General features: G+C 37.4%; 1 protein-coding gene, 1 long non-coding RNA gene and 1 pseudogene across 3 annotated transcripts; 2 read left to right on the forward strand and 1 right to left on the reverse strand.

Annotated features, from left to right (window-relative positions):
- The first annotated feature begins 3,100 nt into the window (after nt 1-3,100).
- LOC122475808 lies at nt 3,101-7,064 on the forward strand. Its single transcript, XR_006295311.1, has 2 exons — nt 3,101-3,251; nt 7,017-7,064. It is a non-coding gene; the product is annotated as an uncharacterized LOC122475808 (long non-coding RNA).
- Nucleotides 7,065-17,136: 10,072 nt separating this feature from the next.
- Nucleotides 17,137-39,650, forward strand: LOC122475807 (complement factor H-related protein 2-like). 2 transcript variants are annotated; one of them, XM_043567907.1, is made up of 5 exons: nt 17,139-17,318; nt 20,014-20,208; nt 21,676-21,852; nt 38,757-38,939; nt 39,395-39,650. In XM_043567907.1, exons 1-5 carry the CDS (start codon nt 17,261-17,263, stop codon nt 39,601-39,603), a joined length of 822 nt encoding a protein of 273 aa, XP_043423842.1. In that variant the 5' UTR covers nt 17,139-17,260; the 3' UTR covers nt 39,604-39,650. The 2 variants fall into 2 exon arrangements, with proteins under 2 accessions (XP_043423843.1, XP_043423842.1); XM_043567908.1 differs by lacking the exon at nt 21,676-21,852 and having other exon boundaries at nt 17,137-17,318.
- A 23,921-nt stretch (nt 39,651-63,571) lies between these two features.
- Nucleotides 63,572-66,769, reverse strand: LOC122475989 (annotated as a pseudogene).
- Nucleotides 66,770-72,089: the final 5,320 nt, after the last annotated feature.

Below are 72,089 nucleotides of genomic sequence, written 5' to 3' on the forward strand. Positions count from 1 at the left end.
CTAGCAGTTGAATTTTATAACGCTCCCTGTCCCTGATATTGACATTGTTTATAAGTGTGAAGCTACATTTTACTTGCAGGTGTATATATGATTAAAACATGAGTACTAATTACCAGGAAAATATAACTATCTTTGCATAAATACCATTTTTGTTTTTAAATTTTTTTTTTCAACGTTTATTTATTTTTGGGACAGAGAGAGACAGAGCATGAACGGGGGAGGGGCAGAGAGAGAGGGAGACACAGAATCGGAAACAGGCTCCAGGCTCTGAGCCATCAGCCCAGAGCCTGACGCGGGGCTCAAACTCCCGGACCGCGAGATCGTGACCTGGCTGAAGTCGGACGCTTAACCAACTGCGCCACCCAGGCGCCCCCCATTTTTGTTTTTATAGGGCACTCTTTCTTTCAGGCCCTGGAAAACAAGGAAATAAAGTTGACAAAATACCATTAGCTACACTCCCATAGGAATCTTGCCTCTATCAAATTTTCTAACAAAAGATGATTCCTCAGCCAGTTTCAAATGCAGCGAAAAGAAGTTCATGTGCTGGAGGGTGGGCGGTCAGTAGTATAACTCAGTCATAGGAGGCAGGTGAGATTGAGCCAAGAAAAAAATTCTGATTCTGTAAGTGAATCATCCTGCCCTTTGAGGACTAACTTGGAGAACCTTGGGGGCCTTCTTTCACTTTTCCCTTTGAATGAGTTCTTTCCAAGAGTTTTTCTGGGTTCTACATTCAAAGAGAGACCAGGATGTCCAGTTTCATTTATGCATCCAATTTCTGGGCATTAATTAATCCCAAGAGCAGATACAGTTGGGATTCAATCTCCAAGGAAACAGGGATTCATACTTCACTGACTTGTTCCCAATCCTCAGAAGACTGGCCGACATAGAGGAGGCATTCAGTAGGAGTTTGTTAAATAGATCAATAAATTTTGTTGCTTACTTCTAAACACATTCCTGTCAAAGGTATTGTCAGTCCCCCAAGACCAAACCTCATTTTAATGCTATCCTATCCCCACAAATGATCTGCCCTCACTTCTGTCATATGCGGGAAAAAACCGAAGGTAATACCAGGCATGAAAACTCTCATCTTTTCTTTTTTTTTTTTTTTAATTTTTTTTTTCAACGTTTATTTATTTTTGGGACAGAGAGAGACAGAGCATGAACGGGGGAGGGGCAGAGAGAGAGGGAGACACAGAATCGGAAACAGGCTCCAGGCTCTGAGCCATCAGCCCAGAGCCTGACGCGGGGCTCGAACTCCCGGACCGCGAGATCGTGACCTGGCTGAAGTCGGACGCCCAACCGACTGTGCCACCCAGGCGCCCCAACTCTCATCTTTTCATTATAACTTAACACCAAAACATCTGCTTCAGTGATTACTCTCCTCTGGTCTCAGAGTTTTCCTTCTTAACATTAATCCTCTACCTGTATTACGTTTAATGTCACCTTTTCAGCTACGTTAGGTTTTACTCCAGTTTTCCCCTCTCAGTGTTTTTACTTTGTACCTCCACTCTTCCTTTCGCTCTTCTCCATATATTTATTTTCTCCTCATGAACAAAGAAATCCTTTCAAACATTGGGCATGACAACAACCACCACCGCTCCTCTTGATTACGGATCTTCCTTCAGTTACCATCCTTTGAAGAATACCTTGTTTTCTCTCCCTCAACACTCTGGACCAGTTCTAAAAATAGGACGAAGCCTGGAGCCTCTAGTTTGTTTTGAATTAGACTCCTTTTTATTTATTTTTTCTTAAGGTTGCATTGCAAAATCTTTTCTTCGGCCAATTTATTTGAGTTTGCTCTATTCATCCTCACCTGACTCTGTATTTTAAACCATTAGCAAATCCTAGCAAAGGCCTATGAAGAGATTTTATCAACTTCGAAAAGGACTCCCATTTTTATTGAATTATTGAAATGTATAACTATATAAAAAGCTTCTATAGTCCATACGTAACATATTGAATCTAGCAAAAATTTATTATTATGGCATTATAATATTATTGGATTATAGGATGACTAGGTGTAAAAAAGAATAGCTTCTCAAAGATTCTAAGAGCATATACAGAAAACAGTCCCTGACTTTAAACAACCAATTTCTTTTTTAAGGGGGGGTTTTAATTTTTATATGTACATATATACATTCATAATTGACATACAGCATTATGTTCATTTTAGGTATACAACATAATGATTTGATATTTGTATACGTTGTGAAATGATCACACTAAGTCTATCATCTATCACCATACCTAGTTATAGATTGTTTTTTCTTGTGATGAGAACTTTCAAGATCTACTTCTTAGCAACTTATAAACATACAGCACAGTATTATTAATTATAGTCACTATGCTGTTCATTACATCCCCACGACTTATTTATTTTATAACTGGAAGTTTGTATCTTTTGACTCTCTTCGCCCATTTGACCCGACCCCACCCCGCTTCTGACAATTACCAATTTGTTCTTTGTATCCATGAACTTTCAATTTGTTTTTTAGATTCCAAATATAAGTAAATAATATGGTATTTGTCTGTCTGACTTCTTTTCCTTATCATAATGCCCTAAGGTCTGTCCATGTTGTTGCAAATGGCAAGATTTTATTGTTTCTTATGGCTGAATAAATATTCCCTTGTATTTATATACCACATCTTCCTTATCTATTCATGTGTCAGTGGACATTTAGATGGCTTCCATATCTTGGCTGTTGTAAATAATGCTACAATAAATATGGGGTGCATACATCTTTTCAAGTTAGTGTTTTCATTTTTTTTCCAGATAAGTACTTAGAAGTGGAATTGCTAGATCATATGGTAGTTCTATTTTTAATTTTTTGAGGAACCTCCGTACTGTTTTCTGAAGTGGCTGCACCAATTTACATTCCCAGCAACAATGTACAAGGGTTCCCTTTTCTCCATATCCTCACCAACACTTGTTATTTCTTGTCTTTATGATAAGCCCATCTCATGCAATATGATCAGGATGACTTGGTGGAATTTATGAGCATACGTTAGACTACTGACTCTATAGCTATTTTTTATGTAGTAGTTGTTTTGATTTTTATGATTAGTCTTTTCAAGGAAATATTTTAATTTTATAGCAACAAATGAACTTAAGAAGTGTAAATCATCACAGTTAGTTTCATATGAGGTGATTGATCATAATACCAACATGCGTTACAAATGTAGAGGAAGAACAGACTACAAACACTCAATCTGCATAAATGGAAGATGGGATCCTGAAATACCCTGCACAGGTAAGCTCTTATTTATAATGTTTTTAAGAATTTATGTGGTTTCTTTCTAACCTGTAAAAGAATGATCTTTGTGCCTTAAAAAATTAGCTATTTATTATTACAAATAATTTTCAAGTGGGAAGGTAATTTTAAAAAAGAGCCAAAACACTGCTTCTAAATACTTACTGTATCATTATTGTATTAGTGTTACTGTATCATTACCGTATTAGTCAGCGATATAACATTACCACCTACAAACTTGGCTTTAAATTAACATCTGGGTAGTAGGTGTACAAATTACTATTGGAATACCATTGCTTTTAACTCCCTTTATTACACACAAAGGTACCTATACCTATGCCTATGCCTATGCCTATAACTAGTATGTATCTGTGTACCTATAAATATATCCATTAATGTATCTATGTATGTATTTATGGATGCATGAATCTCCCTTATCACCTATTTATTTATGTGTTTATCTGTCTTGAAACTTCTGTATCTGCTGACACCACTGATTCCTATTGAATAGCACAGGCTTTATTCCATTTTTCCACTCTTCATATTTGTATCTCTCTTCTCTATCAGTAGGACACCTTAACTTACTCTCCTCAATATTTTAACTAATTTCCCCAAGCCTAGAATACATGGAAAGTAGTGTCACGTGAATATAAGGACCCAACCTACTATCTATGGTTCAACGTATTTTTTGTTCTTTTGTAAAAGGAAATAAATATTTATGTGCAATGAAGCATATATGCTCTACATTTTCTTCTAGAAGCTTTATAGTTTTAGCATTTATATTTAGGTATATCATCCATATTATATTAATTTTTGAGTTTGGCATAAAATAGGGGTTGATTTTTAAAAAAATATAGGTAGCCAATTGTTCTAGCAATATGTGTGGAAAGGACTTTGAAATGAAAATCAGTTAACTATGTAAGCATTGATCTACTTCTAGACTTTCTACTCAGCCCATGTATCCATTTATCTATCTTTATTCCTACCCCATTGCCTTGGTAACTATAGCTTTATAGTAAGTCTTGAAGTCTGATTTGTGTTCTCCGATATGTTCTTGCTATTCAAAATTGCTTTACTCATTCTGGTCTTTTCATTTCCATAAAAATTTCAAGGAAAGCTTATGAATTTCTATAAGATATCTGCTTGTATAATGAAATGGATGGTTTGTATAATGAAAAATAAATTAGGGAGAATTGGCATCTTAATCATATTGAGTGTTCAATCCATAAACATACTAGATTTCTTCAATTATTTTTTATGCTTCTATTTTCCCAATAATGTTTTAAGTGTAGAAGTTTTACAGCTATAAAAAAATTATTCCTGGGGCGCCTGGGTGGCGCAGTCGGTTGAGCGTCCGACTTCAGCCAGGTCACGATCTCGCGGTCCGGGAGTTCGAGCCCCGCGTCAGGCTCTGGGCTGATGGCTCGGAGCCTGGAGCCTGTTTCCGATTCTGTGTCTCCCTCTCTCTCTGCCCCTCCCCCGTTCATGCTCTGTCTCTCTCTGTCCCAAAAATAAATAAAAAACGTTGAAAAAAAAATTAAAAAAAAATTATTCCTGTTTTATATTTTTATGCTATAAATGCAGTTTTTCAAAATTATATTTTCCAGTTTTACTGCAAGTATAAAGAAATACACTTGGCTTTTGTATATTGATTTTATAGTTTGAAACTGTGTTAAGTTGCCTTATTTTATGTATCATTTTGTTGATCTGTTATAGTTTTCTTTTTTTTTTATTTAGATCTGTTACAATTTTCTATGAGCAGTTATGTCATTACAAGTACAAGATTTTAAATCTGAGTCTGTTCTTATTTTTACTTTTTGTTTATTTTCTTATCTTGTTGCATTGGCTAAGACCTTAAATAAACTTTTTAAATGTTTTATGTATTTTTGAGAGAGACAGAGACAGAATGCGAGTGGGTTAGGGGCAGAGAGAGAGGAAGACACAGAATCTGAAGCAGGCTCCAGGCTCCGCACGGTCAGCACAGAGCCTGATGCGGGGCTCGAACTCACGAGCTGTGAGATCATGACCTGAGCTGAAGTTGGTCACTCAACTGACTGAGCCACCCAGGCGCCCCTTAAGTAAACTTTTTAAAGGAAGAAACATTTTTGTCTTATTCCTGACCACTGGGAGAGGGCATTTAACATTTTACCATAATTATAATGTCAGTTTAGGATTTTTATAGATATCCTTTATTGGATCAAAGGAATTTTTTTCTATTCCTACTTGGCTGAGTCAATTTTATCATCAACCACTGATGTTTCAAGTGCTTTTGATGTACTATAGATGTGATAATATGGCTTTCTTAATTGTGTTATTACAGTGAATTACATGTATAAGTTTTTTAATGTTGAATAATTTATTTATTTATTCATTTTAATGTTTGTTTATTTTTGAGAGAGAGAGAGGGACAGAGTGAGCAGGGGAGAGGCAGAGAGAGAGGGAGACAGAATCCAAAGCAGCCTCCAGGCTCTGAGCTGTCAGCACAGAGTTCAACATAGGGCTCAAACTCACAAACTGTGATATCATGACCTGAGTCGAAGTCAGACACTTAACCAACTGAGCCACCCAGGTGCCCCCTAAATCTCTCATTTCTTAAGTCAACTCGGTAGTGATGTATTTTCATGTACTAAATTTACTGATATAGTTTTAAGGTTTTTTTTTTTACATCTGTGTTCATGGGGGATATTAACCTACAGTTACTTTTGCTTGTAATGTCTCTGCCAGGTTTTGTTGTTAGGGATACTATAGACTGAGAAATCAAGTTAAGAAGTGTTCTGTAATCCTCTATTGTTCTGAAGGTACATGTGTAATATTATTACACATATTATTTCTTAAAGTAGAAAATTAAAATATGGACTTAAACTATCCTACTTTTAAAATATAAACTTTAAAACTGCATTTTTTTTTCTAAGCACTACTTTAGCTGTGTCTCAAAAATTTTTGTATACATTGTATTTTCATTAAATTCTATATAAAATATTTTCTTTCTAATATTCTTCTGATTTCTTCTTTGACCTGTCAGTTATTCAGAAGTTTGTTGTTTAATTTCCATATATTTATGTTTTCTAATCATTTTTCTTTTTAAAACAGCTTTATTGTGGTATGATTGTTATATAAAGAACTACACATAGGTAATGTATACAATTAGATGAGTATCATGCTAAAATTCAGCTAAATTCAACCTATGGCAAGACTTATCAAGAGGAAGTACAAGTTTGAATCATTAGGACTAAAAGTGATTAAATATCAGACATAGAAGAGAATACGTTGAAAAAAAATGCCAAATACTTAAAATAAATATAAGAAAAAAAATTTGTGATGAAATATACAATACTCATGTCAGCTTAGAAATAGAAAATCTGACATTAGTAGCACAAATAAAGTTTACTCAAATGTTTCCCTGAATTAAATGTAAAATGTGGACAATTGAAAGGATTTAGAAGACTTCCTGGGTTATACTCAGAAAACCTTTATTTAGTGCCTGATACTGAGTAACTCAGAACATCTTAATGGTTAGAAATAATTAGAAGAGGTTTTATATAAATTATGATCACAGAACGAATAAAAGAAACAACAAAGAAAACCATGAGAATAAGCCAAATGTGATACACTGAAGTATCAAAGAGTATACCATATTTAAACCCAGAACATGCCATTATTATTTGACCATTTATGATACATCATTTTGAGTTCTCTGCTAAATTAACCTCTTGATACATTTAAGTTATGATTTTTAATCAAGAAATCTAATTTTAATAATTTTAGAGCTACAAATGCAGTCATGCCCACCTCCACCTCAGATTCCCAATGCTCGAGATATGACAACTACAGTGAAGTACCGTGATGGAGAAAAAATATCTGTTCTGTGTCAAGAAAATTCTATAATTCGCAATGCAGCAGAAATTGTGTGTAAAGATGGAAGATGGCGGTCAACACCACGCTGTGTTGGTCAGTAGCGCATAACTTGCTTTATGATGTTCTTTGAATGGGGTTAACACTCCCCTGTGCTTTGTATAAATGAACAAGAATATGTTCATTCTCTTCTTTTTTTTAACGTTTATTTATTTTTGAGACAGAGAGAGACAGAGCATGAACGGGGGAGGGTCAGAGGGAGAGGGAGACACAGAATCCGAAACAGGCTCCAGGCTCTGAGCCATCAGCCCAGAGCCTGACGCGGGGCTCGAACTCACGGACCGCGAGATCGTGACCTGAGCTGAAGTCGTACGCTTAACCGACTGAGCCACCCAGGTGCCCTGAATATGTTCGTTCTCTATGTTAAACCTTTCTCTATGCCTTTCTCTATGTTAAACTTTATCTTGATACAGTAAATTACTATCTAAGTATACAAATCAGTCCCCGTTCTTTCACTCTGTGAAATGAACACAGACAAAACCTTACAAAAACCTTCTGTAAATCTGGGATAAGATTTCTGTTTTTGCCTGTTTCACTCCTTATGATGAACAAGACAAGAATGAAGGGGCATATTGAACAGGAGGATAGTAGCATAGATATTAGGGAGACATATATCCTTGCAAGTTTCAAAGAGTTTCAGTTTTAAATAATTTAATTTGTTCAAATTATCCATATTTTTAAATCCCCAGGCAGTGTTTGTTTGTATTTTTCAATGTAAAACATTATATTTGTGCTTGACTCTTTGATCTCTATTCTTCACATAGAAAAAAATTCCATGTTCTCAACCACCTCATGTAGAAAATGGACTCATTACAGAAACATTTAAACCCAGGGTTTATGCACATGGCACTAAATTAAGTTATATTTGTGAAGATGGTTACAGGATATCTGCAGAAGACGAGATAACTTGTCACATGGGAAAATGGAGTTCTCCACCTCAGTGTGTAGGTGAGGGCAGTACGCAAACTAAAATCTGTTTTCAGTACGATTCATTAAACATAATAAATTGGCATCAAAGTCATGAGACAAAATCCTATAGATTTCTAAATATATAAAATCATTTATACCTAAATATTTAAAATCATTTATATATTTATGTATTTTAGCAAACAATTTTTGCATGATGAACTCAATCCTATTTTTGTTAATTTGATTGGTTCATAATAGAATCACTTTTAATTCTGGCATTAAAAAAATTAAAACTAGATATGTAGTGAGACTAAACCTACTTATTCATATGTTTACCTATTCACATTCTTATCTATTTATGTAAGTTTTCATGCTTGCTTTTCCAGGAGGTTTTTAAAAAAACATTTCTTGTTTTCCTATAATGCCCCTTCTGATATACAATTTATGGTACTTTTCTTAATGGTTAATTCTCAATGCTTTTCCTTTTATTATTCATTATTGGTTTGAGAATCATTGAAGAACTCTTTCATAAATAAATAGACGTTTTAAATTTCATGTTCTTGCTCAGGTTGGCAGCTGGATACACATCAGAATGGTGGTTTTAGGAAGCATTTGTGCACTTTCTCTGTGATATGATGGTAGCTCCTCCTATGTAATCATTTCTTTTTATTTACCTCTTTTTTCTATTTGCTGTTCTTCTTTTCCTCTCAATTTTAGTTAGTTAGCATACAGTGCAATATTGGTTTCAGGAGTAAAAGTCACTGATTCATCACTTAGATACAACACCCAGTGCTCATCCCAACAAGTGCCCTCCTTAGTACCCATCCCCCATCTAGCCCATCCCCCCCACCCCCCTCTGGCAACACAGTTTGTTCTCTATCATTAAGAATCTCTTGTGGTTTGTTTCCCTCTCTCTCTTCCCCCCTTCCCATATGTTCATCTGTTTTGCTTCTTAAATTCCACATATGAGTGAAATCCTATCTTTCTCTGATTGACTTATTTTTTTTCTGATTGACTTATTTTGCTTAGCGTAATACATTCTAGCTCCATCCACATCATTGCAAATAATAATTCTTTTTGGTGGCTGAGTGATATTCCAGAGTGTGTGTGTGTGTGTGTGTGTGTGTACATACTATATCTTCTTTGTCTATTCATCAGTCAATGGACATTTGGGCTCTCTCCATAGTTTGGCTATTGTTGATAATGCTGCTATATAAACACTGGGGTGCATGTACCCCTTTGAATTTGAATTTTTGCATCCTTTGAGTAAATACCTAAGAGTGCAATTGCTGGATCGAAGGTAGTTCTTTTTTTAGTTTCTTGAGGAACCTCCATGCTGTTCTTCAGAGTGGCTGCGCCAGTTTGCATTCCCACCAACAGTGCAATAGTGTTCCCCTTTCTCTGCATCCTCGCCAAAACCTGTTGTTCCTTGTGTTGTTGGTTTTAGCCATTCTGACAGATGTGAGGTGGTATTTCACTGCTTTTGATTTTTTTTTCCTTTTCTTACCAGTTTTTAGCAGTTTGATTATGATGTATCTTGGCATGAATTTCTTTGTTTATCTTGTCCAGCTTTTTTAATGTGTAGGTTTATGCCTTATGTCCAATTTGGGAACTTTTCAGTCATTATTTTTGGAAGTTGTTTTCTTTCATCTCCAACCTCTTTTCTCTTTCTGGGTATCCAATCTTTTGCTATCTTCCCACAGGTCCCTAAAGCTCTGTTCACTTTATGTTGTTGTTTTCAGTATATTTTCAAAGTGAGTAATCTGTGTTCTTTATTTAAGTTTGTGCATCCTACAGTTAGTCATCTGATATCTATAATTGAGCCCATCCAATAAGTTTTTAAGAAATTTTATCATTACATTATTCAGTTCTATGTTCACATTGGATTTTTTAAAACCATTGTCAAATAATTCCAATATCCTTATCAACTCAGTGTGGTCTTGTGTTGATTTCCTTTTCCCTTTTGAGATTTTTCTGCTCCTTGGTATGATGAATGATTTTCAAATATATACAGGACATTTTGGGTATTATGTTTTAAGACTTTGGATTTTATTGAAATCTTTTGTTTATCAGGTCCCCATTGCCACCAGGCAGGGTGCAAGTCCACGCTCTTCACTTGGTCTTTGGATCAAGGTGGGGAGAGGGGTGGTCTTAGGTTTCTTCTATGAAGTTTTTCTGAAGTAATTTAAGTCTTGTAAAAAATGCTTGCCTTGCTAGGTCGCTCCTTTCCTGAACCATTGTCTAAAGGGACAAAGGAAATTCTTGGAACCTTTTTTATGCCTGAACTTGATATCATTTCTGGGTTACACTCTTCTTCAGTGCCCAGCCTAGGATACATAGAAGGCAAAATGAAAAGCAAACAACTCACTGCAGTGTGATTCCTTGGATTCTGAAGTCCTTGAAAGATTGATTTCTTGTCTATATCTTTCACAGTCTCTTAGGTTGGATTTTGAAATATATTCAGGATTTTTACTTAGCAGAAGGAATAAGCAGAAATGTTTCTACTTCATCTTGTCCAGAACAGGAAGCTAGCAATGCCCTTTCGCATTATACAAACGTGTAATTCCTTGAATTTTATCAAAGGTGGTGTTTCCTTTGTAATAAAAATGAAAATCAATGAAAAAAATGACTAGAGATCCAGTGGACACTGTAGTATGTTGTGTATAACAAGAAAACTTTTTTGTTTATATTAGCTAGCCATCTATCCAGCAAATATTCACCAAGAAAAACTGTGATATCAATATCACAATACTGCAAAACGGATATGTTTGTTAATGCTTTCTGTGCGCTTTCATGTGGGATAAAAAGAAGGGCTTAAAAGTGTGATTCTCAGTTTAAGTGATTAAAATTTCTTCAAGGAATCATTTATGTCAGCAGAAATCATAAGTCTTGATATTAAGTCTGGTGCTATATTTTTATTGCTTTATTGTAACCTGTTTTTCTTTAGTCTTTCAAGAAATGAAATAATTTTTTTTAAAACTCTAAAGGAAACTGTGGACCCCCTCCACCTATTGACGATGTAGACATTACCTCATTCACATTACCAGCATACACTCCAGGATCATCAGTTGAGTACCAATGCCAGTCCTTCTTTGAACTTCAAGGAAGCACGAACATAATATGTACTTATGGACAGTGGTCAGAACCACTAAAATGCTTAGGTAAGTATTTTAATATTCTTGTAGAATATCTATTTATAATAGAATTTTCATGGGTTAACTAGCAATCATTCTGTTGAACGCTTGACTACTAAATATTAATATGTGAGTAAATAAAGTCTGGAAAATTCCTGTTCAAGTAACAACAACAAAAAATTGTTTTTTTTGAGAGAGAGACAGAGGGAGCAAGTGAGCGAGAGCAGAGAGAGAGAGAGAAGCGGACTCACCTGAAATGGGGCTCAAGCTCACCCAGTATAGGACTTGAACTCACAAACTGTGGGATCGTGACCTGAGCCGAAGTGAGATGCTTAACCGACTGAGCCACCCAGGCGCCCAGCAACAAAATATTCTTTAATGAAAGCTCTTCGTGTGATAATTGACACTGTGAATCTTTGGCTAGAACATTTAATTATCACACATTAAACATGGTACCTCATTTTTACATCATTAATTCATTAATTGCTTAAAATAATTTAAGTCTACATGATGGATTTTCAATCAGTTGGTTTAGAAAAGACTTTGAGAGTGAAGCTGTGAGCCAGCATGGAAGATTGCACCTGAAAGTCTGAAATTCTGTGGAAAATACTTATTTACTACTTAATGTTTCATGTTCATTTTTTGCACTTTCAGGTGTATGAGCAGAAGAAATCTTGAAAAAACATAGCATACAGTTACGCTGGAGTTTTAAGAAACAAATTTATGATAAACCAGGGGATTCTGTTGAATTTGCATGTAAAACTGGCTATTGTAGACACACACCACTTCCTACATTCCGAGCAACCTGTTGAGAAGGGAGACTGATGTATTGTGTTTGTGTATAAAACAGTGGTTAGGGGCGCCTGGGTGGCTCAGTTGGTTGAGCGTCCGACTTTGGCTCAGGTCACGATCTCGCGGTCCGTGAGTTCGAGCCCCGCGTCGGGCTCTGGGCTGACCGCTCAGAGCCTGGAGCCTGCTTCCGATTCTGTGTCTCCCTTTCTCTCTGCCCCTCCCCCGTTCATGCTCTGTCTCTCTCTGTCTCAAGAATGAATAAACGTTAAAAAAAATTTTTTTTTTAAAACAGTGGTTAAAATGCAGTCCTAAAATTAAAATAGGTACATTTATTCAGCATTTTTCATAATTAATCAATTCTCAGTTTATTTTTTCAAGTATTAACTCATTTTTAATCATAAATCAGAATATGTGTTTAAAATATATAGATAGTATAATTATAATCTAAGAGACAAATGAATCACTTCTTAAAAGCACCACATGAAAACTTGGCAAACCAAAATACTATGTGTCCTATTCATAAAATATCTACGGTGAGAAATTAGGTTCAATCACTTCAGTGCCTGCTTCTATCCATCTTTCTAACTTTCTCAAAGCTCTCTCCATAACTTCTGAGGCTTCCTAAGACTCTTGTTTCAGAGAAAGTGGGAGAAAATGCTTCTCTCTCTTTGCAAAATAATATCACTTCAAAAACACATAAAAACCTAATTATGTCATTCCTGTGTTAGCAATAAGATGTAAGTAGCTATCACCTAACTTTTGCTTATTTGTCTATAGATATGTATACACAAAAAATGATGAAATGCATAATCTCTTACAAGATGACAATCTAGCACACATAAAGATTAAAACCAATCATAATTGGGTACATAACTATCATTACAGGACATGAAAAGTGACAAAAAATCCAATATCAAGTATAAACTTACACACATACGTACGCTATGCTTTGAACATTGGATAAATTTTATAAGATAAAGGTCAGCAGAAGTATGATTGAATATTTACAATAACTATAGTTAGAAATACTAATGGTCAGAGTTGCTATTTAACTGCTTAATACTTAACAGTATTCTCCATTTTTTTCTGCCTTTAGCATATATCACCTTTGGATCACAAGAATATATTATTTTAGAATAAAGATATATTAAAAACTAAGATAACACATGTTGAAAACGATGAAGACCTTTTTGGTAATGATCTTAAAATCTAAAAACATTTTCACGATTCTGCTGGTATAGAGGGTTTTGGAAACATTCAAAGACAAGGGTCTGCAATGTGATTTTTATGTTCATGCATTTCAAACAATATAATTAGTTAAAAATCAGTTGACTATAAACATTTTAAGTATCTAAAAATATGAAAACTTTAAGGTGAAAATAAGGATATAAATAATTAAGGTAAAAATATTTTAAGGTGGTATCTTGTTACTTCATATTGCATCAAATCAAGTGGCATCCTTAGCATGATCACTTTCAGGGTCTAGGCTCTTTTCTGGGATCCACATATCCAGCTAGTATCAGTTTTATTTCTCTGGAATAATTTCTTTTCATCTTACTTGTAGCGTGGATCATTTGTAACAAATTCTCTGAAATAATCTGAAAATGTATTTATTTCACTTTTGGTTTTGAAGAATCTTTTTGATGGGTATTGTATTCTTACTTGACAGTGTGTGTGTGCATGTACGTGGTATGTTTAACACCTTATTATTTTGTGTGTTTAATACTTTAAAGATGTAATTCTTTAGTTTTCCAGCCCTTAGTTTTTGATGAGAAGTCTGATGACAGTATTAGCTCATCTCTGGATTGGCATTGTCTATGTATGATGTATGTTCTTTCTCCATTTTTTTTCTAGGTGCTTTCAGAGCTTTCTTTTTAATGTTGATTTTTAACAGTTTTGTTGTTTTTTTAATTATGGTTTTCTGTGTATTTGTCATTCTTGATGTTAGCTGAGCTTCTTGGTTCCATGGCTTCATGTCTTTAATAACATTTAGAAGATTGCTATCCATAATTTTTCAAATTGGTCTTCTGCCCTGAACTTTCTCTCTTCTTGTTTGATCACATGATACTGCCCCACAGATCACTGAGTCTTTAATTTTTGATTCTCATTTTTATTTTTAAGATATTTATTTCAGATAACTTTTATTAACCCACTTTCAAGTCCATTTATTTCTTCTTTTTTTTTTTAAAAAAATTTTTTTTTTCAACGTTTATTTATTTTTGGGACAGAGAGAGACAGAGCATGAACGGGGGAGGGGCAGAGAGAGAGGCAGACACAGAATCGGAAACAGGCTCCAGGCTCTGAGCCATCAGCCCAGAGCCTGACGCGGGGCTCGAACTCCCGGACCGCGAGATCGTGACCTGGTTGAAGTCGGACGCTTAACCGACTGCGCCACCCAGGTGCCCCTATTTCTTCTTTTAAATTTCTCATTGTTATTATTTTTCTACAGTTTTTATGAAGATTATATCTAGCATTAATGCTAGGATTCATATTTGGTACTTAGACACTGTCTGCCTCTATTCTGAAAGTCAACATCTCTTAAACAATTATATATAACTTTTCCTGTAAATTCTTTAACTTCTATTTCATAGTCATTGAAAAGTTATGTTTATCTTATTTATTCTAGCATACTGTTTGTGTTTAGGTCTGTTTCTTTTGGTAGCTCTTTTCCTCTGACTATGGTTCATATTTTCTGCTTCTCTGCATGTCCAGTAAGTTTTTATTGTACAATGAACATCACCAGAAAACATTGTAGAGATTTATGGATTCTGGTGTTTACCTCTGAATAATATAGATTTTTCTTCTAGTAGAAGTTCTATTGTAAATTTTTTTGTCTTCTGTATATTATAATGGTTTGATATCTTACAAAACCTCTGACTGAAGAGAGACTACTAAATCTTAGAGATATCAAAGAGCCCAGACAGGAGACTGTCTTTGATCTACAAACTAACCGATCCAGAGCCGTACCTCTTCTGGCCCCCAAACCTTCCCCTCATCCCTATCTTCTGACTCTGCCTCTAGGACTTGTGAGTATAATAAACTTTATTTTTTCCTAAATCTATCCTCTGCCTCTTCTTATGGCCATCATATCTGGCTGACTGTCTCATAAAGGAATACAAGACAGAAGTTATGTTCCTGGTGGAATAGTGTAATCCTGTGAGGTGTTAGTTTTAAGGGTTTTTTTTAGAGTTGATCTATTTCAGTGTTGCCTTAATACAAGAATATAGCCCTTAGTCAACTCCTGGGACATAGTATTTACTCCTAAGACATATTTGTCTGGTTCAAGTAAAATGTGACAACTTTAATAAGCTATGCTGGCCTTGAACTCCAAACCCATTCTTTTCTACGCTGATTACTACCTGAAGTGTTCAAAGTTTTCAGCCTTGCAGTCAGTAGTTTCTTCCCACTGGGCTGCTTGGGGTTTTGCCCCATGCAGGCTCATATTGATTAGGGAATAATTTAAGGGGACATATGGAGATTATTGGGGGGTTTCCCTGATGAAGCTCCATACATTTCTCTTCTCACCTGGCAGAGGTTCTTCCAGGCCCATACTCAGATCCCTAAATTGTCCCATGGGTGAGACTCCTGGTTTCTGCCTGAGTTCTATCATCCACGCACCATGTGGATGTAGGTGTGTTGTAAATTCATAAAATACATAAAGATGGATCTCAGAGTTTAATTCCATTTTTTCAAAGATTGGACACTTTTCATTTTCTGCTTGCATTAACTCACTCAAGCAGTTCATTTTTGTAATTTGTGCCGAGTTTATATCTGTTATTTGTAGGAGGTTCACTTTATTATTTTTTAAGTTTATTTGTTTATTTTTGAGAGAGAGAGACACAGAGAGTGAGCAGGGGAGGGGCAGAAAGAGAGAGGGAGACAGAATTCCAAGCAGGCTCCAGTGTCAGCATGGAGCCCGATGTGGGGCTCAAACTCACGAACGGCAAGATCATGACCTGAGCCGAAACCAAGAGTCAGACGCTTAACTGACTGAGCCACCCAGACACCTCGAGGTTCACTTTAATATAAGCTATTTTGGTATTCTGGAAGTATTAGTTGTATATATTACTAAATTATTTAATATTTAAAACCATGTAGTTATAGTAAGGAAATAAATAAATTTCAATGCATTAACTCTATGACAGTGATGACTGATTTATTTTCTCCTCCTTTATAGTAATACTATATTTTCCATATTAATTATCTGCTTGAAAACCATGCTCTTATATTAAGTAATTGTATCTTAGAAGATGGCAAATATAATTAGCTATATATATGTAAATATGCATGTATATCTAAAAAATCAGAACAAATGCAATTAATAAATCAGTGAAAGGACAGCTGTGAGGGCATTTGAGTTATGTTCCTAAAACAAAAGGGATATCACTGCATGCCTCTGAATATATTGTACCCTAAAATAAAAGGTGCCTCAAAGCATGTTGGTTAAAAGATATTTAAATGCCAAGAAGATGCTGAAACTCTTGTACTCAGTAGTGTAATCTAAGGTGAGTTTAAAAGTCAAGCAGTGTTTCCTAAGCATAAGAAAATATAGATAATGGAATAGGGTCCAGATGCACACTGGTTTTCATAGACCCCTAATTAATTACATAATGAGGGTAAGTAAAGGACAAGAGAAAAATACAATGACAGGGGCGCCTGGGTGGCGCAGTCGGTTAAGCGTCCGACTTCAGCCAGGTCACGATCTCGCGGTCCGTGAGTTCGAGCCCCACGTCGGGCTCTGGGCTGATGGCTCGGAGCCTGGAGCCTGTTTCCGATTCTGTGTCTCCCTCTCTCTCTGCCCCTCCCCCGTTCATGCTCTGTCTCTCTCTGTCCCAAAAATAAATAAAAAACGTTGAAAAAAAAATTTTAAAAAAAAAAAGAAAAATACAATGACAGAGACTCAGTTATTTGCATATGATTCATCTGGTTGAGAAAGAGCCTTACCAATTTTCAATAGGTGTTTATTTAAAGTTTAGTGTTTTCTCACTTTTGGGTCCAACCTGTTACTGTCCCTAAATAAAGTCGTACAAGTACATATCAGGGAATGAATTCAAGAAATTATTGTGAAACCACTAATAGGAATTGAGAGACTTTGCAAACTTCGTTGAACTTTGATATTTACTAAGTAACCTCAATTGATGAGCTTCATGGTAGTGCACTTAAATTCAGGGTCACGCTTGGTAACTGCTAACAGAACAGATTTAAAACCACAAAGAGCACAACTGGAATATTTGTATTGATACACCATTGGGAATAACGAACATGCTGTTACTAATCAGTATCATTCTCACCTTGTGGGTTTCCTGTGCTCATGGACAAGGTAAGTTGAAAAGACATCTGAACACTCGATTTCCTTCTTAAATGTGACTTCATATCATATCTAGTTTTATGTGTCTGTATTTTTTAATGAATTTACTAGTTAAAATAGTCTGTATTGTGACACCCTAATGGGATATAACTTTATAGGAAAATTACCTCGTGTTTATCTAAGGGGAAAATAAAATAAATTCTGTTTTCTTTTTCCTAAGTTTGTCAGAAAAAGGACTCTCAATGTGGAGATATGTGAGTATGCTCACACAACTTTAGGCAATATGTCACAAGAAAAGTGAGGTGCTGACTTCAAAATAAATATATGGAGGTTTCTTTTTTTATTTTATTTAATTAATTAATTAATTTATTTATTTAGTTTAGTTTATTTATTTTGAGAAAGAGAGGCCACAAGCAGGAGAGGGGCAGAGAGAGAGGGAGATAGACGATCCCAAGCAAACTCCACACTGTCAGTGCAGAGCCCTATGCAGGGCTTGAACTCACAAACCGTGAGATCATGATCTGAGCTAAAATCAAGAGTCAGACACTTAACTGACTGAGCCACATAGACGGCCCAAGTTTCTTGTTTTAATGCAAGAAAACCTTTGGGAGCAATGGATATCTTAATAATCTTGTATATGATGATAGTTTTATGAATTCATATGTCAAAACTGCTTAAATTTAGGGGAAGTAAAATATTTGTCATATTTTTCAACTATTGAGGTTCACTTAAAATATGAATTAATCAGTAACAATCAACACTTAATAGTAATTTCTCTCAATACAAAATGACACTTTTTGGTTGGGATAAAGTCATTCTAAAATATTTTGGATTTGAACAAGTAGGAAAGCCTGTGCTATTATTCACAATATGTGGATATTTAATTTTTAAAAACTACTTAAAACCTAAAAATATCTGTCTTTACAGAACAGAATAAGTATTTGTCCTAAGCTAGTAGTTTAGTAAAATAAAGTAATTGATGTTTTATTTGGAGAAAACCGCTATCCCAATTCACTCATGCGAAAGAACTTATTAAATCAGACATTTCAAATATATGCAGTTTACCATATTTCAATCATACCTTAATAAAGCTGTGGTAAGCAATTATAATCAATTTAATATTTCAACAAAATTAGCATTAAGACAATAAATTTTAATTTGCATTTCTGAGTCCACTGGTAAGTATTGAGTAAATAAATAAAAATTTTCAGAGCGTTAACTGTAGCACTGATTTGTTTTCACCTTTGGAGCAATATATTTTCTAGATTATATCTCTGAATGCAATCCTTATGTATTAAAAATTATATCTTATGACATAACAAATATAATTGGTAGCTTTTTAAGCTTGTCTTTAGAGAGCAATTTCTTTTTGTGTATTAGTTCTAATAGCTTTCTCTTGCATGTATAAAATCTTTAAGATTTTTATTTGTATAACTATATTTTTCTCCTTCCTTAATATCTTTATAAATTTTTCATTATGATATCTTTTTAAAGTCTCTGATTTCTTTTAAAAGCAAAGCGTCTTATTTCCAGATTATTGTAAATGAAATCTCTAATGTGCTTTAGGGTACTTCATTACAGCATTTGTGAGTAGGACATAAATCACTATGCTTTACTCCTGAATTTACTAGAATTTATTTTTGTAATTTGCCCCACACTGAGTTTTAGATGCTATTTAAGACTATATTCAGGCAACTTCCTTTCCTAGCAACAGAAATAAGAACAATACAACAAAGGGTCCTGTCCAGTTTAAAACTATCCTCACTCAGTAACTCTTTTCTGAAAGTACCTTTAAGAATGCCCTGTAAATTTGGGTTGTACCAATGTTTCTCAAAGGAGACATGAACCTGTTTAGTGGAAGCAGACTGTTTCATAGATAGAATACATCTTTGTGTGTTTAGTGGCACGGATAGCGTTGTGTTTCTGCAAGATTCCGATGCTGAAATCCTAACTCCCAGGACTTAAGAGTGACAGTATACAGAGACAGGGTCTTTAAAGGGGAAGTTAAGTTAAATCAAGGTCATTAGGGTGGGCCCTCACCCAATAAAACTGGTGTTCATATAACAGGAGCAAATTAGGAAATTAGGACACAAAGAGAAGAAGATGGGAAGACACAGGGAAAGGAGACCATGTACAAACCAGGGAGAGATGCCACAGAAGAAACCATTCCTGCTGATACCAGATCTCGGACTTCTAGCTTCTAGAATTACAAGAAAATAAATTTCTGTTATTTAGGACACCCAGTTTATAATTATAGTTTTATATGCATATATGTTTATATATCCTATGTATAATGTGTTGCCTAGAGTAGGAGAAGAGGGGTGGAAATGGCTAAGGTTTCTGAGGGGAGGTATGCATGAGACACAGGAAGAAGAGACACCGGAAATGAGTGGAGAACTGCAAAGAGTTTGAGCATCCCACCAGAAGCAAAGTTCTTAGACCTGGGAAGCTTAGTGGATAGACCTACTTTTATTCTTTTTCTCAGTGTTTGCTTTTTCTGTGTTATCTTAATCTTGGAAATACTTCTGAAGAACTCAAACAACGCAAACACCTCAAATACCTTTGTATTCTTAGTTATAGACTGCCCCAGCTCTTGAATCACAAATACAAGTGGAACAATTAACTTAAATAGAATCATAAAGTCATCAATGTGATTATTAAAATAGAATTACTCATTCATGTATGGTACTATTTTTTTTTTCTTAAGGAAGAACTTGTGGTTTTCCAGAAATAAAACATGGAAACATATATGATGAAGACAGATACAAACACAACTTCCCAGTTGCTCTGGGAAAGTATTTCTACTACTCGTGTGATCACAGCTTTGCGTCTCCTTCACAATCACTCTGGACTAAAATAACCTGCACAGAGGAAGGATGGTCACCAACACCAAAGTGTATCAGTGAGTAAATACCCTGGTTATTATCTGGATGAATTATTTAGTGTGTTCAGTGAGTGGAGAAGTGGATGCCAGGGGGTAGATCACAGAATCACAGAACAATTAGACAATCACAGAATCAGGGGCTGGAGGAACCAATCAGCAAAGACAAGGTAGTCTTTCCTCCTTTTATAAGAAACTGTTTGTGGAAATCAAATCAGAAAAAAAACAAGATACAAACTTTTGTCTAAACCTTTTCATTTTATCTTATCTTATCTTATTTTTTTTAAAATATGGAATTTATTGTCAAATTGGTTTCCATACAACACCCGGTGCTCATCCCAACAGGTGCCCTCTTCAATACCCATCACCCACCCTCCCCTTCCTCCCACCCCCCATCAACCCTCAGTTTGTTCTGTTTTTAAGACTCTTATGTTTTGGCTCCCTCCCTCTCTAACCTCTTTTTTTTTCCTTCCTCTCCCCCATGGTCTTCTGTTAAGTTTCTCAGGGCTGGTTCAACATTCGCAAATCAATCAATGTGATACATCACATTAATAAAAGAAAAGATAAGAACCATATGATCTTGTCAATCGATGCAGAAAAAGCATTTGACAAAATTCAGCATCCTTTCTTAATAAAAACCCTCGAGAAAGTCAGGATAGAAGGAACATACTTAAACATCATAAAAGCCATTTATAAATCTTTTCATTTTAAATAGTGGTGGTCAATACTGTTAACTGCTAGTATTTAAACACACTCATTGGTAATTGTATGACTGTAGGTTTTCTCAAGAGAGTTTATTTTTATGTGTAATATCAGATTCAAAATTGCTGTTTCTTTGAATATCCAAGAAGAATTTTACTATTATCCTTAATTTTGTCCTTTTTGTTAATCACATCTTTTTAAAAAAATTATTTAACATTTACTTATTTTTGAGAGAGAGACAGAGACAGAATGTAAGCGGGAGAGGCACAGAGACAGAGGGAGACACAGAATCTGAGGCAGGCTCCAGGCTCTGAGCTGTCCACGCAGAGCCCCACACAGGGCTTATTAACAAACCACAAGATCATGACCTGAACTGAAGTTGGACTGAGCCACCCAGGCACCCCTCACATCTTTGTTTTTTAAAATTACATCTGCCTTCCTCTCTCAATGAGCACAGAGAAAAGCAGAGTCATGAAGAAGACAGAGTCATCAAAGAGAAAAGCAAAAAAGGCACAGGAGATAAAAGTCATCTCCTCCTTCAGGAAGCAATTTAGACAATCAAATGAGAAACCAAAACTAACTTTTCTGATATCTAAAGGAATTTTACAAGTGTAGAGTGTTTTATACATACACATGATGATTGATGACATTACATATTAATATTTTTAACTTGCATGAACTCATTTTTAAGAAACGAATTTTTGTGTGTGTTTTCTCTTTTGAAGCTTGCAAAGTATAATATTCCTTCATTGCAAGATTTATATTAGTTATCTTTTGGGTCTTTAGGACAGTGCTTTTTCCCTTGGGTGGAAAATGGTCATTCTGCCTCTTCAGGACAAACACACCAGGAAGGTGACACCGCAGAAATTGTCTGTGATACAGATTATCGCCTTTTAAATAATCAGAGCAACATCACATGTACAGAGAGTGGCTGGTCCATCCCTCCTAAATGCAGTTCGACAGGTAAGTCTTTTGGGATCCTGTATTCTTTTTTATTTTAGGAAGAAGTAACATCATGAAACATATGCAGTGTTGCTGTTGTTGCTATTTTTGCCTTTTTAGTTTTAGGGTTTCCGTTGTGTCTGAGTAGATATGAAAGTCTCTGGATAATCCTAGAAAATCATTTTGTCTTTACATGAATTCAATGTAGGCAATATTAGGAAACACTGGTCAAGAGCATAATGAAAATTTTCGAAAGATACTTTAATGTTTTAGTGACACAAATTTAATGTTTATAATGAAATTATGCAAAATCAGTTGACACAACATGAGAATAAATTCTATTCTGCAAGGTGTAATAGTTAAAATTCCACATGTGCAAAATCTTATTGCTAGGAAATCTTACTGCTAAATGCTAGTTGGCATTTATCTTTTTTGGCAAATGCTAAATTTACATCATTTAAAGAGAAGCACCAATGTATTGATAATTTCCACATTGTTAGAACTTTGTACTTCTGAAATTTAGGTTTCCAGGGTATAACTTACAACATAGAAATCTCCTTCATAAAAAAAAATGTCAAAAATAGGAATATATTGGAGCTGAAGTTGAGTTGGAGTTTCTCATACTTTTAATGGAAACAAAACAGTTGCTGAATGTGAATAAGGGTCTCAGAAATAATAAGATTCCTAAAGCATTGTCAAAGACTCTAAGGGAACAGTGTCTATTCTAGCCCTACTTATTTTCCCATTCATCATTAATTCATCTAATCAATATTTATTGTGAACATTTATATGCCAAGCACTACCAAAACTGTTGGAGATCAATACTCTACAAGAGTCAGTATCTCTTTATTCATAGACTATTATGTCAAGTGGAAAACCAGGAGTAATAATAATAATAATTTTAAAAATAAAAAATAGAAAGTTAAAGATTAAAAGTCATGTACATTATAAAATATAATATTAATAGTGACCTGAGGAAGGGCACATTTTACATATGATAGTTTTCGAATCTTTTCCAACCTTCAGGATGGCATCTGGAGAGGTGAAATAGCATTAAGGCATCAAAAGGTTTGGACTCACTGAAGCAAAGCAAGGAGGCCAATGTGGCTGGCCCATGATGAGGCAAAGTGTTGGATTAATTAATTTAAAAGTTATAGGCTATAATATATATTGCAGATTTTAGCCTGTGTGCAATTAGAGGCCTCTGGGAGATTTTAAGCAGGCAAGTGACACAAAATGAGTTTCAAACAAGATCATTATGATTGCTATTTTGAAAATGAATCTGGAGTGATTAAGAAGAGAAAGGAGGAGGGCCAGTTAGGAGAATCTAGATGTGGCATGTTCTGGGGTATGATAAAATGGAGAAAAGAAGTATTTTTCTGGGGCTTTAGTTTATGTTATTTGCAATGTAGAAAAAGAGAGAATTGGACTGTCTGATACAGGCTGAATATTATAATATGTTAATTATACTTTTAAATAAATGGAAAACAAAAAAAATGAGAAGAATCTTAAACTCCAGGGGAGAAAAAAATATATATCTTTTTATGGAAATAAACAATATGTATACAAGGTGGGTCTGACAACTTGTTCACACACAGAAAAACTCTGAAAATAAAACCACAATGAAATCTCATTCTTGGTGGAATGATAATTATCAAAAACACAAGAGATAACAAATGTTGGCGAGGATGTGGAGAAAAGGGAAACTTATGTACTGTTGGGAATGTAAATTAGTATAGCTGCTATGGAAAAGAGTATGGAGTTTCCTCAAAAAATTAAATGTAGAAATACCATATGATCCAGTAATTCCACTACTGGGCATATATCCAAAGGAAATGAAGTTATGATCTTGAAGAGATGTCTGCACCCCCATGTTCATACCAACAGTATTTATAATTTTCAAGAGGTAGGAGTTATGTAAATTTCCACTCATGGATGAATGAATAAAGAAAATGTGACATATAATGGAGCATTATTCATCCCCAAAAGAAGGAAATCCTGCCATTTGCAACAATATGCATGGACCTTGAGGGCATTGTGCTATGTGAACTAAGTTAAATAGAGAAACACAAATACTCTATGATCTCGTGCATAGGTAGAATCTAAAAAAGCCAAACTCATAGAGACAGAAAGAATGGTGGCTGCCAGGGACGGGGGGTTGAGGGAAATGGGGAGATGTTGGTCAAGGTGTACAAACTTCCAGTTAGGAGATGAATCGGTTCTGGAGATCTAATGGATAGCATGGTGACTCTAGGCTCAGCACAGAGCCTGATGTGGGGCTTGATCCCACAACTGTGAGATCATGACCGGAGGCAAAAATCAAGACTTGGACACTCAGCCAACTGAGCCAGCCAGGTGCCCCAAGAAAAAGAATTTAAAAGCATAAATATAATAAAAATGGCTTTTACGTTTATTTTTATTACCTATAGTTGCCCAATAGTGACCTTTACCATTGTGCTCTATGTCTTCATTTAGCTTCAGGTTACTGTCCCATGTCCTTATACTTCAGCCCTCAGCATTTCTTGGAGGTCATGTCTACTTGTAACAAATTCTCTTAGCTTTTGTTTATTGGAGAATGTCTTCATTTCTCCTTCAGTCTCGAAGGATACGATTAAAATTTCACCAATGAATTCTTTCTTTCCTCAGAATCACACAAGTGTTGATATTACATATTGTGCTGCTTCTTAGATATATAGGATATTTTGTATATAATCCCTAGTAATTTCACATAATATAGCAATACATTAAAAGAAGCAAATCAAAGTATGGTTTATGATAATACTTTTCTTTTTTTTTTTAATTTTTTTTTTCAACGTTTTTATTTATTTTTGGGACAGAGAGAGACAGAGCATGAACGGGGGAGGGGCAGAGAGAGAGGGAGACACAGAATCGGAAACAGGCTCCAGGCTCCGAGCCATCAGCCCAGAGCCTGACGCGGGGCTCGAACTCCCGGACCGCGAGATCGTGACCTGGCTGAAGTCGGACGCTTAACCGACTGCGCCACCCAGGCGCCCCTATGATAATACTTTTCAAAGTTGGCACAGTTTGAGTACTCTGACAAGGTCAGTTGTCAGTGATGGGGTTTTGGCGTGATACTAGGGTTTGGAGCTGACGGCCAAGAAAGAATTCTTGAAGACATCTTTGGTGCAAAAAGGTGATTTTATGAAAGCACCAGGACAGGACCCTTGGGCAGAAAGAGCTGCACTGGGGTTGTGATGGGTAATTGATTATATACCGTCAGGTTGGGAGGGGGTTAGGGATAGAGTAAGTCTCTAAGTTATTTTGGAAGCAAGGTTTCCGAGACCTTGAGGGGCTAGGTGTTGTCAGGAAAATGCTTTTTATTACCTTTTAGTAAAACCTCAGTCATGAGACCCTTCAGAAGTATATCAGGAGGCCATAAGCTTGGAGTATGGTTGCCAGAATATACCTTGGGGGAGTTGAGATAAAGGACGTTTCCAAAGGAATTTTTATTTTTATTTTTTTTCAACGTTTATTTATTTTTGGGACAGAGAGAGACAGAGCATGAACGGGGGAGGGGCAGAGAGAGAGGGAGACACAGAATCGGAAACAGGCTCCCGGCTCTGAGCCATCAGCCCAGAGCCTGACGCGGGGCTCGAACTCACGGACCGCGAGATCGTGACCTGGCTGAAGTTGGACGCTTAACCGACTGCGCCACCCAGGCGCCCCAGGAATTTTTATATTTTAAAGTAGACTTATAGGTTCCTGGGGGGTCAGGATAATGTTAAGCCAATATTCCCTTTTGCCCCTAGCAAAGTGTCATCGTCAAGGCAGCTGGGCTCCCAGAGCGAGGTCACTCTGCCTGTTTCAAGGACTTGTGAATAGGCTGTAGGCAGTAAAGGAATTTAATTTTTCATTTGCCTTAGTTTCCCACGTCACACGGCAAACACTTAACCCCCTTTCCTTTGTTCTCGGGTAGCCAGGAGTGTCCGAGGAATATCACTCATATTCTACTTGGCTGGGGGTGGGGTGGGGGTGGGGTGGGGGTGGCAGTGGTGGTGGTAGCTTGTACTTTGCCCTCAGCTTGCGTTATGCTCCCTCATCAGTCAGGAGTGGATGGTATATAGAAAGGAAACAAAGGGAGACGAGAAAACTAGCTTTATTTTAACTGTGCAAAAGCAAATTGTAAAGCTGATATTTTCAGTTATCATATATGCCTTTTACCTTACGTCCACTGAGGATAAGTCTTATTGTAATCCTAACTGAAATTTGCTATTCAACTCGTATGATAATCTTTTCTATTATGATGTGTATGTTTTTTCCACACCACCAAGCAATTATCTGACACCAGGAAGGTGTCTTACTATTCAACTCAATTCTGACACTACCTACCTGGAGATAGCATAAAATCCCACAGATTAAGGGCTCAGTCCTACAAGACTGCCCCCATTCCCTTCACAAGCCAATTGCTAGTTCAGTGTGTCTGCTGTGCTTCTAACCAAATAGCTATAAATCAGAGGTTCCTATGACCTTCTCTGATTCAATTAATTTACTAGAGCAGCTCACAGAATTAAAAAAAAAAAAACAGAACAAAACCCATTTTGTTTACTAGGTTACTAGTTTATTACAAAAAGCTATTACAGGAATAGCCAGATGAGAGATGCACAGGGCGAGATATGTGGTAAGGGGTGTGGAGCTCCCACGCCCTCTCTGAGTTCACCACCCTCCTGGCACCTCCATGTGCTCTCCATCCCAGAAGCTCTCAAAACCCTGTCCATTTGGATTATTATGGAGGCTTCATTACATAGGCAGGGTTGATTAAATCATTGGCTATTGGCAATTGATTCAACCTGCAGCCCCTCTCCTCTCCCTGGGGGTCAGGATGGTAGGACTGCTAGTTCCAACTCTCTAAAGACAGGGCTGACTCCTTGGGCAACCAGCCCCCATCCTTGGTATTTACAAAAGACACCTCATTTACATAACTAAAGATACCTTTATCACACTCATCACTTAGGAAATTCCAATCATTTAAGAATTGGCTTAACATTAGGAGCTCTATGCCAGATGTGGGTCAAAGACTAAATATATATTTGTTATAAATCATATCACAACTGTTAACATGTGGCAAATAAATTGGAATTGTGCATATTGGTAGCGTAATATCTCACAGCTCTTTTTTGTTTGCTTAAAGAAATTTTCTTCTATTTGTGTTTATAAGAATTTCGTTTATTATATTTTCTTTTTTGACCAAATATTTGTTGTATTGTATTCGATTATCACCTTATCTGCATCCATTAAGATGTTTAATCACTAACATTCTTTCTCTGGGCTTGCAAGTTTGTACTCTGCTGGTTTAGAAGGTAGGTCATAAGATACAATGCCTTCACCAGGGACAAATCAATATTTCCTTTTACTGGAAGTTGATGGTAAATCTGTTATCTCGGGCGTCTCATGTCATTGAACTAACAGGCATAGAAGTGGATTATGTACACAGGCTGGGGATACTGAATTGAATTGTGGCAGGGTTATTGTTTACTACTATGTGATGAGAGCAGGGAAATTATATTTGAATGCATAAAATTCTGAGGCTCTCCCTTTACACTTACTCCTTTATCATGGCAAAGCCAAACTGACCCACTTCAAAACAACCAATCTTGGATCTTTTGCTGCAACGATGTGCTGGAACTTCTCTGTCTGACTCCTGGACTTCTACAAAGGCTCTCTTATCTAGGCGTAATTGTTGAAATTGGCATTCTCTAGGGGGTCCTAGACTGACTGAGAGGAGCTGGCTGCTTCAGGCTGCTTCAGGGTCCAGAGCCAGGGCCAAAGTCTGTGTACCTATTACTCTACACATGGGTGGGTGAGACTCCTCCCAAGTCCCTTGGCAGGTGGTGCTGGTTACAGGGTCAAAGTCAAATGGGTCTGTAGCCCAGTTCTCAGGGTTATGGAGCTGTTTCTGCAATTCCAGCTGGGGTGATGGTTGGTAAGTTGGCTGCCTGGGTGAAGGCTATCTTTTCAAACAGCTCTCCTTGTTCTCAGACTGCACCAGGGTTTCACAGTCTCCTACCTGGATCCCATATCTCCCATAAAAGACACTTTGCCTGTAGATAGATGCCATATTGTAATTACTGGGAGGAGGGATTTATGAGGAATCTCTTTTCGTCCATCTTGCCGATGTCACTCATTCCTTGTGCTATTTTTGTTTTTATGTCTTAGTTTCTTTCTGTTCTGTCTGGAGCTTCTTGTTATTTGGCTTGATTTTTCTCATAATTCCATATATGTTCACTTTTTATTTAGACAGATTGCTTTGGCTTTTTTCTTCTTGTCATTACATCACTTGAACATTTTGTTGACAACTATATGTTTAGTTTGCACATGCTCATTTTAAAAATCATCTTTCTTCAGGTATGAATTATATACAATATGATTGACACATATGTGTGTGCAGGCTAATGATTTGACAAATGTTTACATGTATATAGCCGCAATCCCAATCAAGCTAGAGACAATTTTGGAATGTTTCCACAAAACACTTTAGGTTTTGGCAATTATGGTTGACCTATTTTTTTAAAAAAAATTTTTAATGTTTATTTATGTATTTATTTTGTTTTTGAGAGAGAGAGAGAGAGAGAGAGAGAGAGGCAGAGGGGCAGAGAGAGGGAGACACAGAATCTGAAGCAGGCTGCAGGCTCTGAGCTGTCAGCATAGAGCCCGATGCCAGGCTTGAACCCACAAACTGTGAGATTATGACCTGAGCCAAAACCAAGAGTTGCACACCTAACTGACTAAGCCATCCAGGCACTCCTGTTGACCATTGGTATATATTCTTTTGTGAAATGTTGAATTTCCCCCCAATTTTAATTGGATAGTTTGTCCTATAATTCACTTGTAATAGTTCTTTAAATAGTTGGGATATAATTCCTTTATCAGATATGTAATTTGCAAATATCTTCTCACATTCTGTGGCTTATCTTTTGTGTTTCTAACAGTTTATTTTCAGGAACAGATTTTTAGCCTGTGATGAAATCCAGACGGGCCATTTTTTTTGAAGTCTTTATTTAAATTCTAGTTAGTTAACATATAGTGTAATATTGGTTTCAGGAATAGAATTTAGTGATTCATCAATTACATATAACACCCAGTGCTCATCACAAATGCCCTCCTTCATACCCATCACTCATTTAGCCCAATTTCTACCTGTCTCCCCTCCAGCAACCCTCAGTTTGTTCTCTATTGTTAAGAGTCTCTTATGGTTTGCCTCCTTCTCTCTTTTTTTCCTTGCCCTATGTTCATCTGTATTGTTTTTCAAATTCCACATATGAATGAAATCATATGATATTTTTTTTCTCTGATTGACTTATTTCGCATAGCATAATACTGTCTAGCTCTATCCACATCCTTGCAAATGGCAAGATTTCATTATTTTTGATGGCTGAGTAATATTGCATTGTATATATATATATATATATATATATATATATATATATATACACAATACCTCCTCTTTATTCATCATTTGATGGATGTTTGGGCTCTTTTCATAATTCAGCTATTGTTGATAATGCTGCTATAAATATTGGGGTACATGTGCCTCTTTGAATCAGTATTTTGTATCCTTTGGGTAAATAACTCATAGTGCAATTGCTAGGTTGTAGGGTAGTTCTATTTTTAATGTTTTGAGGAACCTCCATACTGTTTGTATTCCCACCAACAGTGTAAGAGGGTTCCTCTTTCTTCACATCTGCTGCCAACATCTGTTGTTTCCTGTGTTGTTAATTTTAGGCATTTTGACAGATATGAAGTGATATCTCATTGAGGTTTTGATTTGTGTTTCCCTGATGATGAGCGGTGTTGAGCATCTTTTCATGTGTCTGTGGGCCATCTGGATGTCTTCTTTGGAAAAATGTCTATTCGTGTCTTCTGCCTATTTCTTAACTATATTATTTGTTTTTTTGGGTGTTGAGTTTGATAAGTTCTTTATAGATTTTGGATACTAACCCTTATCTGATATGTCATTTGCAAATATCTTCTCCCATTTCGTCGGTTGCCTTTTAGTTTTGTTGATTATTTCCTTCGCTATATAGAAACGTTATTTTGAAGTCCCAATAGTTCATTTTTGCTTTAGTTTCCAGACATGGAAAGCTAAAGAGGTTGCTGCCTGTGTTCTCCTCTAAAATTTTGATGATTTCCTGTCTCCCATTTAGGTCTTTCATCCATTTTGAATTTATTTTTGTGTACAGTATAAGAAAGTGGTCCAGTTTCATTCTTCTGCATGTTGCTGTCCAGTTTTCCCAACAACGTGTGTTGAAAAGACTATCTTTTTTCCATTAGATATTACTTCTCGCTTTGTTGAAGATTATTTGACCATAGAATTGTGGGTCCATTTCTGGGTTTTCTATTCTATTCCATTGATCTATGTGTTGTTTTTGTGCTAGTATCACACTGTCTTGATACAGCTTGATGACTATAGCTTGAAATCCAGAAAGGTGATGTCTCCAGCTTTTCTTTTTTTTTCAAGATTGCTTTGGCTATTCAGGGTCTTTTGTGGTTCCATACAAATTTTAGGGTTGTTTGCTGTAGTTCTGTGAAAAATTCTCTGGTATTTTGATAGGGATTGCATTAAGTGTGTAGTTGCTTTGGGTAGTTTGGACATTTTAACAATGTTTGTTCTTCCAATCTATGAGCATGGAATGCTTTTCCATTTATTTGTGTCCTTTTCAATTTCTTTCATAAATGTTCTATAGTTTTCAGAGTATAGAACTTTTATTACCTCTTTGGTTAGGTTTATTCCTAGGTACCTTATGGTGTTTGGTGCAATTGTAAATGTGATCAATTCCTTGATTTCTCTTTCTGCTGCTTTATTATTGGCGTATAGAAATACGACAGATTTCTGTATGTTGATTTTGTATCCTGAGATGTTGCTGAGTTTGTGTATCAGTTCTAGAAATTTTTTGTTGGAGTCTTGCAGGTTTTATATATAGAATATCATGTCACCTGCAAATAGTAAAAGTTTGACTTGTTCCTTGCTAATTTGGTTGCCTTTTATTTCTTTTCATTGTCTGATCAATGAAGCTGAGACTCCCAGTACTATGTTAAATGACAATGGTGAGAGTAGACAGCCCTGTCTTGTTCTTGACCTTAGAGGAAAAGCTCTAAATTTTTCCCTATTGATGATGATATTAGCTTTTATATACAGCCTTTATGATGTTGAGGTACATTCCCTCTATCACTGTTTTGTTGAGGGTTTTTATCAAGAATAAATGCTGTATTTTCCTCCATCTTGCTGTATTTTGTCAAATGCTTTTTCTGCATCCATTGAGAGGATCATATGGTTATTATCCTTTCTTTTATTAATGTGGTATATCACACTGATTGATTTGTGAATATTGAACCAGCCCTGCAGTCCAGGAATAAATCCCACATGATCATGGTGAATAATTATTTTAATGTTCTGTTGCATTCTATTTGCTGGTATCTTGTTGAGAATATTTGCATCCATGCTCATCAGGGATATTGGCCTGTAATTCTCCTTTTTAGTGGGGTCTTTGTCTGATTTTGGAATCAAGATAATGCTGGCCTTGTAGAATGAGTTTGGAAGTTGTCTTTCTATTTCTATTTTTTGGAACAATTTGAGAAGAATAGGTATTAACTCTTTGAATGTCTGGTAGAATTCTCCTGTGAAGTCATCTGGACTTTATGTTTGTTGGGAGATTTTTGATTACTGATTCAATTTCTTTGCTGATTATGGGTCTTTTCAAATCTTGTATTTCTTCCTGTTTCAGTTTTGGTAATTTATATGTTTCTAACAATTTATCCATTTCTTCCAAATTGCTCAATTTGTTGAAACATAAGTTTTCATACTATTCTCTTATAACTATTAATATTTATGTGGTGTTGGTTGTCATCTCTCCTCCTTCATTCATGATTTTATTTATTTGGGGCCTTTCTCTTTTCTTCTTTATAAGCCTGGCTATGGGTTTATCAGTTTTACTAATTATTTCAAAGAACGAGCTCCTAGTTTTATTGATCTGTTCCATTGTTTTTTTGTTTGTTTGTTGCTATGATCATTTATTTCTGCTCTAATCTTTACTATTTCCCTTTTTCTGCTCCTTTACTCTTTATTTGCTGTTCTTTTTCTAGCTCCTTTAGGTGTAAGGTTAGGTTGTGTATTTGAGACTTTTCTTACTTCTTGCTTCCTTCTGATGACCACTTTTGGTGTATCCCAAAGGTTCTGGACTATCATGCTTTCATTTGCATTTGCTTCATGTATTTTTTCATTTCTTCTTTAATTTCCTGGTTAACCCATTCATGTTTAGTAGGATGTTCTTTAACCTCCATGTATTTGTGGTCTTTCCAATTTTTTTCTTGTGGTTGATTTCAAGTTTCATAGTGTTATGTTCTGAAGATATGTATAGAATGATCTCAATCTTTTTCTACTTGTTGAGGGCTGATTTGTGACCCAATATGTAACCTATTCTGGAGAATGTTCTATGTACACTTGAGCAGAATGTGTATTCTGCTGCTTTAGGATGAAATGTTTTGAATAAATCTGTTAAGTCCATCTGGACCAGTGTGTCATTCAAAGTCATTGTTTCCTCATTGATTTTCTGCTTAAATGATCTGTCCATTTCTATTAGTAGGGTGTTGAAGTCCCCTACTATTATTGTATTATTATCAATGAGTTTCTTTATGTTTGTGATGAATTGATTTATATACTTGGATGCTTTCAAGTTGAGGGTATAAACAATTACAATTGTTAGATCATCTTTTTGGATAGACCCTTTGTTATGATATATATAGTGCCCTTCTTCATCTCTTGTTACAGTCTTTGGTTCAAAATCTAGTTTGTCTGATATAAGTAAGGCTTCTCTGACTTTCTTCTCTGGCTTTCTTCCATTAGCATGATAGATTGTTCTATCTGCAGGTGTGTTTAGGTCTAAAATGAGTCTCTTGTAGGCAGCATATTGATGGGTCTTGTTTTTTATCCATTCTGGTACCCTATTTCTTTTGGTTGGAGCATTTAGGGCATTTACCTTCAGAATGATTATCGATAGATATGAATGTGTCATTCATATGAGATATGAGTGTCATTGTGTTACCTATGAAGTTGATGTTTCCAGAGATTTTGTCTGTTCCTTTCTATCTTTGTTGCTTGTGGTCTTTCTTTCCCACTCAAAGAGTCTCCTTTAATATTTCTTGCAGGGCTGGTTTAGTGGTCATGAATTTCTTTAGTTTTTGTTTGTCTGGGAAACTCTTTATCTCTCTTTCTATTCTGAATAACAGCCTTGCTGGACAAAGTGTTCTTGGCTGTGCATTTTTCCCATTCAGCATGTTGAATATATCATGACATTCCTTTGTGGCCTGCCAAATTTCTTCGGAGAGATCTGCTGTTAACTTTATTTGTCTTCCCTTGTAGGTTAGGAATTTCTTTTCCCTTGCTGATTTTAGGTTTCTTTCCTTATCTCTGTATTTTGCAAATTTTACTACAATATGTCTTGATGTTATCCTGCTTTTGTTGATTTTGATGGGAGTTGTGTGCCTCCTGGATTTGGATCTCTTTTTCCTTCCTCAGAATAGGGAAATTTTCAGCTATAATTTGATCAAATTAACTTTCTGTCCCTTTTATCCTCTCTTCTTTCAGGACTCTTATGATATGAATATTATTATGCTTTATGGAATTGCTGAGTTCCCTAAGTCTACATTCATGATCTAATATTTTTCTTCCCCTCTTTTCAGTTTCATTATTTTCTACAGTTTTATCTTCTATATCACTTATTTGTTTCTGTTTCTTCCATCCTTGTGTTCATTACATTCCGTCAGTTTAGCATCTTGGTTATAGCATTTTTTAATTTCTTCCTGACTAGTTTAATCAAGTATGTAATTTGCAAACATTTTTTTCACATTTTATGTCTTATCTTTTGAGTTTAAAATAGTTTATTTACAGGAACATATGCCTTAACTTTCAATGAAATACAAGTTGATCAATTTTTTAATTTTTTTATTTTGTGATCTACATAGGACATTTTTTCCAACTTCAAAGTTGCAAAGATTTATCATATTTTTTTTTCCAGAAAGCTTACATATGTACTTTTACATTCATGTCTGTGATTGATTTCCAGGTATTTTGTGTATGGAATAGGGTTCATCTTTTTTTCTTTTTTTCTCATACAGATTTTCAGTTGTTTTACCCACTTTGCTGGGAGTGGTATCATTTTACTCACTGAATATCTTGTCATATTTGTCAAAGTCCACTGAATATAGGAGAAGTGTGTTTGTGTCAATTTCTGTACTTTTAGTCTTTCGCACTAATATTTATATTTATTCTCATATCTTTATGCCCTTCCTTGATTACTATGGTGTGAGTCCTCCAATTTGTTCTTAATTGTGGAAGGCAGAATAATGGCCTCCCCAGTGGTGCCCAATAAGTTAGTATTGTTTAATCCTCTGAATATATGGGTTTCTTTTGTAGCAGCAGTATAAAACTAACATTAATTTTTAAAACTGTTTTTGCTTTTCTAGCTGTTTTCCATTTTCTTTGAGTTTTAACATCACGTTGTCAGTTTCTACAGAAAGTCTTTATATATGTATGTATGTATACTTGACACACGTTACATTAGTTTTAGGAGTACAACTAAGTGATTTAACAGATTTAACAAGATTATACATTATGCTATGTTCACAAGTATAGCTATCATCTATCACATTGCATTATTTTCACAGTGTCATTGACTGTATTCCTTATGCTTTGTCTTTTATTCCTGTGACTTACTTATTCCATAACTGGAGGCATGTGTGTATTTCCCTCTCTCCTTTATCCTTTTTACCCAACCTCCCACTCCTCTTCCCTCTGGCAACCATCAGTTTGTCCTCTTTGTTTATAGTTCTGATTCTGCTTTTTGTTTGTTAATCTTTTTTTTTTTTTTTTTTTTTTTTAAGATTCTGGTCATGAGTGTAATAGTATTGTAATTGTCTTTCTTAGTCTGATTTATTTCACATAGCATAATACCCTTTAGGTCCATACATGTTGCCTCAAATGAAATATGTCTAAGTCTTAATTAAAGTAAATAAATTCTTGATTTAGTCTTTAAGGAATTGACTACTTGTATCTATTTTACTAAGGGCCAAAATTACAATTCAAAAACAGGATGACTATAAACCAAACTCTGATGTCAAATCTTTTTAAAATAATTTTCTTGTGGTTTATAAATTCATTTAAGGTTTATATAATTTATAATATTTATTTTACTAAACTCAAAGAGAAGATTATATCATTCCATATTTATTATTTATTATTTCATCTCCAAAGTTTAGAGAACATATTAAAGATAAAATATGTTGCTATAAATATGTAGTGTAGTAGTTCTTATGGAATATCTTTAAAATACAAATAAAATGATGGTACTTAAAATCCAGTTTTTTTTTCAGACTGAACTAAGTAATATAGTATATTTGTTTTATAAAATGTCCAGATTAAAAGAACAGTTGGAATCATGGAAAATTCTCCTATCATAAGTATTAAGAGAGTTATTTCCTGAGGAATAAATGTGTTAAAGATACTTTAAGTACATTTGACAGCCCAAGAAATTCCACTTTGAGACATGAAATAGGCAGCTGGTGTGTGATCATAGAATGTGATATAAATTTGGGCTTCTTCAACATGTGGATTATATTTCAAGATAGATTACTAGCTGAGCTTATCCAGGGAATTACTGTATACCTAAAAAGAAGTCTAAGAACTTGGTCATAGGACACTCTAATATTTAGAGTTCAGGAAATAAAGGGAGCCAACTAAGGAGATACTGTATTAGCCACTTGTAGTTTTTCAAATCAACCTTTGCCTGCCACATATATTTTCCAGTCTTTTACTTTGAGCCCACCTATGTTACCATGTTTGAAGTGAGTTTCTTTTAGATGCCATACAGTTGGGTCTTGTTTATATGTCCACTTTACCATTTTCAGTCTTTTAACTGAAGTATTTAAACCATTTATACTTAAAGTCATTATTGATTGATGGGGCACCATGTAAGCCATTTTCTTGTTTGTTTTGTGTGTGTTTCCTGTGTCTCTAATTCCTGTTTTCTTGCCTTCCCTGTGGATTTTTTGGAACATTTTAATTCATTTTATTTTGATATATCTATATTGTTTTTGAGCATATCTCTTTGTATAGTTTTATACAACTATAAAACTATATATGTGTTGCTGTAGATATTAAGATGCACATATATAGCTTATCATTCTGCCTGATATTGACATCTTATCACATCAAGTGAAATGTAGAAACCTTGCTTCCATGTAGGTCCACTTACTCTCCCCACATTAAAGTTCTTAAGTATTGCCAATGCATACATCATCATGTGATACAGTTTTGCTCAAATATCAAATAATATCAAATGATGTAATTTTGTACAAACACCAAACATAGTTTAACCAACTAATTAGGAGAAAGATAGTCTGTTATATTTCCCCTATTTTTACTAATTCCATTGTTTTCCCTTCATTCCAAAGTTTTAATTCCAAAGAATTCTTAATTCTTAATTCTTCTTCCCTTCATTTCAAAGTCTTCCAAGGACAAGTCTGCTGAAGACAAATTCTCTGTTTTCCTTTATCTCAGAATGTCTTCATTTCTCCCTTAAATCCTACAGAATAGTATCACTGGGTATAGAATTTGGGGTTGACAGTTCTTCCTGGGTCCATGGTCACAGATGAGTACCCCACTGATATTTGAGTCCTTTCTCTCCCAAAGGTTTGCATAATTTCTATCTAGCTGCTTTTGGTATTTTTTTCCCCTTTTCTTAATAGTTTTCAGCAGTTTGATTATGATATATCTTGGCATAAATTTCTTTGGGTTCAACGTATTTGGAGATTTCTCAACTTTTTTGGTATATACGTTTATGTCTTATGACCAATTTGGGAAATTTTCAGCCATTATTTTTTGAAATATTTTTTCATCTCCAATCTCTTCCTCTTTCTTTTTCTCAGTATCTACTCTTTGCTGTCTTCCCATAGGTCCCTGAAGCTCTGTCCATTTTTTTTTTTTTGCTTCTTTTCAGTCTACTTCCAAAATGGATAATTTGTATTGCTGTATATTCAAGTTTATTTATCCTTCTTGCATCTGCAATCTATTACTGAGCCCATCCAGTGAGTTTATTTTTTACTTTTTATTTAAAAAAATATTTTTTTTGAGTTTGGATTTAAAAAATTTTTTTTTAAATATGAAATTTATTGTCAAATTGGTTTCCATACAACACCCAGTGCTCATCCCAAAAGGTGCCCTCCTCAATATCCATCACCCACCCTCCCCTCCTTCCCACCCCCCATCAACTCTCAGTTTGTTCTCAGTTTTTAAGAGTCTCTTATGCTTTCGCTCTCTCCCTCTCTAACCTCTTTTTTTTTCTTCCCCTCCCCCATGGACTTCTGTTAAGTTTCTCAGAAACTCCAGGAAGTAGCGACGGCTAACGAACAGATCAAAAACGATTTAAGCAATATAACAGAAAATGAATTTAAAATAATAGTCATAAAATTAATCACTGGGCTTGAAAAAAGTATAGAGGACAGCAGAGAATCTATTGCTACAGAGATCAAGGGACTAAGAAACAGGAGGAGCTAAAAAATGCTATAAATGAGGTACAAAATAAAATGGAGGTGACCACAGCTTGGATTGAAAAAATATTTTAATGTTTATTGTTTATTTTTGAGAGAGAGAGAGAGAGAAAGAGGGAGAGAGAGAGAGAGAGAGACAGAATGTGAGTGGGGGAGGGGAAGAGAGAGAGAGGGAGACACAAGATCCAAAGCAGGCTCCAGGCTCTGAGCTGTCAGCACAGAGCCAGATGTGAGACTGGAGCTCATGAGAACCGTGAGGTCATGATATGAGCCAAAGTCAGACGTTTAACCGATGGAGCCACTCAGGCGCCCCCATCCAGTGAGTTTAAAAAGAATTCTGTTATATTTTTAGTTCTGTAATTCCTCTATATTTTTATTGCTTTATTGAAGTTTTAAAAACCATTGTCAATTCCAATATCTGTGTCATATCAGTATGGTTTTCTGTTGATTTTCTTTTCTCTTTTGAGATTCTCCTGGTCCTTGCTTTGACGAATGATTTTCAATTGTATTCTGGACATTTTGGGCATTATGTTTCAAAATTCTGCATTTTATTGAAATATTTTATTTATTAGGTCCTCTCTACCATCATGCAGGGTGCAAGTTCTGGCTTCCCACTTGGCCTCCACTGACACCATGGGAAGGGGGAGGGGTATCCTATTCCCTAGGAGTGTGGATAGAAGTCTAGGCTCCTTACTTGGCCTTCGCTGATCAAGATGGAGAAAGGGGTGGTTTTAGGTTTCTTCTGTGGTATTTCTCAGAAATAATTCAGGTATTGTAAGAAATGTCTCTGTCTTGCTAGGCCTAGGCAATGTCTTATGTTGGTTTTTACAATATGTTTAGGATTTTTAGTCATACTTAGCAGAAGGAATACACAGAAATGTTTTTCCCTCGTCATGTCCAGACTAGGAAGCCAGCAGTTCCCTTTCACATTATACAAATTTGTAATTCTTTGAATTTTATCAAAGGGATAGATATTTATTTTGTAATAAAAATGGAAAAAATCAATAAAAAATGACTAGAGATCCAATAGACATTACAATATGTTGTATATATTTTTAAAAAAGGACATTTCTTCATCTAAGTTACCTAGCTTTTTAGCATACATTCTCTAAAAAAAGCATTTTTTAATACTGAAATAATGCAAAGGAGACATATTTGTTAATGTTTTATGCATGCTTTCATGTGGGGTGAAAGAAAGGGCTTAAAAGTGGAACTGTCATTTTAAGTGATTAAAATTTCTTTAATGAATCATTTATGTCATCAGAAATCACAAGTGTTGATATTACATACTGAGCTATATTTTTATTGCTTTATTTTAACCTGTGTTTTCCTTTGGTCTTTCAATAAATCAAACAACGTTTTTTTAGACCCTAAAAGAAAATGTGGGCCTCCTCCACCTATCGACAATGGAGACATTACCTCATTCCCATTATCAACGTATGCTCCAGGATCATTAGTTGAGTACCAATGCCAGTCCTTCTATGAACTTCAGGGAAACAAGAATATAATATGTAGTCATGGACAGTGGTCAGAACCACCAAAGTGCTTGGGTAAATATTTTAACATCCTCATAGATCCTGGGTAATGAATATGATGTATTTGTAGAATTTGTATTTGTAGAGTTTTCATGGATTAACAAGCAACCGTTCGGTTGAATGACTGACTACCAAATATTAACATGTGAGAAAATAAAGTTGGAAAAATTCTTGTTCAAGCAATAACAGCAACAAAAGATCTTTAATCAAAGCTCTTCCTGTGATAACTGACATTTTGTATCTTAGATTATAATATTTAATTATTACACATTAAACACAGCACCTCATTTTTATCCTGAATTGTTTAAAATGATTTAAATCTACATGATGGATTTTCAGTGAGTTGGCTTGGAAAGGTTTGAGAATGAAGCCCTAGACGAATGTAGAATATTCTAGTTGAAAGGCTGAGATTCTGTGGAAAATATTTGTATGCTAATTAATGTTTTATGTTCATTTTTTTATACTTTCAGATGCATGTGTGATATCAGAAGAAGTCATGGATAGACATAACATACAGTTACGATGGAGACATGAAAAAAAATTTTATTCTAAAACAGGAGATATTATTGAATTTGTATGTAAAAGTGGATATCATAAAAAGACACCACATCATACATTTCGAATAACCTGTCAGGAAGGGAAACTGGAATATCCCACTTGTGTAAAAAACAATGGCTAAAATGCAGCCCTAAAATTAAAATATGTACATTTATTCTGAATTTTTCATTATGAATCCAGTTCTTCTCAGTTATTGTTTCAACTATTGCTTAACCAATTTTTATTCATAAATCAGAATTTGTGTTAAATAATATGTGGTTGCTATAATCTGAGAGTCAAGTGAATCATTTCTTAAAAGCACTACATTATAATTTGGTGAACCAAAATGCTGTGTCCTATTCATGAAATATCTGTGGCAAGAAATTAGGTGAGATCACTTCAGTGCCTGCTTCTATCCATCTTTCTCCTAACTTTCTCAAAGATTTCTCCACAACTCTTGAGAATGCCTGAGGTTCTTCATTTCAGAGGCAATGGGGAAAAATGCACCCATCTTCAAAATAATATTGCTTCACAAACCTATAGAAGCCTATGTCATATCTATGTTAGTAATAAGACGTAAGTAGTTATCATTTACTTTTGCTTATCGATAAATGGATATATATGCCAAAAAATGATGAAATGCATGTCTCCTACAAGATGTCTCTCTAGCAAATGTAATAATTCAAACAAATCATAAAGAGGAATTTGAATCTAATTAGGTACATAACTATTATAACATGACATTAACAGAGATTTTAAAAGTCCAATAACAAGTATAGATGCACACACACACACACACACACACACACACACACTATGCTTTGAACACTGAATAAATGTTTATAGAACAAAGGTTGGCAGGAAGTATAACAATATTTATAATAACTATAATTAAATTCAGATTATCTCTAAATTCTCCAATTTAGAAGATTTATTCTCCAATTTTTCTATCTTTAACATATATTACCTTTGAACCATAAGATATGCTATTTTAAAATAAAGATATGTAGAAAGTAAGACAATACACTTTGAGAACCATAAAGACCTCTTGGGTGATGATCTTCAGATCGAAAAACATTTTCATGATTTTGCTGTAATAGGCGGCTTTGGAAACATTCAACAATAAGAGTCTAAACTATGATTTTTAGGGCTGCCTGGGTGGCTCAGTCGGTTAAACATCTAACTTTGGCTTAGGTCATGATCTCGCAGTCTGCTCTGTGAGTTCGAGCTCGGCATCAGGCTCTGTGCTGACAGCTCACAGCCTGGAGCCTGCTTCAGATTCTGTGTCTCCCTCTCTCTCTGCTCCTCCCCAGCTCACGCTCTGTCTCTGTCTCTCAAAAATAAATAAATGTTAAAAAAATTTTTTTTAAATTAAAAAAAATTTAAACTGATTTTTATGTTCATTTCAAACAATACTTAGTTAAAATCAGTTGACTGAACATTTTAAATTTCTCCAAAATACAACTTTAAGATAAAAATAAAGATATACATAATTAAGATAAAAACATTTTAAGGTGATATCTTGTAACTTTGCATTGCATCAAATCTAGTTGCATTCTTAACTTTTAAGAATTAACACATGAATCACTGTGTAATCATAACCTACTTTAAAAACCTATGTAAATGACAGCCATATATTTCCTACTTAATACATTTAAGTCTCATCTAACCACCACAGAGAAACTAAAAATTTGTTGCAAATACCCTTATTTTATAAAAGTTGGTTTTTTTGATGTTTATGTAGTAAATCTAATCATAATTCCTTCATTTACTTTCGAATTAACAAAGACTTTATCTTCATTATCTTTGTGGCTTTTCCATAAATCTAAAATTATTCCAAACCAAAAGCTTTATATAAATCATAATATTTTAAATATTTCCTTTGGACATTTAATTTTATATTAACTGAATTTAAAACAACTGTGATAATATTAAAAAAATGCATTCAATCTCCTAAAACAGTTTCCTTTGAAAAATCTTACTTTCACATGTAAAAGGATTGGCTATTTAATGCCTTTTTTCTTTGGAATCACATACATTAAAAAGTAATCAATTACTAAAGGGCTCACTCTTAATTTTGTTCATAGCACAGTTAGTATTAATAGATTCACGATGTCATTTTCTAAGATTTTGGTGAGTGTTGATTATATTTATACAATTAACTGTGGAACACCTGTGCTACTTTTTAATCTTGATCATAGTCCATATTTATGAGCAACCCAAGCTGGTTACAAGAGCAAAGACACTAGGAAGGGCAATAATCTTTTTCAAGAGATGGTTTTTTTTTTTCTGTAAGGATTTCAAAATATTTTTTAAATTCCAGTTCACATGCAACGTGATATTAGTTTCAGGTGTACTATATAACGATTCAGCACTTCCATACAACACGTGGTGCTCATCACAACAAGTGCACTCCTTGGCCCCCGTCAACCTATTTCAACCATCCTCCCCACCACCTCCCCTCTGGTAACCCTCAGTTTGTTCTCTATAGTGAAGAGTCTGTTTCTTGGTTTCCCACGCTCTCTCTTTTTTCCCCTGGGCTGCAAGAAGCCCAGGACCTCAGCAGGCATTAGGTCTTACATGGGGGCTAATTGTTGCCCAGTTCACCGGACGTCTCAGAGCGATTTTGGGGCGGTTGGCTCTCTCCACCCTTGAGGCTAGATTGTGGAGCAGGGACCCTAACTCTACCGGTCTCGAGGGCCCCAGCTCCAAATGGAGTGTGTGTACTTGGTATGCAAGCGCCGGTCAGATCAGGGTAGCCAGGGATTTGTACAGAGCAAGGGTCCTGTGAAGCCAGGTCACAAGAGCAGACCACTGGAAGTACCTGGCATCTGCCTAATTCCAGGCCTTAACCTATTCAAAGGCTGGTATTTTCCCTAAAGGCAGGTCTAGAGAAAGCTGGAATGCTTTATCAGGGCAGGCTGGCTGGGATGGCCGGGGGCTCTCTCATAAGACACACCTGGGAGCCTTGATTACTGGGGAATCCCAGGATCCCATTAGGCAGCCAGACCAAGAAGGGGCTGACAGTTTAAGATAGAGCCTCAAGTATTTTTAGCGGGTGGGTGAGCTCTCTCTATCCTGTAGGCTACAGGTATTTGGGGACCAGCTTAAGTTCCACAGCCATGAGGGCCCCAACAGCTAAGGGTGGCTAATAGGGTGCTGATACGGGCTTCACAGGTCAGGGTAACAAGGGACCTGGAACAGGGTGAGTTGGGCAAGGCCAGGTCGCAGGAAGGTGCTCTTGGAGGGGCCTGGTGTATGTTAGTTTTCACTTCCCTTCCCACTGAAGGCAGGATTGGAGGAATCTTGCTTGGGCAAGCTTGGGTCAAATGGCCAGAGTTCCCTCTAGCACAGACACCTGGGAACATTCATTAATGGAGAAGCCTGAGGCCCTAATCAGTAGACCAAATAGGGACTATCATCAGTTTAAGCTGAAAGCCTCAGAAAGATTTTCAGGTAGTAGGCTCTCTCTACGCTGGAGGCTAGGAGGGATTTGGGGACCTGTTTGAGCTCCACAAGGCCCTGACAGACAAGGACTGGGACTGGCTGACAGCATTTGGACTGCGCACACACATCCAGGCTGCAAAGGTCAGTGTCCAGGGACCTGAAATGGGTAGGGCCAGGTCACAGCAGGGGCTATAGGGGTATCCTGGCATCTGACTAATACCTAGGCTTAACCCACAGAAACAAGCATATTCTCCCTGGAGACAGGGCTGGAGGAATCTGGACTGCCTTGCCTGGGCAGGACTGGGAGGGATGTCTCCTCTAATAAGAGACACCAGGAATCTTAATTGCTGGAGATGGCTGACATCCCATCATGCAGCCAGTGGGGACAGACTGTCACCACGTTAAAGCTGCCACCTCTAAACTTTTCGAAGGGTGAGCTCCTTCCACTCTGAGGCCATTGAGGTGGTTGGATTCCAGGCAGAGTTCCATAGACCTAGAGATCTCTCTATAGTCGGAAGCCCTCTGATGGGTATGAAGTATGCACGCACAGGCTTTGCAAGTCAAGATTAGCCAGCTTCCCTGCACTCGGCAATGCCAGTGGGTCATAGGAGGCGAACCTTTGGGTTACAAGGCATCTGCCTAATTTCAAGCCCTAACCTACATAAATGAGCATATTTTCACTGAAGGCAGAACTGGAGTCATCTGAACTGCCTTTCCGGGGCTGGATCAGGAAGGCTGGCCTGCATATCTTCCAATAAGAGACATCTGGGAAACTTGATGGCTGCTAAAGCCTGAGGCAATAGCAGACAGTAAGTTTATATGGGGACTGTCTATGGTCCATTGAGGTGGCTGCTTCAGAATAATTTGGGGGGGGGTGGCTCCCTCCACCCTTGAGGCTATGTAGGTGGTTGGGAGTGGGCTATAGATCCACAGACTTGGGGGACCATACTTTTGGACAGCTTTTGAAGTATTACCCATCCATGGGACGAGTTGGTCAGGGTAGCCAGGCACCTGGAACAGGCGTGTCAGGAGAGTCCAGGTCACAAGAGCAGACTTTTGGGGACACCTGGCATCTGCCTAATTATAAAGATTAACTTACATAAATGTACATATTCCCCTGGAGGCAGAGGTGAAGGAATCTGGATTGCCTTGCCAGCGAGGGGCCAGGAAGGCTTGCCAGTATATCTTTTAAAAAGAGACACCTGGAACCCCTATTCCTGGAGATCCTTGGGGCCTCATCAGGCAGCCAGTACAAATGGGGACAGCTATGCTCACATTAAAGCTGATGCCACAGAAAGATGTGTGAAAGTGCGGACCCTCCCCCGCTGAGGCCATTCAGGTGGTTGGGGTCCAGAGCTTTTGGTCCTGTAGCACCAAAGCCAGGCGTCAGGGTAAGGATTATACATTTGTGAGCCGTGTAGGTCAAAGTTGACAGGGACCTAAACAGGGCAATTAGGGGCAAGGTCAGGTCATAGGAGGGAGCTACTGGGAGTGGCTGTTATGTGCCTAATTCCAGGGCTTAACCTCCACAAAGGCATGTATTTTCCCTGAAGGCAGAGCTGGAAGAATCTGGACTGCCTTGCCAGGGCAGGGGTAAGTGGGATGGCTGGTGCACCCTCAGTAAGAGACACCGGGGTGCCCAGATGTTTGGAGAAGCCCGGGACACCATTAGGCAGCCGGTCTAAATGGGGACTGAGAGTTGCCAGCTTAGGTTGGAGTATCAGAGATTTTCAGGAGGGGGGTGTGGGCTCAAGGTGGTGGGTGTTTGGCTGGAGCTTCATAGGAATGGAACACCTCCTTCGCCCATGCTGGGTGGCAGGTTGTGGACGGCACATGTGTGGGCCATGTAGATCAGGGTATTCAGTGATCTAGAATAAGACGATGTCACAGGAGGATGCTATTGGGGATACAGTACAAAGTCCTAATGTGCATGGCCCACCTACCTATTGTGGAATACTCTCTCCGAAGGCGGTGCTGGAGTGTTTCAATGGCTCTTCCAGATAGAGGGTGCCTGGCAGGACAGGCCATCCCTCCATTTGTAGAAACCTGGAAGTTCTGGTTCCTAGAGAAGCCTGGGACCACTCAGGCAGCAAGTCAATATGGGGACTAAGTGTCACCAGTTTAAAACTGCCACCTCAAAACAATTGGGAGTGGGGGGTTGGGCAGCCTTCACACTGGAGGCTATGCAGTTGGAGACCTGTCTGAGCTCCACAGAACTGGAGTACCAGGCAGGCCAAGGACAGCTGATGGGGTGCTCATGCACAGGGTGCATACTTCAGGGTACCCAGCATCCTGGAACTGGGCAAAGTCAGGAGAATCCAGGTTTTAAGAGCAGATTGTTGGAGTCCATGGCATCAGACTCATTCCAAATCCTAACCTACACTAATGAACATGCTCACCTGAGGGTAGAGCTGGAGGAGTCTGGGCTGCCTTTCCAGGGTGGGACCAGCAGGTTCGGCCGGGGTATCCAGTGATAGACACCTGGGTGCCTCCATTGCTGGGGAAGTCTGGACCCAATCAAGCAGCAGGTCCAAATGGGGACTGACCGTCATCAGTTAAAAGTTTTAGCTTCAGAAAGATTTTTGGGGTGGGCTCTCTCTATCCCAGGAGGTAAGCATGTGGTTGGGAAAAGCCTGAGCTCTGCAGACCTGAAGGACCCCCTCAACCAAAGACTGGCTGACTAGGTATGGGCTGGGCATACATGGGAGGCACAGGGCAAGGGTATCAGGGACCTGGAACAGGTCAGTGTCTACTGCAGCCAGGTCATGGGGGGGCCTATTGGGGTACCAGGCATCTGAGTAACTATAAACCCTAACCTATATAAGTGCCACATATAAATGCCCATGTTCCCCCTAAGGCAGATCTGGAAGACTCCGTATTGCCTTACTATGGCTGGGTCCAGAAGCTGGCTGAGGTGTATGCTAATAAGAAACATGTGGGAGTCTTGATTGCTGCAGAAGCCTGGGACCTCAGCAGACAGTAAGTAAATATGGGGACTGACTATCCCTTATTTTAGTGGTTCCCTCAGAGTGGGCTCTCTCTACCTTTGATGCAATGCGTTTTGGTTGAAGATAGGCTTTAACTCCACAGGCCTGGAGGGTCCCAGCTGGCCAAGGTGGCTGACAGAGTGAGGACGGCTCATATGGGTGTACAGATCTGGGTAGCCAAAGACTTGCAATAGGGCAACGGCAGGCAAGACCAGGTCCCAGGGACAGGTTATTGTTAGTACCTGGCATCTGCTGATTCCAAACCCTAGTCTAAGCAAATGCACATAGTCACCCTGTAGGCTGTTTTGTTTGGGGAGGCAAATAATGCTGAGGGACTGCTTTTGTCTTTTTCTTTTTTTTTAAGATTTAAGAAGTTTTTAAGTTTTTAAGTAATAACCCAACGTGGGGCTCGAACCCACAGCCCTGAGATCAAGAGTTGCATGCTGCACCAACTGGGACACTCAGGCACCCCATGATTTTGTCTTTGCCAGCAATGTAGTTGGGCTGGTTCAGTGTGCGAATTTTGCAAGCCAATAGCACACAGAACAATTTCTATTAATTAGTAATTAAAGAAATGACATACCCCAAAACATTGTTAATCACACGATCGCTCCAGGCAAGGGGAGATGAAAGGAATGGTGTAAATTTAGTTGATGTGTATATTTATATGAGTTGCTATTTGGGATTATGGCTTAGCCAACTGAGAGCTGATGTCCAGCTGCCAGTGCAAAAGTACAAGTCGTTAGAGCACGTTGCTAGCAGTGACAGTCCTGGTATTGATGGGCAAGATGATCATCCTCGAGGGGTGACTGCATAGGTAGAAGTGTTGTCTTTACCAGGCAGGAGCTAATTGCCCCACGGTCCTCAGAGAGCTATTTTACATCAGAAAAGCATAGCCTTGTGCAGACCAAGCACTCTCTTCTCATCCTCAGAAATGCTCTGTTGTATTTGCAGTCTCGTGGCCCCTTGCCACAGTTCCTTCTTCATACATTTTTATTAATAAGCCTCCAGCAAGGCCCCTCATGAGCTGAGCTCTCGAGTTCTTATGGGTGAGGACAGATGAACTAACATCTTGACACCACTTACTTCATTCTTATATCAAAACAACTTTCTAACCAACTTTTTCTTGGTCTTTGTCATAAACAAGTGGATTTGAAATAGTATCAAGCCAATACACAACCTCTACCCAGTGATTTAAAATCACTTCCACACTAATTAATACTAAGGGCCTAATGCCCAGTACAAATCTAAGCTCACAAAAATATCAGTTCACTCTGTGATTCACATATGAACTTAATCACACTCATTCATCTTTTGGGGTTATTTTTACTCAATGCACATTCTTGTACACCATAGTTTAATGACCAGTTTAAGCAACCATATTCCTAATATTATCAATAGAAACGTAAAGAACTCTCTACCATGGTACCATATCCAACTGCCAAATGAGTAAAAAACTTTCTTAAACCACTCAACTTCCTTGACAAGCACATTTCCAAGTAGAGATTATTTTTTAAAGCTCCAGGGGGCACAAGCTTGCATAGTACTGTCAATTGCTATAACATCAGAATTCAAGCCTGTCATTATTTTAGGGATGCACATTTTTGTTCTTTTCAATTCCTGCAAAGTTATTTTGACTTTAGTAGTCTCTTCTTCCAAATGTGCCATATTTGTCTTAAGTTTTCTAATGTATGATTTGCATTTATTAGTTTTACTTTTAGTAGTCTACTTAGTAATTTAGTGTGAAATATTTCCCTGGTTATTTTAGTAGTTCTCTTCTTTTTAAAAAAATTTAATGTTTATTTTTGAGAGAGAGGGAGAGAGAGAGAGAGAGAGAGAGAGTGTGTGTGTGTGTGTGTGTGTGTGTGAGTGGGGCAGGGGCAGAGAGAGAGGGAGACACAGAATCCAAAGCAGGCTCCAGGCTCCAAGCTATCAGCACAGAGTCTGATTTGGGGCTTGAACCCACCAACCCACGTGAGATCATGACCTGGGCCGAAGTCGGACACTTAACCAACTGAGCCACCCAGACACCCCTAGTTCTCTTATCTTCTATTGACTATAGTTACATCTTTTTCCTTCTGTTTTTACATTCATTACCTGTTCTCATTTTACACAGCTCAGCATGTTTCATGTTCCTTATTTCCCCCTTGACTCCAGTAAGTTAGGGTGAGGTTTGCCTTAGAGTGTATTATCCTGGTCTGGTTTCCCATATTATATATAACTGGTAGAGGAAGTGTCAAGGCCATAGCCACAGGTACTTGTACCATAGGTATAGCCAAAGTCTAGTAATAATAAAGGTATTTTTGTTTCATTCCAACAAATATCCCTAGGAATGTGTTTTCCTTCTATCATAAGGGGGCTTTCTATGTTCTCTAGGCTCCAATCTCCCTTTTGATATTGGGGATCTGTAAAAGTGTCGTAATCTAATGTCATGTTCCCTCCTTTAAGTGCCAAGAGTCTAATTTCACAGTTGCCCAGAAATCACAGCCGTTAGGATTTGCCATTAGTTGCCCAGAAGTCCAGCCATTTCTGGTTGGATTGTGTTATGTCAGACACATAACAGTGTTTCAGGTGTACAACTGAGTGTTTCAGGTGTACAACAGTTCTATACATTACTTAGTGCTCATCATAAATGCCCTCTTAATCTTCTTTACCTGTTTCACCCATCCTCCCACCCACCTCCCATCTCCATAGTTAAGGGTCTGTTTTTGGTTTGTCTCCTTTCTTCTCTGTTTTGTTTCTTAAATTCCACATATGAGTGAAATAACATGACATTTGTCTTTCTCTGATTTATTTCACTTAGCATTATACTCTCTAGATCCATCCATATTGTCGCAAATGGCAAGAGTTCATTCTTCTTAATGGCTGAGTAATAGTCCATTGAGTAATAGTCCATAAAGAAGTCCACACCTTCTTTATCCATTCATCCATTGATGGACACTTGGGTTGCTTCCATAATTTGGCTAATGTATATGATGCTGCAGTAAACGTGGTGCATGTATCTTTTAGAATTAGTGTTTTCATATTCTTTGGGTAAATACCCAGTAATGGAATTACTATGATAATTCTATTTTTAATTTTTTTTAATTTTTCTTTTTCGACGTTTTTTTATTTATTTTTGGGACAGAGAGAGACAGAGCATGAATGGGGGAGGGGCAGAGAGAGAGGGAGACACAGAATCGGAAACAGGCTCCAGGCTCTGAGCCATCAGCCCAGAGCCCAACGCGGGGCTCGAACTCTCGGACCGCGAGATCGTGACCTGGCTGAAGTCGGACGCTTAACCGACTGCGCCACCCAGGCGCCCCTATTTTTAATTTTTTGAGGAACCTCCATGCTGTTTTCCACAGTGGCTTCACCAGTTTGCATTCCCACCAGTAGTGCATGAGGGTTCCTTTTTCTCCACATCCTTGTCAACACTCGTTTCTTGTGTTTTTCATTTTAGTCATTCTGACAGGTGTGAGGTGGTATCTCATTGTAGTTTTGATTTGCATTTCCCTGATGATAAGTGATGCTGAGCAACTTTTCATGTGTCTGTTGACCACCTGTACGTCTTCTTCCAGAGAACTGTCTTCATATCTTCTGCCCATTTTTAATCTCATTGGGTTTTTTCTCTTGGTGTTGACTTATATAAGTTCTTTATGTATTTTTGATATTAACCTGCTATTGGATATATAATTTGCAAATACTTTCTCCCATTCAGTTGATGGCTTTCCTTTTGTTGATGGTGTCCTTCACAAAAGCTTTTTATTTTGGTGTAGTCCCAATAGTTTATTTTTGATTTTATTATGAACCTAGGTTTCCATATACTTGGGGTATAAATCTGTGGTGTGAGATAGAAGCCTTGCATATACCATGAAGGATAATAAGTGTTATATGCTAAGTTTCCTATGTGTCCTCTATATACCTTACAATGTGTCCATGCTCTTTTAAAGTCTGAACGTAGAGTCCATGGATCTATTCATTTTCCAATAGGTCAATATTGATTAAATAGTGTAAATTGGGATTATAGTAAATCATCTATTTTGTCCTATTTATATTCAAAGATATCATTGCCCATTCTGTGTAGTCAGTATCTCCTCTTTTATGAAATACTAAATCACAAAGTAAATCAGGAATTAAGTTGGAGTTATTTCAACAGTCTCTACTACATATCCAATGTTTCATTCAACTCAGTAAGATATGATACGATATGCGATATTACAATACCAACAGCCAGTTAGTAGTTCAGCCCAATCTTTATCCTCTAAGTCAGTGTCTAACGAGGGTATTGTTCAGGATCCTCCTTGACTCTTGTGGAGATTGAAGTGGAGGTTTCTACTTCTTCAGCTTCTCTAAGTATTTGGTTTCTCCACTGATTGAAGATTTCCCAGGGATTAGATGATGCTGATAGGAGAGAGTGGGGTGGAGAGATTGGGGTTAGTGATGCTGGTGATGTTGGTGATACTTATGAGTCCTCAGTTGCAAGAAGGTGACCAGAATGGTGATCCATGCAGGGAGGGAGTAGAGGATGTCACAGACAATGCCATTGTATCGGACCAGAAAGCAGCAATCTAACCTGGAGCTAACTTTGTGCAAATGCTATTACTGGAGCTGTTGAAGGGGTATCCATAGCTGCAATGAGAGTTGTATCCAATAGTAAGCAATAGGCAAAACATTATGGTCAGAGGTAGCATGCTGCACTAACCCACTTAATAATTTTGATAGGATTAAAGATGCATCCTGGATTCATGTCTGCAAAATATAGCGTCCTATACATTTTTAATTCTTTCATATTGTTCTTGCCATTCAAGGAAATCTATAGTTATAACAGCTATTATTGCTAATATTTCTCCAAGCATGATCACCCTGCATCATGCTTGGCTAAACATTTGGCATCTGGTGTTGATATAATAAAAGATGGTGTTTTTCACGTCTGAAATTTTTCTAGAGGCATGATGGTATTTTCTTTAATTTGAGGTAATATGCATTTTCCTTCAGTCACCCAGTAGGTTTTTATATATATTTAATATATAAATATATATTTATAAATTTATTATAGATTTATAATATATATAAATATATATAAATATATATTTAATATATATGTATACATGCATTTAATATATATTATTTAATAATTTAATAATTATTAATATATATTTAATATATTTAATATAAAAATATATATTTAAATATTTTATATATATTATATATAAAATCACTTTTCCTTTTAATTTAAATTCTAGGTTGACAGTGCTAATGCTTGTCTTTGTGGGTGTCTGCAACATCAATTCAATAGGAGGTTTTCCATCCTTTCTATAGTTATGGTTTAGATATCTTACAGCTTCCTGATAGTTTTAGCCCAAGCTTTCATATTTAGATTGTTAGTAAGCAACCTAAGCCTTAGCTTGAGCAAGCCATTTTACATTTCCAGAGGCAGTTGGGTTATAGGGTAAGTAGAAGTTCCATATTCTTCCTTGTTCCTTAGCACATTCTTGTCTCTGCTTTCCTGTGAAGTCTATGCCCTGATCTGATTTTACGATGGTTGCTAACCTAGCTAGCATCTAGGTTTCTAATACTCCAAGAGTGGATCCTTTAAAATCATTTTTTTCCTGCAAGGATAGGGTTCTCCTATTCTTGTCCATGTCCCTACAGTGGGGCATGCATGTAGTTATACTCGGATATAGGCAAGTGTCCTGTATAATCAATTTGTATAATTTGGGAGCGTCTGTCAGCTTTGACTTTATCTGGACCCTTCATAACCTACAAGCTTTATACTTTGCAGTCCTCACATTTAATTTGAATTTGGAGTTTTTTTGGTGGGTATATACATGTGTCTTTCTCTAACCATGTTCTACAGCTGTGTGTGCAGCATGACCTGGTTGGCGGTCTGCCCATGCAATGATCCTATCAACTGGTAATGTTCAGTTATATGTTGCATTGCCCTTCTTGTATATGTGTGGTTATGCTTTGAGTTGGTTTCTTCCTTAGCAATGAATCATTCTCCTTTTATTTATTTATTTATTTATTTATTTATTTATTTATTTATTTTTTAATTTTTTTTTTCAACGTTTATTTATTTTTGGGACAGAGAGAGACAGAGCATGAACGGGGGAAGGGCAGAGAGAGAGGGAGACACAGAATCGGAAACAGGCTCCAGGCTCTGAGCCATCAGCCCAGAGCCCGACGCGGGGCTCGAACTCACGGATCGCGAGATCGTGACCTGAGCCGAAGTCGGACGCTTAACCGACTGCGCCACCCAGGCGCCCCTAATCATTCTCCTTTTAGATTTTTGGAATCTTTGCCTCTTTAGCTGTCCAAGTGAGTTTGTCTGCTTGGTTATTAAATTTGGGTACTTCAGCATTATCCTTGTGATGTGCAGAGACATGTGTGGAAAATAAGGAGATGTCAGCCAGTGCTATATTCTGCCATATGTCCTTACCCCATATGTTCTTATTTCCCATTTTCCTGTCATTTCCCCAACATGTTCCTGACCAAAGAGCTGTTCCATTAGCTACTGCCCATGAGTCTGAGGAAAGATATACCTCATTCTGATTTTCATTATCAGATTATTCAATCACCTATTTTATGACTACTTGTTGAATATATTGTGTTGATTGTCCTGAGACTGATTGTGTCAGGTTAGACCATCATTAGTCCTGAAGGCCACAGGCTGCCCACATAATTCGGATGGTGTCATGAAGGTGATCCATTTATAAATCATGCACTGTTGAGTTCCATAGACCAGGGTGCTCTCCATTGCCCAATTGCTTGATCTTGGATAGGCTCACCCCTTGAAAATTATGGCACCATTTTTGGCTTTGCTGAAATTTCCTCAGTTCACACCAAGGGTTGACCCTTCATCCATAAATTTCCTGCTCAGAAATATACCATTTCCACATTAGCAGTTGATGGTCAAGAGTATTTTAACCCTCTTTGTCAGGCGTCCGCTTTATCCATTCCAGAATAGGCTGTTGAAATTTAACTGGTATGTTATCTATTAGTGGCTATGTATTTTTTAAAAAATTTGGGGGCACCTGGGTGCCCCTGGGTGCCTCACAGTTCATGAGTTCAAGCTTTGTGTCACGCTCTGTGCTGACAGCTTGGAGCCTGGAGCCTGCCGTTGATTCTGTCTCTCCCTCTCTGTCTGCCCCTCCCCATTTACACTTTATCTCTCTCTCTCTCGAAAGTGAATAAACATTACAAAAATTAGAAATTTTTAACATTTATTCATTTTTGAGATACAGAGAGAGACAGAGTATGAATGGGAAGGGGCAGAGAGGGAGACACAGAATTCAAAGCAGGCTCCAGGCTCTGAGATGTCAGCACAAAACCTGATGTGGGGCTCGAACCCATGGACCACGAAATCATGACCTAAGCTGAAGTCAGACAGCTAACCGACTGAGTAGTGGCTCTGTATTTTGTGGCCTTAGAGAGTGAGCATTTCAGTTGGTTGGTATATGTTCTTGGACCATGGAAACCTCTTAGTCCAAAATGAAGTTGGGTAAGATTTTAGGTCCTGCATTGTTTCAGTCCACAGTGACTATTCTGTAAACTCTTGCGAGTATAGGTACTCTATATTTAGAGTCCTCATTAGTTTGTGCCAGTATGTTAAGAAGTTTTGACAGCATTTTTCAAATAAGGCTGCCTCTTCAGTCTGTCCATCTAAATTCCCTACTCTCGTTATTTCACAAATGTGTCTTAATCTAATCCCTATATGCGGTACGTGCTGTTTCCGGTATTCAAATAGTTCTGTCAGGTTCTGAGCTGCTTCTTTTGTGGTAGGAGTTGGTTTGCAATCTGTCTTATTTGTGATTGGATTTGGTATTTTTCTCCCTGCAGAGGACCAACTTAAGCCTAGAAATTTTATAGTAGTGTGGGGTGCTTGGCCATTACTTGGGTCAATTGTCCATCCTCTGAGTGTAAGGAGTTTATTTAACTCTATTGTGACCCTAGTCTATTCTTGCAAGTTATCACCATAAATATGTCCTCAATATAGGAAATGCTAATCTGTATATATGTGGTGTTTTTCATGAAAGGCCTGGATGTCTTGTGTTAGATGGTTGGGGACTATTACTGGGCTACTGTGGTACCCTAGTGAACTAATATTTTCTGCCTTCCTATGTGAATGCAGTCATGAATTGGCTCTCCTCATCAGTTGGAATAGCAAAGAACATGGCAGATAAGTCTATCATTAAGTAATGAGTTCCAGATCCAGTGTTGATAATATTTATGTTAGCACCTATATTCAGGAGTGCTCCCTCAATTTGGGGAGAGGGTTGGTTTAAATTCCTAAAATTTTCTGTAAATCTATATGATCCACCTGGCTTTTTAACAGGCCAGATTGGATTAGTATATGGTGAAATAGTAGGTGCAATAGTTTATTTAGGAGTTACTGGATGTTTTCCTTGATTTTTTTTTTTTTGTATGTCCTATTACCTCCATTCCAAGAACATTTTCTTAATTGGGATCTATAAGGTATTTAGCGTTAATGGGTGGTCTGTCATCAATTCTTAAGAATCTATGTACCCATGTCCTGGGGGTTAATTTTCCTCCTAATCCTTCAACAAGTCCCTTTTTAAAGAGTTTGCTAAATTTGTAGGATATCCCTGTATCATTGTTACTTGAGATGCAGTATCTAACAACATGCTAGTATATATAGAACTTTTATTTACAAAAAGGGTTTTTATTGTTACGGCCAACGTAACATACAGGTCAGATTGTCTCTGGCTTGGGCCAAGAGACCGAGACTGCTGAGTCTCTGGGAGACTCATGGGGTTTGCTCTTCTTTGGCTATCAGTGGTTTGCTTATTAGTGGAATTAGGTTTTCTATGGGAGTTAGTGTGTATAATAAATGAGTTAGCAAGCCTAAATTTGGGCTTATTTTCTATAAGTTTATTTTACTCTAAAAGGTTTGTTTCCATTTCTTTGCCACTGTATATAGTTTTGAGGTTTCTAATGGGTTTCTATTTTTATAGTTGTTTTATAGTCTCAATGGTTTAGGTTGCCAAAAGTGCCTTGTAGATTTAGGTCTATGTTTTCTATTCTGATTTGGTCTATTTACGTTAGGTGTTGGCCCTTTTGTCTATATACACGAGTGTTAAAGCCATAACCTGTATCTTGACTCAGTTCTTCAGCTGATCTTATCAAGCCAATTAGTTCTCTTGTGTCTCTGGCACCTGCAAATACTGTAAATGATGCCGTTCTATTGTGTGGGGGCACAGATTTTAGACTGACCTTTAAAATTTTCTGTTGTTGCCACATATAGCGGTGAGGATGTCTGTCCTCTATCTTAAATCATATTTAATAGTCCTAATTTCATTATTGTATTAGTAGTTTCCCCTGCTGTTTTCCATGAAAAATGTTTTAAGGGATAATATATTAGGTATAGGCCATCTTAATTTCCAGATTGCTGCTACCCAAGATCTTTTAAAAATAGTATTATTTTGTCCAAATGCTCTAAGGTGTCGATTCAATTTAGCATCAGTGGTGACAGCTCCAAGTTGTACAGTCTCTGCTCCTGTAAGGACGATGTTTTTTCTTCAGGTCAAAAATCTCTAATAGCCAGTGGGTTTCTATGTCCATTTAAATTTGTTGGAATTCTAACTTTTGTCATTTCTTCTCTGGTATAAGCTTGCTCTTCAGTGCATCTGATTGGTTCCATTTTCTCATTTGTTGTAGTTTTGTCTGTCTTTATGGGCCTGGCTTCTAGTTATTTAAAGTTACTGGGGTCAAAAGGGTTAAAATAATCCTCATCCTCAGGTAGATTGGTGCCTTTAGGATTAGGAGGTGCCTTTTTCCTTAGGAGGAAAAGGATCTGGGTTTCTTTCTACTCTGGAGATCACTTTTTGTGCAGGCACGTTTTCTTTCTGCCTATTGGCATCTATGTTACTTAATGTTCCTAAAAAGGGTACTGGGATGTCTTCCTGAGTTGCTCTTTTTAATATAGAATATAACTCCCTGGGTTGGGTGATCAGGCCAATATCTGGAATTTCCTTAATTTTAAGTTTTGTCTGGACTGTCTTCAATAGTTCTCCAGGGATCCTCAGAAATTAATATATAAAAAATTCGACCCCTAAACCACCTCTTAGGTGATTTTGGTAAAGCTAGTGAGTGAGGCATATTAATTATTGGCCTCCTGTTGCTCACACCTGTGTTTTAAATAGGTTTTATTGTAGAAACCTGCTGTTGGGGTGCAAACAGGGTATGTGTGGGCAATGTAGGTCAGGGTAGCCAGGCACCTACTGTAGAAAGTTTCGGCAGAAGCCTGGTCACAAGAGCAGGCTTTTGGGGGTACAAGTCATCTGCCTAACTTCAAGCCCTAATGTGTGTGTAGTCCGTCTGGGGAAGAGCTGGAGGAAACTGGACTGCCTTGCCAGGGTCCTGACAGGCAGACTGGCAGGTGTAGCCTCTAATAAAGGACACCTGGGAGCTTTCATTCCTGAACTCCACAATTCATCAGGAAGCCAGTCCAAATAGAGACTGAATGTCACCAGTTTGAAGGCGATGCCTCCTCTGCCCAGGAGGGGATATAGGTGGTTGGGGACCAGATGGTTCTCCATAGGCCTGGGGGGCCTGGGATTCCCAAGGCTGGCCGACAGATGCATACTATGCACGCATGGCCTGTGCAGGCCATGATAGCTGGGGAGCTGGAAGAGTATAAGTGTCAGGAGTACATATTCCTCCTAAAGGCAGATCTGGAGGAATATGAACTGCCTTGCCAGGGCACTGCCAGGCAGGCTGGTTAGGGTACCTTTCATTAAGAGATACTTGGGAGCACTGATTATTGGTTTTTGGGAGGAAATTTTTTTCTTTACCCTTCAATAGTCTTCTAACTGATCTAAGAAAGATTAACAGGAGAAAAAAACCTCTGAAGTTTTATGTGTATACAGAGGCCTGATGATGAAATTAAGACCCAAAACACGACCACGTCATGCTTATGTTTTATTCAAAGAAACATAAATCTGTAATTGACAGGACAAACAAAATTTATATTCTGGAGCTTAGTGAAGAATTCTAAACAGGATTTGGGCTGAAGAAGTAAAGTATTTTGATTATACAGCCTTCTTGGTTCTGAATTCCCTAGCTCTGATGGTTAGGATGTCTCTTTCATCTGGTATGGGGAGAGTGCCTCTCACATGGGAGATATATTTCCTGCTGTTTGGAGATAAAGGAGTGCCAGAGTGTTCTTCATACAGTAGCCAGTTTTTAGTAACTTTAAATCAAAATAATCAGTATGTCAAAGGAGCACATTTGTGGGGGGATGTTGGGCAGCTGGCCTTTAGCTATGGTTTCCTCCTATGAAACTTCCCTGGAAGTTTTGCAAACTAAAATCTAAGGTTTTGCATACTAAAATTGGTAGACTGTTCCTCTCGTTGAACCCGTCTCTTTGTCCTGACAGTAGGTCAGTTCAGTTAAACTCATTTCAGGAGGCAGTGTGCAGATGTTTTCTCAAAGTTAGGCCTGTGGTTCAAGTAATCAGTAATACGTAATCTGATTAAATAAGAGTCATTTCAATGGAAACAAAATAAAACACTGGTTAAAGATTGGAACACATTATAAGTCAATTTCTAAATTATGAGGGTAGCCAGTTGAGATGATTTCCAGATGTCGGAATCAAAGTATTTTTATAGGGAGTGAAGGCAGGCAATGGCATGCTGGTAGATTTTTTTTGTGTGTGTGTGTTTGAATGTCTGGTGATTTTTGTTAGTGGCCACAAAGTGGCTGCCAGCACCAAGAGTATTCATACATGAAGCTGTTGTGGTTATTTCTCTAAAGTTTATATAAAGTCATTCATATTCAGTTTGGAAGGCTTCAAGAAAAAGGGAAGTTTTAGTTTTCAATGATTTCAAGTCAAAAGGATAGGAGAAAATTGGAAAAATTAATTTGAAGAGTTGTATCCAGACTTTTTTTTTTTTTTTCAACGTTTATTTATTTTTGGGACAGAGAGAGACAGAGCATGAACGGGGGAGGGGCAGAGAGAGAGGGAGACACAGAATCGGAAACAGGCTCCAGGCTCTGAGCCATCAGCCCAGAGCCTGATGCGGGGCTCAAACTCACCGACCGTGAGATCGTGACCTGGCTGAAGTCAGACGCTTAACCGACTGCGCCACCCAGGCGCCCCATAGACTTTAGAAGAAACTAGAATAATTCAGGATCAAGTCTAGCTTATAGGTAGAAATCAAAACCTTAATAATAGTGAGCAGAATTAGAATCTGATATCCAAAAGTATGTATTATAGTTTCAATTGAAATGTAATTTTTCTCTCTATAATTACTCTCATTTCTACCAATAATAGGAAGACTAATTTGTTTGCAAATGAACTCCAGTTTCAATAAATCTAGCTTGCTTATTTATACAAGTGCAACAAGAATAGCAATCGATCATATATGCACTTTAAAAATCTGCTTGGCTGGAACTTTTCATAAAGAATCCCAGACTGACGTTTTAAAAGCCTCTTGAGACCAAGAAGCCAAGTCAACTACTTGCCATCATACTCCACCTGTGGTACTTGATGTTTGGGTTAATTCCTGTCTTCTTGAGTTCTCTCAAAATATCCCGAGTTTCCTACACCTGCTAGGAAGTGACCTTCATTCATCTGGTAAAGCCGCTGGGATCCCTGTAAGCAAGGTATCAGGCCAATATTTCCAAGGAGTTTTATTGGCTTCAGAAAGTCAATCTGACTTAAAGCTGTCTGGCCATATCTCAGTCTACGCATGTCTCTCTCAAATAGGACATTCAAGTCAAAGCCTTGATAACATAACCAATCTTACCAATTGCGTCCTGTCACAGAGACTAGATTCTTATTGAACACATGCAAATAAATATATTGCCCTGAAAATATAAAAATACTCCCTGGGAGTTTCTGATTCTAGAGGGATCAGGTAGGGAGAAAAAGATAAATGTTTCAATCCTGCTTACAAAGGTATAATTACCAAATTAGTATAAATAATAATTACTTAAGAGGAGAGGTTTTCGTGTATTTGGAAAAGATGAAAGATACAGTAATATTTCAAGCAAAACATCATAAAAAAGTACAATTATCCTCCTCAGTTTGTTCAGTACTGTGTAACTGATTTTGATTTTTTTGTTAGCAGTTGTGTGAAGCCATCAGTTTCTTCATTAGAGTTCTATAAATCCTTACACAATTCAATGGTATGCTCTTAAGGTTATTAGAGACCTGTATTCTATAGTACCTCTCAGAATCTTTCCTTTGAATCTCTTTCAAAATGAAGCACTTTTGTAAAAATAATTCTTTATCAAAATAAAAGAAGAATTCTCTAAATTACAAAGAGTCTCAACAAATGGCAATGGTCAAAGATCTGATTTAAGTTCATTATAATGCAACAAATAAGGAAATTTGGTTATTTCTGCGATATACAGCATTTCAAGATAGCAACTAGAATTATAAGTGATAACATGGATAATATCAGATTTCCAGGAGTTTCATTCAATTTATAGAATACTTATTTTAGTAACCCATATTTACACAAATACAATTTAAGAAGGTTTAGCAACTCTTATTTGACATTGCTTCCCATGTGATTTCACATACCTAATTTATTTAATCTCTCTTTTATGAGGAGATAAGTATTGTGAATCGTTCCAGGGACTTGCTGAAAAATTTCAAAGATAGCTTGTGGTCAAAAGCCTTCATCTAAAATTTTTCTTAATGTTTATTTTTGAGAGTGAGCAAACGAGAGCAAGAGTGTGAGCAGGGGAGGGGCAGGGAGAGAGAGGGAGACAAAGGATCCGAAGCAGGCTCCAGGCTCTGAGCTGTCCTCACGGAGCCTGACGCAGGGCTTGAACCCACAGACCAGGAGATCATGACCTGAGCCAAATTTGGACGCTTAACCGACTGAGCCACCCAGAAGACTTCACGGTTGAACTTAGTTTTGAGAAGTTTGTCAAAAAATATCAAAAGGTGTGGAAATTTGATAGGATCACAGATCACTATGAACCGAAGACTTCACAAGTAAATACAGAAAGTTAAATTGTTATAAAAATTCTTAGCTCTTTTAATATTAACTAGACTCAGATTTTTAAAAGTAACCAAACATTTGATAAAGATAAAGCATAGAACATTTGCTTTCTAGGTAGATGACACTGTTAAAGAAAAGTCTCTGTTTACAATTTCTTATTCAAATCAGACCAGTAATCTAAGAACACTTTGGTCTTTTAACAGCAAGACAACAACAAAACCCACAAATTTTAGTTTTGTACCAGCTTACTTTCTAAATTGACACATAGTGTTACACTCGTTTCAGGTATACTACAGTGATTGGACAACTCTATATGTCGTGCTGTGCTCCCCACACGTGTGGCCACCATCTGTCATCATACAGTGCTATTACAATGCCACTGACTATACTTCCTATGCTGTGCCTTTTATCCCCATGACTTATTTATTCCATAACGGGAAGCCTGGGTCTCCGGCTCCCCTTTCCTCTTTTTGCCCATTCCCCACCGCCCTTTCTGGCAACCATCATTTTGTATGCTGCATTTATGCTTCCGTTTCTGCTTTTTGTTCACTTAGTCATGTGTTTTCTTTCCACATTTCACATATAAGTGAAATCATATGGTATTTGTATGTCTCTGACTTATTTCACTTAGTATAACATCTTCTGGGTCCATCCATGTTGTCACAAATAGCAAGATTTCATTCTTTTTTTATGGCTGAGTAATAATATACTACATGTTCTTTATTCATGCATCTACCAACAGACACTTGGGTTTCTTCCGTATCTTGACTAGTGTAAGAAATGCTGCATTAAATATAGGAGTGCATATATCTTTTCCAATTAGTGTTTTTATTTTCTTTGGGTAAATACTGGATCATATGGTCTTTTTATCTTTAATATTTTAAGGAATCTCCATACTGGTTCCCACAGTGGCTGCACCAATTTTGTTCCCACCAACAGTGCATGAGAGTTCCTTTTCATCCACATCCTAACATTTCTTTTTGATTCTACCATTCTGATAGGTATAAGGTGATATCTCATTGTGGTTTTGATTTGCATTTTACTGATGATTAGACACGTTTAGCATCTTTTCATGTATCTGTTGGCCATCTGTATGTCTTTTTTGGCAAAAATGTCTATTCAGGTCCTCTGCCCATTTTTAAATCAGATTTTTTTTTTAGTGTTGAGTTGTATGAATTCTTTATATATTTTTGATATTAACCCCTTATTGGATATATAACGTGCAAATGTCTTCTCCTATTTAGTATATTGCCTTTTCATTTGTTGATGGTTTCTTTCACTGTGAAAAAGCTTTTCATTTTTGTGTAGTCCCAATAATTTGTTGTTTTTCTTTTCTTTCTTTTTTTTTTTTTTTTGTTTTGCTTTTGTTTCCCTTACCTGAGAAGACATATCTACAAAAATGTTGCTAAGATTAGTGCCTGTGTTCATTTCCAGGATTTTATGGTTTCAGGTCTCACAGTTAGGTCTTTAATTCATTTTCAGTTTATTTTTAGGTATGGTGTAAGAAAGCAGTCCAGTTTAATTATTTTGCATGTTGCTGTCCTGTTTTGCCAGCACCATTTATTGAAGAGACTGTCTTTTCCCCATTTTATATTCTTATCTCCTTTGTCATAAATTGACCATATAAATGTGGGTTTATTTCTTGGCTCTCTGTTCTGTTTCATTGATATATGTGTCTATTTTTGTGCCAGTAACATACTGTTTTGACTACTACAGCTTTGTAGTAGGTCTTGACATCTGGGATTGTGATATCCATTTTTTTCTTCTTTTTCAATATTATTTTGGCTATTCAAGGTTTTTTGTGGCTTCATACAAATTTTAGGATTATTCTAGTTCTGTGAAAAAATATTTGTATTTAATGATCCTTTTAATGTATTGTTGAATGTGGTTTGTTAATATTTTGTTGAGTATTTTTGTGTCTGTTCATCAGGGATATTGGTCTGTAGTTTTCTTTTTTTGTAGTGTCTTTGTCTGGTTTTGGTATCAGGGTAATGCTGGTCTTATAGAATGAATTTGGAAGATTTTCTTTCCTTTTATGTGTTTTTGAATACTTTGAGAAGAATAGTTATTAAATCTTCTTTAAGTGTTTGGTAGAATTCACTTGAAGCCACCTGGTAATGGACTTTGGTGATAGTTTTTCAATTACTGATTCAATTTCATTACTAGTAATTGATCTATTCAGATTTTTTGTTTCTTTCTGATTCAATTTTAGAAGATTGTATGTTTCCAGGAATATTCAGTTCTTCTATGTTGTCCAATTTGTTGGCATGTAATTTTTATAGCAATCTCTTATAATCCTTTGTATTTCTGTGGTGTTGGTTATTACTACTTCATTTCTGATTTTATGTTTTTCACCTTTTTTTGATGAGTCTGGCTAAAGGTTTATCAATTCTATCTTTTCAAAGAATCAGCTGTTTTCATTGATCTTTTAAAAATTGTTTTTCTAGTCTATTTCATTTATTTTGCTCTGATCTGTATTATCTCCTTCCTTCTACTAACCTTAGGATTTGTTTGTTCTTTTTCTAGTTCCTTTAGGTATAGGTTACATGGTTTATTTGGGATTTTTCTTGTTTCTTGAGGTGCGACTCTATCCTTTTATAAGTATACTTTGCTCTTAAAATTGCTTTTGCAGTGTTCCAAAGATTTTGAACTGTTGTTTTCATTTTCATTTATTTCCATGTATTTATTTCCTCTTTTAATGTTTTCATTGACCCCTTGGTCATTTAGTAGCATATTGTTTCCACGTATTTGTGTTTTTTTTCATTTTTTTCCCTTGTGATTGATTTCAAGTTTCATACTCTTGTGGTCAGAAAAGATGTGTGATATAATTTCAATCTTCTTAAATGTATTGAGATTTGTTTTGTGGTCTAATATGTGATCTCTCCTGGAGGATGTTCCATGTGCACTGGAAAAGAATGTGTATTCTACTGCTTTAGGATAAAATGTTTTCTCTATCTCTTAAAGTCAATCTGGTCTAATATGTCACTCACTGTTTCTCATTGATTTCTGCCTGGACAGTATATCCATTGATGTAATTGGGATGATAACGTCCCCTAGTATTTTGTATTACTACCAATTTCTCCCTTTATGTTTCTTAATATTTACTCTATTTAGGTACTCCAATGTTGAGTGCATATTTACAATTATTATATTTTCTTGTTGGATTGATCACTTATTATGTAATGCCCTTTGTCTCTTGTTTTAAAGTGTATTTTGTCTGGTATAAGTATTGCTACCTTGGTTTTTTGTTTTTTTTTCCCTTTCATTTGCATGAAATATCTTTTTTCATCCTTTTACTTTCACTGTGTAGGTGTCTTAGGTCTGATGGAGTCTCTTGTAGGCATCAGATAGGTGAGACTTGACTGTTACTCCCCCTTCCATCACCCTATGTCTTTTTATTTGAGCATTTAGACTATTAACATTTAAAGTCATTATTGATAGATATGTACTTACTGCTATCGTGTTGTTTTCTGGCTTCTTGTGTGTGTGTGTGTGTGTGTGTGTGTAGATCTGTATTCCTTTCTTTTATTGCTCTTTCCTTGTGATTAATTTCTGTAGTGTCCTGTTTGGTTTTGGAGTTTGTGGTTACTGTGAGATTTATATATAACATTCTAACTTTATAGCAGTCTATATTAAATTGATGGTCACTTAAGTTTGAACACATTCTAAAAGAACATTTTTACTACCCTTCCATGTTTTATGTGTCTGTTGTCATATTTTACATAATTTTACTCATAATTTTATTCTAATTATGGCCTTTTCTTTTTTCCTTAAAGAACTCCTTAAACTTTTGCTTGTCTGGGAAACTCTACCTCTCCTTCACTTCTGAATGGTAACTTCGCTGGGTGTTCTTGGTTGTAGATTTGTTTCTTCCAGCTCTTTGAATATATCATGCCACCCCCTTCTGGCCTGCACAGTTTCTTCTGAAAACAATCAGCTGGACAGCCTTATAGGGTTTCCCTTGAACATAACTTTTTGCTTCTCACTGCTTTTAAAAGTCTCTATCTTTAACCTTTGACTTTTTTTTTTAAATTGGGCAAAGAACTTTATTAACCTTGTTTCAAACTTTATTTTCAGGCTTCTTCAGCTTAATTAGCTGCAAAGAATGAATTGTGTGTAAGTCAAAACCGAACAGAGCTGCAATGTCCAAGGGGCTTGGGTTTAAAAATATTAGCTATCTATATTAATTTTATCAGAGCCATAAACAAAATTTTAAAAAGCAGTCACAATACAAAATAGCAGCTCCCAGTCACTCCAAGCTTTATTTTCTTCAGAAGTTGACTCAATTCAGTTTGCTTCATTCTTGGAAGATTCATCAAAATTCTCCATAAGATCTGGAACTTCATCATCATCATCCTCTCCTGTAGCAAGTGGCCCTTTTCTAGCTACACGTTGTTTGCACAGCACTTCAGCCAGTCTTCTTAGACTAGTCAGACTGTCCACGCCAAGTTGGTTTAAGATACTGGGTAGCATTTCTGTCAGCTGCTCTGTCTCAGCGTGGCCTGTAATTGTGAAAGTGCCAGGGTTGCCTGAACTTCGGGTTGTTAAAGTAGATCACTGCTCCTTGGTTTGTGAACACATTCAATTCTTCAATACCAGAGATATTGTTTACCCCTAACTTCTTTAAGGAAAACTGAAGTTTTTTTTTTTTTTTTTTGTATCATCTGCTGTAGCCATTCTATGAACCACCTTCTTTCAGTGAGCGGCTCCCTTTCCACCAATGCACACTTTGCTTGCAGTATGGCGACTTTCTCCTGGTTCATGATAGTTTCTTTCATCTTGCTGGAGTGGAAATAGGACCCAGGGTTGGCACTCAGGGGTCTTGGGTGGACCAGTTGGCATCAGGTACACACAGGGACACAAGATGGCCTAACTTTTGACATTTTAATTATTATGTAAGTTGGTGTGGAGGCTCTTGAACTCATCTTGTTTAGAACTCTGCTCTTCCTGAATCTGGATGTGTTTTCTTCCTCAAATTTGGGAAGTTTTCAGCTATTATTTCTTCAAATACATTTTCTGCCTCTTTTTCTCTCTTCTCTGTCTGGGACCCCTATAATGCAAATGTTTGTTTACTTGATGTTGTCCAAGAGATCCTTTATCCTCATTAAAAAAAATTTTTTTTTTTCCTTTTTACTGTTCAGCTTAGGAGTTTTCATTACTCTGACTTCAGATCACTGGTCCATTATTCTGCATCTGCTAATGTACTGTTGATTCCCTCTAGAGTACTTTTATTTCAGTTATCGTGGTCTTCAACTCTGATTAGTTCCTTTATGTTTTCCATCTTTTTGTTGAAGCTCTTACTCAGTTCTTCCATTCTTTTCTCCAGTCCAGTGAGCATCTTTATAATATAAGCTTATAATATAGCATCTTATAATATAAGCTTCTTTATAATCTCCAGCTTTATAATCTCCAGCTTTATAATCTTTATAATATAAAGCTTATAATATAAGCATCTTTATAATCTCCAGTCCAGTGAGACTTTAAATGTCTTCTCAGGCATGTTGCTTATCTCCATTTCATTAGTTTTATTTCTGAGGCTTTGCCTTGTTCTTTCATTTGGAGCACATTCTTCTATCCCTTCATTTTGCTGGACTTTCTGTGTTTGCTTCTTTGAATTAGATGGAACAGCTACTTCTCAAACTTGAGAAAGTGGTCTTGTGTATGGTCAACCCCTATGTAGATTATGTGTGCCTGGTGACTTTGGCTGGTTGGCTGGTATGGGGGTCCTGGGGTATACCATCCTGGGCCTGTCCTGGTGGGATGGCCACAGCTGATGTGGGCATGAGATTGGTGGTCCCAGGGTTCTCTGTGCAGAGGGTGCCCTGGAAGGATGGATAAAGTTGAAATGGGTGCAAGCTGGGGTGTCCTGGGGTGCTCAGCAAAAGGGGTGCCCTGGTGGGGCAGCAGAAGCAGAGGCAGGCCTAAGCTGGGAGGTCCCAGAGTGCTCTGCACCAGAGGTGCCCTACAAGTCATCTGGAGCCAAAGTGGTATGGTTCTGGAGTGTTCTGGCATGCTTTACCTCTCTGTCACCTTGGTGACATGGCTGGAGCTGTAGTAAACACTGCCCAGGGCTAGGCTGGTGTGCACTGCACTGGGGACACTTTACTGAGATGACTGGAACAGGTGTGGGCTAGGGGCTCCAGGCCCATGAGGTGGTAGTCCAGCCGAGACACCTGGACGCTGCTTCCATCCTTTCTACCAAGGTGGAGAAGGAACATAAACGGTGGTACTCGCCAGCCCCTCTGACCCAGAGTTCCAACCACTCTCTTTCCATCTGGCAGAGTTCTAGGGCTGGATCTTCTATATTCTAGCTGCTCTTGAAACCACAGCTTTCTGTCAGTACCCAGGGGACCTGGGGCTGGTGTGTGGTAGGGGCCCAGGGTTCACTGAGGACATAGAAGGACAGCTATGGCTCTGGACGCTGCTTCCATCTGCGTTATCAGGGTGGCTAGGGAATGTAAACCAAGGTGCTCAGCAGCCTGTTGGACCCACAGAGTTCCAGAACACCCCTCACCACAGGGCAGGGTTCTAGGGCTAGTTCCTTTATATTCTAGTTGATCTTTTGAACTGCAGTTTTTTTTTTTTTTTTCTGTGCCCCAGGCAAACAGATCTGTTCCAAATCCCTTGGGTTCTATTCCTCCTTGCTGCAATCTATAGCATCAAAGTGAGAGTTCCTTTCTTTCAGTGTCTCCATCTTTCCTGCCCTTCTCTCAGTCTTTGTGCAGGAGCTTCTCAGCCCTCAGTTCTTCAGAGGGAATTACTCTAGAAATAGGTGTATATTTGGTGTGTCTGTGGAGGAGGTGAGTTCAGGATCTTACATCACAATCTTAAACCAGAGCCTGTAAATTCACTAAAAAAATTTTTTTAATGTTTATTTTTTAGAGAGTGAGTGAGCACAACTGGGGGAAGAGCAGGGAGAGAGAAAAGGAGAGACACAGAATGTGAAGCAGTCTCCAGACTCTGAGCTGTCAGCACAAAGCCACCACAGGGCTCAAACCCACGAACCTTGAGATCATGACCTGAACCAAAGTTGGACGCTTAACTGACTGAGACACCCAGGTGCCCCTAAAGAAATTCATTTTAATCTTTTTTTTTAAAATTTTTTTTTCAACATTTATTTATTTTTGGGACAGAGAGAGACAGAGCATGAACGGGGGAGGGGCAGAGAGAGAGGGAGACACAGAATCGGAAACAGGCTCCAGGCTCTGAGCCATCAGCCCAGAGCCTGACGCGGGGCTCGAACTCACAGACCGCGAGATCGTGACCTGGCTGAAGTCGGACGCTTAACCGACTGCGCCACCCAGGCGCCCCGAAATTCATTTTAATCTTAATCTACAATTCCTTTAAGGATTCCCTTTTCACAAACCTTTTATAACTTTCCTCTTTTATATTCAGATTTTTGTCCTAAGTTTTTCCTTTTTAAATAACCAGCCTCATGTTAGGACAAGATTACTTTCTTTTTCCAACCAAAAATGCATTTTCATTCCTCATACCTTCTTCTACCAAAAGCACACATTTTACTAGAGATGTTTCACTTATTATTTTTTATATATACTCATGTGTATTAGACTTCTTAACTCTTAAAAATTTAATTTCTAGTAAAATCTAGGTAGTGTGAATCTGTTACGCCAGCATTTTTTAGATTGGCAAATTTATGAATACATTTCTAGAAACGTGTGCTTCTTTATAATACAATCTTTCAATGAAGCACAAAAATATTTAGTAACTGATCCAAATGTATCTTTAGTTTCTCTGTATTAAGGAAGCCAAAACTAAGTAAACCTATATTCAGTAATTAATATTTAATTTTATCTTATTTGGAAATGATCTAGATATTCAATGAATTTAACTTAACTCATCCTGTAACAAAATTTTAAAGTTTCAGGTTATCAAAAACATTGGGCAACCATTGAAAAGTTTACCTAAAAGCCTTTTAACTTGACAGGTATTCAATTTACTTATTTTTAACAGTTATGTTTAGATCATCCACAAAAACTTCATGAGATTTCAGGCAAAATTAACCATTCTCCCAAGCTTTTTTGTTGTTGAAAAATTTTGCAGCCTATATAATATGAAATTATTTAATTTTTAGTAACTGAGCAGAGTAGATGTTTTCACTTACAGGTCTATTTTAATTAACTCAAAAACCTTAAATTATTTGTAATGCCAAATATTTACCAGGTCATATGAACCTGAAATTTATTTGGGTTAAGTTTGTATCTTATTTTGGAGAGTTTATGAATACTAAATTTATACAAATGCTTGTTAAATAGAGCTGTTTTACAAATTAATTTTGGCAGTAACGTCCAGGAACAAAAAAAATCCTACCTCTAAATGACATACACACATATACATATAGACAAATACATCTCAGAGCTTTGGTTTTAAAACAATATAAAACTTACCAGTTTTTGAATCGTAGGGGGAATATTAATTTCCTCAGATGATTCAAGTCATTTGCTATTTTTGGAGAGGTCTTTTAAGACTGGTATTTGTCCCTGGAAGTAATCTTCTAGAAGCTGTGATCTATAGTTTGGGCAAGAGTACTAATTGCACTTTGTATTTTTAATAAGGCCTCTTTCCTTCCATTTTTTTCTTTTTCATTTTCAAGAGATTGTGGGCTGTGTTTACACTTCAAAGACACAATGAAATCTGTAACTTTAAGGGACAGAGAAGAAATCTAAGTTTGTAAGTGCTTTAAGGACAGCTCAATTTTGTTCCAATGTCCTGATCTTTTATAATATCTACAAGCATTTTGAGAGGAATAGGTCACTTTGGGGATTGGTAAAATAGATGGGTTTTGACCTTTTTTCTAGATTTGCAGTTCTGGTTCTGTAGGGATTTGCAAGGCAAGAACTGTAATTACAACCTGAATATCAAGGGACTAACCCACCTTTCTGACTTCTTTCTGTCAGGGAGATTGAAAAGATTTATGCCTTTGTAAAGTCTGTGTACAGCATTTTGAATACACAGTTCTGCCTTGGCTTTGAATATTGGCCTTTAGCTGATGATTTGTAGGAGGGCGTAGGAGAAATTTTCGTCATCTGTTTTCTCTGTGATGGGGTGCTGTGAATCATCATGAATCTAATTTTTCTCTAAATTTGGTAGGATTTTCTAAAAGATTTGCTGTCCAGGGGACACGAATTTCTTTTTAGTGGGGAGTTTAGGATATATGTGCAAAGGACAATGCATGAGAATGCCTGAAGCCAGGAGAGCCTGATTGCAGAGCCCTAAAAAGTAGAAGAAATTACAAGGACTACCTTCTGCTAAATTTACTTTCTGGTTTTCAGGATTTACATGAGTAACCTGTATAATTTGGCCTAAAGATTAGGCCAGAGTGCTCTCTGTAAATCCTGGAGGAAGAAGCAGTTGGAGGCCAGAGATTTTGAGAAGGAAACTTTACATTGAATGTAGATATTAAAATGAAAAATCAAAAATTAGACTTATTAAAGGAGTCCGTAAGACCAGCCATTCTATAAAGCTTTTTTCTTTCTTTAAAGGATCCATCATCTGGCCATTGATGAATAGGATCTTCTTAATCTTACTGATGACCCAGACCAATAAACATTTTTTTAATGGAAAGACCCTGAGGCAACTTTCCAGTCTGAGATTATGGACACAGAGGTGCCCTTGGCCCTCATTATTGAAAAGTTTTTGCCCGAAAATGGTATAAGAAAACAAAGGCCTTCATTGTACCGGAAGTAAGAATGGTGTCATCAAGATAGTTTCTCTGGTCTCCTGTGAAAATATGACACCTCTCCAGTCACAGACATGCTAGTCCATGACACTGAACAGGCACTACTGGAATGGTACATTCCAGCACTAACATAACAAGCAACAAAGGCTGAGATGAAAAATGTGTTTTATGGGCTGGGACCCCTTATGAGAAACTCCCCTGAAAGCTGGAATAGCCAGAAAAAGAATGTTGCTTATAACTGCGTACCTTTTCAAGGTTTATTTATTTTTGGGACAGAGAGAGACAGAGCATGAACAGGGGAGGGGCAGAGAGAGAGGGAGACACAGAATGGGAAACAGGCTCCAGGCTCTGAGCCATCAGCCAAGAGCCCGACGCGGGGCTCGAACTCACGGACCGCGAGATCGTGACCTGGCTGAAGTCGGATGCTTAACCGACTGCACCACCCAGGCGCCCCAATAACTGTGTACCTTTAAACAGCCTATTTGGCCACCAAGGTGCACTCAGATGGTGCATCCTCTGGATGATGGAGACCAGAGGGAATATTCTCACCAGTCACAAAGCCAAGCTCTCAAGTATATAAAGACAGACAAAAGGAAAAGCCTTGTGGATTTTTTTTTTTTTTTCATAGAGGACCCACAGCAAAGTTTGTCCAAACAGATGCTGGCTCAAACAGCAGGACCTATACCTGTAATGACCTATACCTGCATTCTTTCCCTATAGTAATTCTTTTTCATGAAGCAAAAAAGCTATTCCATCTCTAGGAGGAGTTGAATTATTCCAACCAAGAGTAGTCCATCAAATTTACAAGAGTTGCTAAGTCCAAGAACTGGTTACGCAAATATTTTCTTCTGCTAATCTAAATTTAGAGAAAAAGGACTCTCCCCACTCTTGCTCTGTCAGACACTGAAGGCAGAGAACCAGAAAGCTATTGTGGTAAAGATTCTTACCTTCTGCCAGCTGTTGATCAGATGTGTTGGCATCTCTCAGCTGCAGCAGCCTCAAAGCAAACAGTATCCAGTCTGGGAAATTTGTCCCACCCCTACGCCAACTGATGGGGAAGAAAATTTTTTCTCTACCTTTAGTTGACATGAGAAGATTCACATGAGAAAAAAAGAAAAAAAAAGTCAAATTATGTGTGCATAGAGGCCCTAAGAAATCAATGACGAAGGCATGTAGGTTTTACATGTTTTAGACAAAGAAATATAAATCTGTGAGGAATGGACAGGACAAACAAAACTTATGTTCAAGAGCTTCAATTAGTAAAGAATTCTAAACAAGATTTGCGCTGAGGTAATAAATTAGTAAAAGTGACACAGTTTGTTTATAGAGGGTTTTTCAGCCCTGAATTACCTTTTTTCTGATGAGAAGAATATCTCTCCTCCTTCTGGTACAGGGAGGGTCCCTTTCACACAGGAGATGTATTCATTGCTTTCAGGCGACAAAGGAAGGTCAATGGCCATTTTTAAAGTAACTTTAATTCAAAATAATTAATATCTCACTGTGGAAATTTGTGGGTGGCCTTCTCTGGGCCCCTCCACTGGTAAACCTGGGACCTCATCAGGCAGCCAGACCGAATGGAGACTTGCCAGTTTAATGCTGCTGTCTCAGAAAAATTTTCAGGAGGAGGGTTCCCTCTGCCCTGGAGGCCATGTAGGTAGTTTGGGACAACCGGTACTACACATTCCTGAAGGTTCTATGCTGCCCAAGGCTGGAACTGCACAAGCACAGGCCACACAGGTCAGGGAAGCCAGGGACCTGTTAAAAGGCAAGTGTCAGGAGGCTGGGTCACAGGAATGGGCTGTCGGGGGTACCAGGCAACTGCCTAATTGCAAACACTAACCTACATGAATGTGCGTATTCCCCCCTGAAGACAGAGCTGGAGGAAACTGAACTGCCTTGCCAAGGTGTAGACGGGCTGACTGATGGGGTATCCTCCAAGAAGAGACATCTGGGAGTCTTGATTACTGGATTTGTTCTGGAAAGTCAGTCTTGCTTCTTCCAGCAATGCCTTTAAGGGGGAATATGCACATTTGTGTAGGTTAGGGTTTAGAATTAGGCAGATGCCATGGATCCTCAAAACCCCACTCTTGAGATCTGAACTCTCCCAACGTTATCCAGTTCCAGGTCCCTGGGTCCCCTGACCTGCATAGCTGGTGTTTGCTTAGTCTGCAGCCCATTAGCCCACTGAGGGTAGCTGTGGCCCTCCAGGACTGCGGAACTCAGGCCAGTTCCCAACCACCTACATAACCTCCAGGGCAAAGGGATCCCACCCTCAAAAATCTTCTGTGGCAACACCTTTAAACTGGTGACAGTCAGTACATATTTGACTGGCTGCTTGATGGGATCCTGGGCCGCTCCAACAATCAAGGCTCCCAGGTGTCTCTTACTGAAGGGTACCTCATCTAGTTTGCTCAGCCCCACCCTGGCAAGGCAGTCCGGTTTCTTTCAGTGATGTCATCTGGGGGAATATGCATGCTTGTGTAGGTTAGGGCTTGGAATGAAGCAGATGCCTTAGGTCTCCAAGATCCTGTTCCTG

The sequence above is a fragment of the Prionailurus bengalensis genome, chromosome E4 (assembly GCF_016509475.1).
Source record: "Prionailurus bengalensis isolate Pbe53 chromosome E4, Fcat_Pben_1.1_paternal_pri, whole genome shotgun sequence".
NCBI lineage: Eukaryota > Metazoa > Chordata > Mammalia > Carnivora > Felidae > Prionailurus > Prionailurus bengalensis.

Excerpts from the sequence above, each read along its gene's own strand:
- LOC122475807 (XM_043567907.1), top strand. The coding sequence starts at position 17,261 with ATGCTGTTACTAATCAGTATCATTCTCACCTTGTGGGTTTCCTGTGCT. Across the intron at positions 17,319-20,013 it reads TTCCTGTGCTCATGGACAAG|GAAGAACTTGTGGTTTTCCA; the intron begins GTAAGTTGAAAA and ends TTTTTTCTTAAG. Across the intron at positions 20,209-21,675 it reads ACCAACACCAAAGTGTATCA|GACAGTGCTTTTTCCCTTGG; the intron begins GTGAGTAAATAC and ends TTGGGTCTTTAG.